Source organism: Sorghum bicolor, chromosome 4, assembly GCF_000003195.3.
Source record: "Sorghum bicolor cultivar BTx623 chromosome 4, Sorghum_bicolor_NCBIv3, whole genome shotgun sequence".
NCBI lineage: Eukaryota > Viridiplantae > Streptophyta > Magnoliopsida > Poales > Poaceae > Sorghum > Sorghum bicolor.
The window spans coordinates 14,105,340-14,176,771 of record NC_012873.2 but is presented as its reverse complement, the minus strand read 5'-3'; the positions used below and the strand labels follow the sequence as shown (position 1 = coordinate 14,176,771).

Below are 71,432 nucleotides of genomic sequence, written 5' to 3'. Positions count from 1 at the left end.
CAGAAATTTGTTGCCGTCCGATCCGATCCTATGGTCTGTCTTCTTCTCCGGACGAACAAAAACAGCGTTGTGAGTATCCCCAAACCCTAGCCTCATTCTCACCCGACGCACACACAACAAGCAGCCGCCGCTCTTCATGGCCCCAACGCCGGTGCTGTAGCATGCGCCACGGAGAAGGCGAGGGTGCTGCTGCTGCACCCTCGCCGGTGTTCACACGCAGCCAGCACCCTGGGCAGTGTGCGCGCACAGCCAATACTGCACTTGACCGCATCGAGTGGAAACACGGCGGGGGCAGATAACACACGCACGCGAGGAGGAGATCCACGGCGGTGGGGCTCGTTGCTTCTTCGGCGGCGAGGTCGCACAAGGCACGAGAACCGATAGCTCGTCACCAGCTTCCTGTGCCGATTCGTCGTCACCAGCGGTTGATAGGTGCGTCCGGCAACCGGCAAGACGCAGGCGCTTCCGGCAACCCTCAGCAGCTTCTGAGATCGGCGGGATGCGGACCAGGAGGCGACAGCGGTGGCTTTCGCGGGCTGGGCGCGCAGGGCGGCGATCCCAGCAAGCCTGCCGGGGCTCCGAGCAGGATACGGGAGCGGCCGAGGAGGATCTGCGAGGGGGGGCTCTGCTCGCCGGCGCAGCACGGCGATCCCAGGGCGGAAAACCCAGCAAGTCTGCCGGGGCTCCGAGCAGGAAACGGGAGCGGCCGAGGAGGGAGGAGGATCTGGGAGGGCCGGAGGGGTCGGCGAGGAGGATTTGGGAGCGGTGCTCCGAGCAGGATACCGGATGCGATTTTGTTTTCTTTTTTTTTTGGACGGAAGAGAGAGCCGGGTGGGATGCGCGTCGCAGGAGGCAGGACGAAACCGCGACGGAAGATTGTCGCACGAAAAGGTTGTCTCTCTTTTAGTCTTTTTAGTTGTAGTAGGAGACTAAACAAGACCTTAGCATCGACGACCTAAGAGTAAGAGTGGTGCTCGGGAGTCACCGAGCGAAAGCATTTTCAGATTTGGGTCTGGCCCATTCCCATTCCCATTCCCCTCGTCAAAGGGAGGGTCCGAAGTGGGCGCGGATCACTGACGTGCAGAACGGATGGAGCTGGGACGCTGAGGGTTTTTTTTTTTTTTTTGAAGCAAGGGGAGGCTACACCCAGAGATAGAAAAACCCTCCATGAAGAACTAAATAATTATTTAAATTATTTTCTCATAGATTTTTCACCCTAAAAAAAATCAGGGATCTCAAGGGGATTTGAGTTTCCAATTAGCCCTAAGGGGCAGCCAAAGCCTATGGGGGTAGAACCGAGGTATGGAGGATTTTAGGGCCTCGCCGGCCAAGGGGAAGACGATGGACGATGTACGAACGTTGATTTGCGATGACCAATTTAAGACATCCAGATGTCTGGGAACTGAATCAAATGCCAATACTATTTCAGCAAAATGTCACTGGATTTGGAACCAGCATCCAAACCGACCCTCAATTCCGTCAACTCAATTCACTGGATTTGGAAAGTTCCTCGCACAAGCTTTGATTCATCACAGTTGCAGTTCCAGAAGAAAAAGTTGCATGACATTAGTTTCTATTATCCCTACTGAAGATACAACAAGTATAGACGCTATATATATACACGACCTTCTACTTGAAGGGAAGCGCAAGCTACACATCAGGACGGAATATTTGTCCAAGGATCCGAGCCATAGAAGACATGGAAAGTCATGTCATTGCCACGAGGGAAGAAGCAAGGTGGCACTATTTAGGGCCACTCGTCTTCGAGGGTCCAGCACGCTCCACCATTACATCATATAATTGTCGACCATTCTGTGTCATAGCATTAGTTTGAATACCGTGGTATCCAGAAACGAACTTGTTTGGCTGGGTAAATCGATAAACTTACGAATATCACAGGAAAGAAGTGGATTTGTCCTTCGGGCTTTGTCTGGGTCTCCTTGAAGTAAACCAAGATAGGAAACTGTGGCCACCATAGCTCCCAATTTACAAACGTTGAGTACCTATGCATGTCTTGGATTATTAGATTGTGAACCTCTTATCATGATAAAGAAAACTGACAGGATTTAAAAGGGTTAACAGGTCTGCGTACTTCCAACGGTTCTTGCCGCCGACAAACACATTTTCACCTGACTCCTGCAGCTGGTCTCCAACTTTCACCTCCTATATGACACAAGCTTATGAATTACCATTATGAAAAAAAGACAGGTATTTACAGCATTTCATATGCAAAGAGCCAAATATTGAGTTCAGATAATGGACTCCACGTCATCTTTAATTTTCTTTTCTTTTTTAAGGAGAAGGCAGGAGCTAGCTCTGCTACTCAATGTAGAGTGAAGCTGTGAAGTACAAACGGTTGGGAAGAAGCCACGATGCACTGCACCATCCTGTGAAGGGCAGAACTAAGCAGCCCCTTTAACACAACAGAGGCAGTAGTGCCAGGGTGCAAGGAACAACCACATGGTACACAAATTGGTTCATCTACCCCCAAAAAACATTCTGTGCGTGTACTCTCATCATGCAATCCAGCAAACAGTTCTAGAAAGCATTTTCATGAGTTGACTGGCATGCTCTCTGATGTTAAGTTTACTCTCAAGAAAAGTAAAGGGTACGAACCAGGGCCTCATTATCAAAGACGAACCTCACTCTTGTAGTCTGCAGAGAAAGAATGCAGCAAGGCAGACATTAGAAAAGGACTGAATCCTAGTTAGAAACAGACACAGACTTATGATACATCAATTTCCTTTTATTGATCTTTAAGAGTGATACAATCAGGGTTGCTAAGTTGAATAAATATGTTGCTTAGCAGGAATGAGAAACACCTAAACATCTGCGCAAATAATAGAAAAAAAAAGATCTCCAGTACAGAATTTGGTTTGAATTGGAATGCTGTAATATATGCCCTCGAAAGAAAACAGAATATTTGTATGCTCCATTAATTGACTTGTAGATGCTCTTCTAGAAAAGAGTAGAATTCTCTGATAATATATCAAAGAGTTGGCCTACAGAGCATTGCACCACAGAATGGGGACGAATGCCTTGTGGACTACTCCTTCTGTCCATAAATAAATGCATGTCACGCTTTTCGAGGAGTCAAACTTTTTTAAGTTTGACCAGAAATATATCAAATAATTTCAATATTTGTATTTGCAGATAAATATATTATGAAAGTATATTTCATGCCCAGTCTAATGATACATATTACATATGAAAAATATTAGTATATTTTTGTATATATTTGGTCAAACTTAAAAAAGTTTGACTCTTCGGGAAACAAGATGTTATATTTATTTGTGGATGGAGGGAGTAGTGGGATAAAATCATTGATGGAGTGAGAGAACAACTTAAGAAAATTCTTTGAGTGTTTGTCACCTAATCTAGCTAGAGTGCTTATGCTCGCCAGTGAGGATCTCCATCTTTGGAATTTTGCCGGGGCTAGAGGCATTTCATACCTCATTGCCCCCATGCCTTTGTTGAACTAGTTTTTTAAGTCGAGGTTGGTTTTACTTTGGGTAAAGGCGCTATTGTTGCATGTAGCTCTCTCGAGAGTGAGTGTGTGAGTTGGTTTGTGCGGGTTCTCACCCCTTTTTTCTCTTCTTTTAATACAATGATATGCAGGTCTCTTCGATGTTTGAGCAAAAAAAGATAATATGTCATCCAATATATTTATATGCTCCATGAGCTAACTTGCAGATGCTATTGCATAAAAGAATAGAATCCTCTGATGATATGTAATAACCATCAAGTTAAACAGATGTTTTGAACTCCAAAAGCAGCCTGGTTAGGGTATGCTGACCTGGAACAAAAGAAGAAGCCCCAGCAGTCCTACAGGTGCAGCAGCTAGAAGATTGTCTGCATATGCAAAAGCACTAGCAATCCCTGCATTTGGACAATAGCTGTTATTAAATACCTTAATAACCATGCTAAACCCATGCCATCTTCTTCTATTGATGTAAAATTACATGTTAAGAGATGTTCTACTTACTAACTTTAGAGCTCACCAAGTATAGCAATTGGTAACCTATAGTCAGGGTCCGGGACAACTGTTTCTTTGGCCGTTGACTTCTTCCTTCCAAGCTAGAAAGAAGGATACCCGATCAAACAAGTTGCAAACTAAATTGACTTGTAAAGAACGATCTTGTAACATAATTTCTATGTAGCAAACTTGCAATGAAGTCATGGTGAAATTTTACTTTTCCAGAACCCTTCTATGAAACAGGGAATATGCAAAGTTAAGATAAGATTAAAATTTCCATTTTCTCCTTTGAATTTTTAATGCACAGATCATCACTCAGTTCCTTTTGCTTTTATGATATACTGCTAATAACAAGAAATTAACCACTAAGTGAACATGCCTAACACTTTTGTGTCACTGAACAACCTACATCATGCAAATGACATTTTATAAATTAAAGCAAATCACACTAGAAGAGGAGGTACTGAGAAATGGAGGCTGCACTAAGAATTTTGCTGACCAACCACAGATACTATCGCCATTCGTCGCTGTTGCTCCCGAACAGGAACCCTGCTCGTGTAGCCCTTGCCTAGAACATTTACAGTGGTTGGTGATATACTAGCCGAAGCCACTCCATACGAAATTGCATCTCTAGCTGCATGATTCAAAACAAACCAAATCATAAGCTGGAAATGTACCCCAATCGAAAATTTTCTTTCTCTGCGTGCTAACCAAATACAGTTTCCTCACAGCACTAGTCCTCCAGATACGGTGAACACAGCTAGCAGATGCATAAGATATGCAGGCTTTTGCCAAGAATGATGGGTAATACTATGCACTATGCATCTACGACGCTGAACAAATTTCACGAACTTAGCACATATTCATCAGTACGAAAAGGGAGCATGCCATTTGTTGCGTAGCTAGCTAAATCAGCCGGAGGGTCCGGGGACTCTGAAGCTGAAATCCCGTCTACGCTGGAAACAGTACCAGGACGGGGAGGCGAGGGGCGGTTCGGGTGAGAATCAGAGAGGAGATGGTGGAGGGAAGAAGGAGCAGTTTACCTCTGGCCGGAGCTCCGAGGAAGAGGGGAGAGGATAACGAAAGAGTGGTCGCCATGGCTCCGCCGGCTTCTGCTCTCCACCCTCTCTACAGGGTACAGGCTATGGCTCCTCGATATCTGCACGGCGGCACCAAGCGGCAAGCGCTGTCCTCCGTGCCGCCCCTGGTTTGCCACGTGCACCGCCCCGGGCCAGCCTGTGTTTGTGGGCCGGATCACATCTTCCTGGTTTCGGAGGCCAGGATACTTGCAAGCCCATATTTTCCCTTACAATCATGCCTTGCAACCGAATTCATTATCACAAGAATTTTTGTATGAAAAAAGTCTACATAATCCCTAGACTATTTAGGATGGAATATTTCATCCCCCAAACTATAAAATTGGATATTCTATCATCTGAACTTTCAAAACCGGTCAAATAACCTCCTAGAGTGGTTTTAGAGGGTGGTTTTGTTTTTTTTCTTTTTTATTTATTTTTGCTGAATTTTTGAAAAATCATAATAAACCACATAAAAATTATAAAATAAAAAATTAAATTTTGTTGGACTCCTGATGAGTATATATACACAGTGAATATATAGTATGGTATACTTTAGTATAAAGTTTTTGCTGTAACTTTAAATCTATATTTTTCTGTAATTAATTCATATATGTAGTTTCTATGGTCCAATTATGGTAAAAATTTTATGGTGGGCTCATTATTGTATGCTTGAACTACGGTAAAAATTTCATACTCATTGAATCACGTATAACTTAGTTATAGATAAAGCATAGATTTAACAAGAATAAAGCTAAATAAATCTATAACTAAGTTATATGGGTACGAAACTTTTACCATAGTTCAAACATATAATAATGAGCCCAACATAAAAATTTTACCACAATTGAACCATAGGAACTACACATATGAATTATTCTTATTAATTATAGAAAAACATAAATTTAAAGCTACAACAAAAACTTTATACTAAAGTATACCATATTATATATTCATTGTGTATATCTACTCATCAATAGTCCAACAAAATTGAACTTTTCATTTTTATGATTTATTTTGATTTTTCAAAGATTCATTGGAAATAAATAAATAAATAAGAAAAACACAAAACCACCCTCTAAAACCACTCTAGGAGGTTATTTGACCGGGTTTGAAAATTCAGGGGGTGGAATATCCAGTTTTACTAGGACCATACCCATGCGTTGCTACGTGTATTAAAATTCAAATCATCCTTCATACTCTTTTCATCCAAAATTATAAGACGTTTCACTTTTTTGATCTTTGACCACTCTTATTCAAAAAATATATGTAAACATAGTCAACTTTAAGTCATATTTTGCACAAAGTTTTAAATAAGATAAGTGACTAAACTTAATGTCAAAAAAGTCAAACATCTTATAATTTGGGATGGATTGAAAAAAAAATGCCATGTTTGTATTATGGTATCCATTCGAGTTTGCATAGGCAACTGAAAGAAAATGGTCAAACATCTTATAAGCCTAACTTGCAGTTCATTTTAGCTAAGCGCCAAAAATTTACAGGGAGCCTTGAGGTGGTCGGCTTCATCATGCTAGTGGTAGACGGGTCCTAATACCCTAAATAGTTTGGAGGGTTATATAGACTTTTTCTATTTTTGTATTATCACTAGATATGTATTGTTCTAACTTGTATCAACGTAAGTCATGAGTGTATTAAAATTAGATTTCGTGTTTATCATCCCTAGATGCAAGTCCTAACTCGTATGAGTGGTGTTTAAACCTGTTCGATTAGACTTTGGAAAACAATTGTGCAAAAAAAAAACCCTTGAAATTTGTATTGTTTTTAAATGGGAACGATAATAAATGTGTCATTGCCAGATAAAACAAAAAACATACATCATTAAGATTCTCTTAAATACCTAAAAAAATCATTTGGATTTAAAAAACACTTTGAACTTTGATTATCAATGTCTAAAACACCATATAAGTCTTAAAAACATATGATTAAGGCTAGCAGATTCATAGTGAAGCATACTTTTATTATATGTAACGGTTCTTATTTGATATTATTTTCGAAAACATGCATGTTGTAGAAAGTATAATTAATGAGCCTAATCATTGTACCGTTAGCAGCAAACATCCATGTGTTTAGCGGACTTATTTCGCAATGTCGTGAACTTCTATTATATCATACTTCTCCAAATTAGATATCTGATGCATGCCTTTCAAAGGGTAAATGTAACTTCTATCCCCCATAAATCATCATAAGAATCATTAAGTATCAACCAATAAATGTCATAAATTTTGAGTTATGAAAGGCAAATGCACTATTAAGTGACGTGGTTGACTGGTTGGTCACCGAGTAGTAGGTAGACGAGATTCAAGTTTTTTAATTATGCCTAATAAAACTAAAAAGTATAAAGTTAAATGAATGAGGAAGAAAAAAAGATGCAATTTTTTACCAAAAAATAAAAAACAAGAAAGAGGCAGTAAAAAATGAAACAAAAAAGTAATGCAGTAGAAGAATACTGGGAAGAATGTGGCTGGCAGCAGTACTCGTTGAGCACCATTATTACAACAGAAAGCCTGCCTATTCAAAATCAGTCCAATTTCTATTTCTATGTCCTTGTTATCGCTTTCATCAAACTTCAAATTTTAATGGGACCACAATCAAAGAAAGCCTAGCCACTGCATGAGTTTGGAGAGTACAGCCTTTCAAAATTCAAATCAATTCAAATCCATCCGCCCAATTCAAATCATCCTCTCCCCTGTAGTACAGAGTTTGGAGAGGAAGCAAAGAGAGTAAATAAATAAAATAAATGCTTAAAATACTTCAGATTCAAAAAAACTGCGAAGAGAGAGAGAGAGAGAGACCAAACCTCCCTTCCATTGCCCCGTCGTAGCTGCTTCTCCCCCAGGCCAGCCCCAGCACCACCCAGGCCCTCCTCGATCCCAAACTCCAGAAAGATTTTGCCTTTCCTCTCATCTTCTCCCCAAATCTAATTCCTCGCAATCTCCCTTGTCGGGGTCGATTCCTTCGATCTGCTCCGTTATTGCCCTCCGGCTTCCCGCTGCTTCTTGAGTTTTGGACACTGCATGAGTCTATGAACTCGCCCTTGTTAAAGGATTCATCCAATTCAGATAGCTCGCGCGGCAAGATTCGGCCTTTGAGCCGGTGCGCGACGGTATTGGTCCAGCTGAACCCGCCTCGGCGTTCTGGCCTGTGACCTAATTCGGTGGCATTCTGGTGGGGGTGATGGAGCAGGGGCGGAATCAGCAGCAGCTGTCGAGTCCGCCGCCTGTTTTGGCCGCCGCGAGCGAGACGAAGGCCCCTGCGGTGTCTTCGCAGCAGCCCAAGCCGGCGGCCCCCGTGATGCCGGTGCCTAGACAGTGGCCGATGGCCTTCAACCCCCTGTGAGGAAGCTCCTCAGCTTGGGATTCTATTTCCCTTTTGTTTGTGTGTTTGCATATGCATATGGTTCTGTTCTTGCTTCGTGTGGCCTGTTGGGTTTAGCTCAGGTGTTCTAATTTTACCTTTTGGTGCTTCTTGTTGTTGGTACTACCATTCTGTTTTAATGAGTTGGAGATTTTTGAATATTTCTAAGAATTATGAGGATCTTAGAGTTAGAAGAATCCATTCCCTCGTCTCACCTATAGTAGCAATTCTGATTTCTGTAAGAATGTTTGAGGCATAGTGGAGCTTAGAGTGATTTTTAGTACTGTAGCCTGTGGGTGAACATATTGTGCTAATCAAAACAGATGGCCCTGCACAGTCATGTGAAAGGAAAATGTGACTGATATGTTTTTGCATATCATGGTTTGCAATTGATTAGCATTGATGCTTAAACATTTCTTGCTTATGGAAAGGCAAGTGTGACATGACTGAAATTGCTATTGCCTATCATGGTTTGCACTAATATTGGCGCTTCAACATTTCAATATTGTTGTTTTGGACACCTGGTTTGAAATGTTGACGTCTTTGAGGTCAAACATTACATACGTTTCAAGGTCAAGTGTTGCAACTTTTACGGGCAGACAAGTGTTGTCAACATAAATGATCAGGATTTGTCTTGCATGTCTTCCTACAGAAATTTGTGTTTCTACTTTCTTGTGATATGATTCATTTACATTTAGAAAAACAAAAAAAGGGCATACTGCTGGAAACATATTCCTTGCATTGAACTTTGCACCCTATTTTTTTTTTTTGCAGGAAGCCTTCCACTGAAGTGAAAAGTGTTACTCCAAAGAAAAAGAAGCATTGTAATTGTAGAAACTCAAAATGTTTGAAGATGTGAGTGTTATTTTTTGTTTCACATACATTTTGATGTACAGAGCAAAGCAAATATAAATTCGTGAAAATAGATATCTTTTACATGTTATGTGCAAAATGGTAGGATCTCCATCAAACATTAACGATATCCATTCTTAGCTACAATTTGTTATCATCTTAAGAGTATTGAAAGGAACTCAACAAGGACGATATAACTGGTACTATGGTAGCATTGACCATTGAGAGCACTCTGCTCTCTTTACTAATGAGATATAAATAGATATATATGGTTTTGTTTAGTTGCCTTTTGTCTTATTGTAGTTTTTTCTTTTGCATTTTCTATTCTCATCCACTTGTCCGTTATTCCTATTATTCCCACCTTAATATTTTGGTTTGGTGATCTCAAGTATTTTTCTTAATATATGTAATATTAGTTTGCACTTTTCTGTAATTATTTGAATATTTTCTTTATATAGCATGTTATGCTATGTACTAAAGGTTAAGCTCGCTGGCTTGCTGTTTGTTTGTTAGGTACTGTGAATGCTTTCAAGAACTTCAATACTGTGATGGCTGCAACTGTTCAAATTGTGGAAACATTGTTGGGAATGAGAATGCCAGAAACGAAGCAATTGAGGCAATTCGTCAACGTAATCCGTCTGCTTTTCAGCCTAAAATTGAAAATGGCCCAAATACACTCAATGTTCGAAAGGTAGTACTATCCTTCAATAGTTCTCTTTAGTTACATGTTGGTAGAATCATATTATGCTATCTGAACCCAACAGCAGTTCTATGTGTCTTCGCTATCTGTTCCAGAGGCTTATTTTAGTTTTTTTACTGGCATAGATTGTTTTTCTGCTAGTTATCAATGAAATAGGCAAATCAAGGTAATGCAGATATTTATATAGCATATTTATTAGTAACTGTGTTTCTTTAGCACATTGTGCTTACTTACTACTGTACTTGGAACTAAGGGCATGCCATCCTCTGAGCTAACATTTTGGCTGGCTGATCTTTCCTGGATGCTGGCTGTTAGCTAGCATTTCTAGCAGTTGAATAATCAACAGGTAGCATCTGGTCAAAGTCCAAGTTAATTTCATTTTCTTCTCCTCAATGTAATATATTCTTACTGAGTTAACAGTACTATCCAAATTAGCCTGAAAAGCGGGTAGCCTTGCCTATTTTTCTAACCGTCTAGCATCGGTAAAGCTTTATTTTGACCAATAAATCTCTTTTGTATGGCCTGGTGCAAGCGGTAGAGTCTTACCGCCTGTGACTGGAAGGTCCCGGGTTCGAGTTGCGGTCTCCTCGCATTGCACAGGCGAGGGTAAGGCTTGCCACTGACACCCTTCCCCAGACCCTGCACAGAGCGGGAGCTCTCTGCACTGGGTACGCCCTTTATGTTTGCTAAATTGTAATGTGTTATAAATTATAACTAAAGCTTAGGTCTCAATCTTGACTTGTTTCACACAATGTATCACTGATACTTTTAGTAACACAGCCATACCTGTATCAGTTACTTTGATACTTCTTCTCTATATTACCATAATCCTGTATTTTTAATATGTGCACTGCCCTATGAGTGACACATAATTGCTTCAGTCAGTATGTAGGTTTCGTACTATATTTACTTTGTTAACCGTTTATAATTAGTCTGAATTGAGACATTTTTGTTCTGTACCATTCAAACTGAGACAATTTGTTTGTCTAATTCATTGCCTCCTCTACTACTTTATAGACTCTTTAATTTATATGAAAGCTAGTGATGTTGCGTAACTTGGTTCTGTTGCATTTTAATCTTCAAGATTTTGTGCTTACTTTTTTTTTTTCATTTTATTCTTCATTTTTCCTAGGTCTTTTTTTCTCTATTATTTAGCAGGATATTTATCTGTTTTCGGAAATTAATTCTGAAATGAGCCTAATCTGTATTTATTTGTGCTATTTCCCAACCAATACACTCTAGTTTCTTTGCTTGAGCTGCATGTGACCACTGTACTACTTGACTATTGTCTATTAGGATAATTCTGGAGCAGTGCCTGTTGTAGCAAAGCACCATAAAGGTTGTCATTGCAAGAAGTCAGGATGCCTAAAGAAGTATTGTGAATGCTACCAAGCAAATGTTTTTTGCTCCAAAAATTGTAGATGCATGCACTGTAAGAACTCTGAAGGAAATGAAGACACAGAAACTTCAAGTCAAAGGGACCATGCATCTGACAGAAGTCACATTCAACAAGCAGCTAATGTAGCATTCAATGGTACTGTTGGATCATCAGGATATATCTGTTCTCTGAGTAGAAAAAGATCTCATGAAGATGCCCTAGGTGTTAGGATAAAGTCTGAAGGAAGCATGCCAGAGACACAGACACAATATCAACAGGTATGTTCTCTTACTTCCAAACTATTTGATCAGCACTAAATACACTGCATGCATGATGCATGAATTCTGAGATGCAAAAGGAATTTAACCAAATACTGAGTTAACAAGATAATTTGTTCTTGTTATTGGCATCACTATTCCTTGGATGCTTCTGCTGAAGGATACTAGCAGTTTCATTCTTTTCATTATCTTTGTTTCTACGATATATTTTTTGACAAATGCTTATGTACTCATCTAACTGTTATTTTTTTATTGTTCTTGTGTGCTAGGGTAACCATGCAGATGTTTCACCGCTTGCACCCTGTTCCACAGGATTTGATAGGCACAATGCTGCCAATTCTAAATCAAATAACCCAATCTACAGGTAGGTTGAAAGGCATTCAGCCTTTTCTTAAATAACTCAAGAGTTGATCAAAATGTCCTGTTAAGGACATGGAATTACTTAAGTGCCCAGCCAACGAACACAATAGGTGCTCTAGGTCCTTTGGTCTACTTCATAAAGGGAGAAAAAACACGTCTGATCTGGTGCCATCCTGGAGGGCACCACCCCTCAGAGTTAATTAAAGAGCTTCTTTATATCCTTCCTTATTGATAGGAATAGAGATTTTGGTGAAAAAAAATGCCCTCCAACAGCTTCTTTAATTAGATCTCCAAATGATGTCATTCTCTATTTCGGATTTCTCGCTAGCCAAAGATGAAGAGCGGGGTTGGCTCTCTAGACTGCGCACAAGATATAGAGATATAAAAAAGCTGGTGGAGGATGTAAAGGTTTACAATCTATAACATAATGTATATCTAGATATGTAGCAAAAACTATGTTTCTAGAAAAGCCAGAACGACTTACAATTTGGAATGGAGGGAGTAACAAACAATTTTGTTCTCCTCTCTGTTTACTCTATATACCTTTTGATGAGATATAATGTTTTATCAGGTCTCCACTAGCAAACACCATCCACCTCAGGGAGGTTAATGATTTAGTCAAGCATTTGGTGATGGTTTGCAGAATGGCTGAAGCAAAAATAGCTGGTATAGAGTCTTTCGTCCATTATTCCTTCTTTTTTTTATGAATATTTAAGGAACCCAAGATTTGCATAAGCATCAGTGAGGTGAAGTACTACAGATCAATGAAAGAGTTCTGTGCATTGGCAATAAGAAGGCATGAAACATAGAAGGCACTAGTTGTACACACCTGCCTTTTTTCAAATCCAAGTTATTCAAATTTCTTTACTAGCAGCATTTTCAGATTGTTTGTTAGTTCCTTACCTTTCCCACCATATTTATTTCCAGCCTTGAGACTTCACGTAAGTTAACTAGAAGTTCAGAGCCAGTCGGACCAAAGCTTTGAGCGTTATATGCTCCGCAAAAGAGAGAATAAAGTAATAATATTGGTAAATATCAAAGTGTCATAATTTAAGGGGACATATCTGGTGGAAATCACAACCTTCGTGAAAACCCGTGCAAACCATGGCAAATAAGTTGTCATAATTTCAAGCCAGGAAGTTGTCCACAGGATTTGTTAGAAATTTGTTATTTTTATATCTCACAAACGAAATCGAGTTTAGACAAGATATTTTACAAGGTTGTGTATCATCATATCATCTACATGTATGATTTTTTTGGTGAATTTAGACAACTTTTCTGTTGTGGTTTGCACGAGTTTTCACGAAGGTTGTGGTTTTCACCCGATACGTTCCCTACTTTAAGATCAACATGAGAACATATGGCATATCTTATGCTATTCTTTGACCTCACAATTATGTGTGCAAGATGTATATTGTATACAAGTGACATCGATTAACTGTCATAACCCTAGATATGTTTTTAACTTTTTCTTTCTGTTGCTTGTATTTACCGATAATTAAATGGATTGATTGCAGAAGAGAAGGGATTCCAGTCAAATAATGGGTTAAGCAATGGTAACTGCAAACAGCAGGACTTCAAAGAAACCTCCTCGATAGACATCCTTAGCAAAGGATGTAGTCATCAACCAAACATCAATGAAATGGGCTTCCATTGGTCTGAAACTTCGAATGTTTCTAGGCCTGCATCTCCAACAACACAATCACTAATGTGTGATGAACAAAATACCACATTTGGAAATGAGCCTGCATCTCCAACAACACAAGCACTAATGTGTGAAGAACAGAATACCACATTTGGAAATGAGCCTGCATCTCCAACAACACAAGCACTAATGTGTGAAGAACAGAATACTACATTTGGAAATGATTATAAAAGTTCATTTCCTTTGGTTTCGCGTGGTCAAGATATTTCTGAGATAAATGCTGTGCAAGAAAACCTAGTATTGACTGGGCTGCGACAGTATCTCTGTACAATTATCAGACGTGGAAGAACAAATGGTGAGTCTCTTATTGTTGTGGCCTTCATAAAACGTGTCATTTAGTTTTTTACATGTGGATGCAATGCTACGTGGGACATTTAAACAAGCAAAATCTGACCATTTAAGGTTCATCAAATCTGAAAGAATATCTCATCTGGAAACAGGAGCTAGACTACTTCCCTGTGTATGGAAATCGACTCTAATTTAGCACTCATTAATTGCAGCATTTGTTGTTGAAATTTGGACATATTTATGCAAAAAGTTGTTACTTTACCTGGTAACATCAACCGAAGCTATGAGTCTTATGCTGTTCCATATATCCATCTATTATTTCCATTCTAATAATCAAGATCCTAGAAACTGGACTTCACGCTCAACCATAGACCACCGGTTATTGGATCTAGTCCTCCAGAAAAAAAAAGAAATTCTGAATATTGGACCCATGCAACTATTATATGCTTATCGTCATTATAGAAAATTGAGTAGGTGCAGCTTCTCATACCCTCAAATGCAAGTCCTTTTAATGATTACATTCAAATGAGCTTTCCATTTTTGACATTGGTGCTTATGTCGCAGAACAAAATTCCTCATTAGAGGCAACAATGGAATTGGATGCCGGACAGCATCATGGAGCACCACCTGCTTTTTCTGCAATAGAAACTGAAGAAAATTTTCCTTCTTCAAGCACTATTGAAACCCCAAGAACTAATCAACAACCTACACCAAATGGTGGATCGAAAGATAGTATTGCAAGCTAAATAAAACTAGGTACAGAACTCGGCCTCTTCATTTCAAGACGCCTGCACTGCAAATGATTTCTGTACATAGATGGGCATTGGGCAAGATAGATAGTATAGTCCTTGTTGCCATATCTGGCAACCGGCCTTGTAGGAACACGACAACCATTCATGAGACATAATTCAATAAATTATAATTCATTGTTTGATGCTCGAGTTGACTGACTCTGGTTTTCTGTAAAGCTGACACTTCCTGATTTGATTACTGAAAATAATTTTCAGTTTCCAGGCTGTGAGTATGTGAATACGTTGCCATGTTATGTGAAGTTGTATTCTGAAACAGAGAAGCCGTTCCATGCACATAATTTTAATTCTCCGCGGCAAACAGGTAGCAGCAGCTGTATTGTATCCTTTGGTTTTGGCGTACATAGTTGTCCTCCGAAGCTGAAATATTGAAACATTGTAGTTTAACTGCAAAATAAGAGAAAAAAAATCATTCACCGACCGGTTGAGGAACTGTTTCTGTAATTCAAAAGGATAGTTAAATCATGACAGATCGCTTGTGACATGCTGCATTGTTTTCCGTCTTCTCAGAAGTTTGTTTGAATCTTGTGGTGGAAATTTATATTGTTAAAGATTATCGTGGAAACTATACAGAATCCAAAATGTTATTGGAATTGGGCCTGTCTCCTTGTCAAGTGCTTGTTTCAGCCGTTAGATCTTCATCCAACAGCTGTGGGCCACCAATTCAAAATAGCAGGAGACTCTGAATGTTATTTGTTATGATTGAAGTAATACCAATAGATAGACAGCTTTATTTTAGATTCTTTGATGAATGATGTAACTATCTTTTGCCGAATTCCTTCAAAGAAATAAGTGAAAGGGGTGAATGAATAAAGTTTTGCCGAATTCCTTCAAAGAAATAAGTGAAAGGGGTGGTCATATCCCCACAAGCAGAAATGACCTACTCCTTTCTTCCCACAAAAAAAAACATTCTCAAAAGTCTCAAACATTTTTAACTTTAACGAAATACAGATAAGACAATATTAATATTTATGGTACATAATTAATATTATTTATAATTAGTATTATTAGATAGATCATTGAATTTATTTTTATAACTTATCTAAACATATTAATGTTTTCTATAAACATAGTCAAATCTAAAAAAATCTGACCAAGTTCTATATCGACTCTTTTTATGGGATGGAGGGAGTAAGGCGAAAGCATAAGATCGAATTGATGTCCACCTCATCAATCAGTCAACTTGATTGGGCCGATACGGTACACTTGTGTTTGGATCTAGAGACTAATTGTCACATTGGGTGTTCGTATAGTAATACCAAAACTAACTATAGAAACCGTGACTAATTCACAAGACGAATCTATTAATCATAATTAATCTATCATTAGCACATGTTTACTGTAGCATCATATTATCAAATCATATACTAATTAGGCTTAATAGATTTTTGTCACAAATTAGTTTCAATCTAGACAGTTTGTTTTATAATTAATCTATGTTTAATACTCTAAATAGTGTCCAAACATGTTTACGATAGTCGATGTGAGATAGGGACTAAATTTGTAGAGTTGGGAACCAAACACCCCTAACGACAACAGATGCAGCACAACAACACTTCAATCCACGTTCTAACTCATCCGCAGTCAATTCACACGAGCATTTGGCATTTGTTATTAGGGGTGTTTGGTTAGAGGTGTTAAAATCATATATTGTAATATTTTTGTTTTATTTGATAATTAATGTTCAATTATGGACTAATTAGACTCAAAAGATTTGTCTTGTAAATTATTTTCTAGTTGTGTTTTTAGTTTTATAAATAGTTTATATTTAATACTCCATGCATGAATCTAAATATATGATATGACAGAAGTTAATTTTTAACAACCGGCCTTACTTATAGGTGGGCCTGATCCTCGTCAGGTCCAAGGATTCCAGCCGTTCAGAACAGAGTTGTCTGCAACAACGCCACTGGTGCGTCATGGGGCTCCAGCTCTACAATATGCTCGCTGACGGCAGGAGCCTCAGCCTTAGCGAACCACGCTACCTCCTTCGCCTACCTTCCATGGCTAGCGCAAAGTTTCCACCGTCGGTTTGTAACACGATGAAAATGACACGGTACAAAACCCTCTTCTCCCTCTTCTTCCCCCCACCCTCTATCTCTCGCCATTGATTCATTATTGTTGCGGTCATTTTTTTCACCAATTTGCACATCGATTTCTTGTTTAAAGATTGGTAACTAGCAATCTTTTAAATTACTAGCTTGTTTCTTTGGCTAAATATTACATCTTTGGGATGAATGTAATGGAAAGTAACATTGTTCCTTTTTAGAGAGCTTCTTGCAATTAATTTATCATGGAGGCTTCTAAATTTTGAAGGTTGCACTACACCAACTTACTCTGAGTCTGAGGTTAGTATATGTATCCTCTCATTTAATCATTACTTAATCATTAGTTTGTTTACAATATATTGAGTTCAATGTGATCGAGAGTAGGGTTCTTACCTCCTTTTTCTTTTTTAATATAATAATACATAACTCTGATGCGTGTTCGATAAAAAAATATGATCGAGAGCCTCTTTAATTTAAGTTTTTTCATTTTATACGATATTTTTTTTACTAAAGTCTTCGATAACATAAGGCAGGCTTGGTAAATCTTCTTCACCGGTGTACTTCCCCCGGTGCCAAGCGAAGATTGCATAAGTCATGGGAATCGGGTCGCGTGTTATATGGGAGTGTCACATTAACATATAGAGATGTTATATCGAGTAAGACCTTGTTTAGTTAGAGAATCTTTTGTTTTGTCACATCGAATATGTCGGCACACATTTAAAATAATAAACGCAGACTAGTCAAAAAATAAATTACATAGCTCATCTGAAAACCATAAGACGAATATATTAAGCTAATTAATTAGACTTAAAAGATTTGTCTCGTGACTTACAACCAAACTATACAATAAGTTTTTTCTTCTTATCAACATTTAATGCTCATGTGTCGAAAGATTTAATGAGGCCTTGTTTGGATGTAGTTGGATTCGCATCAATCCACATGTGTTAGGGTGGATTGGAGTGGAACTTGAACTAAATTCCACCCCAATCTGCTCCAACACATGTGGATTGACGTGAATCCGACAACATCCAAACAAGGTCTGAGATGGGTGAAAAGTTTTTGGGTGAGAAACTATACAAGACCTAATAAAATAAATTATAGAGGTCCTCAATATTCTACGAGACGAATGTATTAAGCTTAATTAATCTATCATTATGTTTAGGGTTTAGGGTTTAGGGTTTAATTAATCCATTATTATTATATGTTTACTATAGCTTTACTTTATGAAAGGTCCTTGTTTGGTTTTGGTAATTGAGTGACAACTTAGGTGGACTAATAGTGTTTATGTGAGATACTCAGGAGATTAGTCCACAAGTGAATATGTGATATTGGAGGAGCTCATTGCATATGAGACATGACATGGAGTCATGTGACCAAGGTGGAGAAGATCAAGATGAGGCTTGGCTTGATGGACTGTTTGCAAGTGTGAAGGGCAAGTCGGAGGCTTTGAAGCAAGGGACCGCGTGTGACGGTGAAGCTTAAGCAAGACTTGGCGCCGATGGACCGACGCAACGGTGAAGAGCAAGTGAGGTCAAGATCGATGAACCAATATGGTCACGTGAGGATATGAAGTGGATCATATCATTTGTGATTAATTGGTGCATGTGTTGCATCAACATCGAAGGAGATGAAATGGAATGCGCAAGGCAAAGGTATAACTTATAGGGCATTTCATTTCACCGGTCTAAGTTGAGTAGAGAAGTGCTTGACCGGATTTAGGATAGATAACCGTACTATAAAGAGGGGAAATCTTTAATCGCAATGGTTATCTAGTGCCACTAAGTGTGAGTCTCATTTGCATATACCTAGCGCTTAGTGACGTGGTGAGATGCATGAGAAAGCCGTGGAAAAATATTTGTGAAAAGCTAATTTAAATGTACAATTTATTTTGAAATATTTTGGTAAAATTAGCTACTTGAAAAGATGCTGAAAATTCACAGAAGGTGAAGTGCTGAAGAACTGCAAGCTGCTGAAACAAGCTGAAAGCTTTTGCAAGAAGCTGGAAGCAGTTGCAGCCAGTTGAAACCAGTTAAAAGCAGTGCACAGTTTTAACAACAAGCAAGTGAAGGCTTTTGCAAGAAGCTGAAAGCAGTTGCGACCAGTTGAAACCAGTTAAAATCAGTGCACAGCTCAATAGCAAGGAAGTGAAGGAAATTGCAAGAAGCTGGAAGGAGTCACAACCAGTCGCAACCAGTTAAATCCAGTGTGCAGCCCAACTACAGGCAGGTGAAAGAGAGCTGAAAGCAGTTGTAGCTAGTTGGAACCAGTTGAAAGGATTTACATCTGCTGCACGCTGTCTGTCTCGTGCGTGAGAAGGAAATGGCAGAGACCATACTTGCATGCGTTGCATGTTGTGGAGCTCTTGCCACATTAAATAAGAGAGATGATTTGCATGGCTGCATGCAAGTGTGAACACACCTTGATAAAAGGAGGCAGCCATTGACCTTTGCTCTTCATAGAGTGGTTCACTCAAGTACAAGGAAGTACTTAATTAATTTGAGGTGCTGCTCGTCCATTCAGAATGGAGATTGGCAGAAGTGCATGCGCGTGGACTGCTGGAGGTTGTAGCTCTTTGCCACTTGCTCATTTATTTGCTGGGACCCAGTGCTGAGAAAATACAGAGAGCCACTCAATGCCTGTGCTGCTGCCCGTTGTGGCAAACGACATTATTTTTGTTGCCCGTTGGAGAGCTGGCTGGCCAAGTTATTTTAGACCGAGCACTTGCTTTCCCTTCTCCAACTCTTGGGAACATAGTAGAGGGGGCTCTCCCATTATTTTTCAAACAGAGAGCAAGCAAGTCGAGAGTTCCCCCTCTCCTCTCTCTCTCATGGATTTGAGCTGAAATTTCTTAGAGAGATTTAGAACCCTTTGTGGGTGTGGATGAGAGGTTGAAGATCCACCATTTCCCTTTCCTATCCCTCTGATGCTTGGTGCTATTTCGAGTGAGGGAGGGAGAGCCTAGTGTGTGTGCATTCGGGATTTGCATTTGGTGGCACTAGAAAATCTTTGTGTTTGGGGATTTCTTGTTACTCTTGGTGATTGCCATCACCTAGACGGTTTGGTGGATTGTGACTCCGTTTGAAGCACGCGAGAAGATTGTGCGGTGCTCCGGAGGAGGATTTGTGAGGGGTACTGTGCTCACCCCGCGGGGATCGCGAAGAGCAACTCTAGTAGAGCGAGACGCGAAGGGCGACAAGTGGTCCGGTCGGGTCAAGTGCTAGAGCTTGTGATAAGCACTCCAAGTGGGAGAGTGTGACTTGTGGGTCACCACTAGCAAGAGGACCGACGGCAACCTTGGAGTCTGTCTCAACGGGGACGTAGCTTGGTGGCAACCAAGTGAACCTCGAGAGAAAATCATCGTGTCAACATTGTTCTTCCCGTTGGTTTGCAAGTCCTTAACCCAAGCTTGTATTTACTTCATATACTTGTGGTTGTGTAGTTGCTCTTGTAATTAGTTAGCTTGTGTAGCTTGCTAGTTACCTTCTTGCTTGTGTAGCTAGAAGTAGTTCCCCTTGCGTGACTAATTTGGTTTGTGTAATCTTGTTAGTCACATTGCTTAGTTTGTGTAGCTAAGTATTTTGTGCTCTTTAATTTGGCATTGGTTGCCTTGTTATTGAGCATTGCTAGTGAGCCTAGGAGCTTTGTGCTTTTGCTTACTAGTTGTGTAGGAGCTCCCCGGTTTGCAAAGTACTAGTGGCATAGGTTTGTGTGACCTTGCTTCTAGAATTGGTTAGGAGAGCTCTTGCTAAGGTAGCACATTGTTTGCTTGTTTAGGATCTTTTACAATGTGCTAAATAACTTAGATAGAGGGGTATAGTCTTGGCTAGACCGATAGTTTTAATTCCGCACTTAGTTTTAATTCCGCACTTTTTCGGTTAGCCGGCGCGTTAAGTTTTAGAAAGGACTATTCACCCCCCTCTAGTCTGCCATCTCGACCCTTCAAGTGGTATCGGAGCCAAGGTCTCTCATTTGTGGTCTTCACCGACCCGAGAGGATGGCGGCTTATGGGCTAGATGTTGAGTGTCCACACATTTTTGATGGCACACACTTTGCACGGTGGAGAAATTGGATGCAATGCAATTTTAAGTTTATTTCTCCTCAAATGTGGTGGAATGTAGATGTGGGCTTTTCTTGTGCAATTGATAAAAAGGTTGCAACTCAAGCGCAAAAGAAATGCCTACATCTCGATTGCCAAGCTACTAACTTTTTTCTATTCATCCATGAAAGATAATATATTTGGTGAGATCATGGATATGAAGTCCGCCCATGAGATTTGGAATTATCTTAATGAGAAATATGGGGTGATCTCCAAAGAAGATGATGTGCCAAAGGTGGGCGCAAATGAGGATGGTGAGCATGACCACAACATGGTGGTTGTGGAGGATTGCTCCACCTCATGGTCAAGTGATGGTGATGATGATGCTACCACAAGATCACTTGACAAGGATGATGATGATGCCACAAGTGATGCAACTGATGATGCTACCTCATGCACACTTGATGATGAAGATGATGGCTATGAGAGTGATGCTTCCACAAGCTCATCTACTACATCACCACATTGCTTCATGTCACATGGTGACACTAAGGTATCTATTGGTGATGTGATTATTGATTGTGATGGTCCAAATTTTGAGCTTGTATGCAAACTCTCAAAAGCTTTAAGAAATGAGATGGCAAAAACAAGTAAATTGAAAAATGAAAACTCATTTCTAAAGACCACATGTGAACAACAAAAGCATCTACTTTATGTTACTACATGTTCACATGAGGAGCTAAAATTGGTTCATGAGGAACTTTGTGTTACTCATGATAACTTGGTAAAAGATCATGCTCTTCTCACTAAGAAGATTTCTAATGAAGAAATTAAAACTAGTGAGAGCTCATCACTTGGATCAAATAATCAATCACATATTGTTACTAACCCTTGTGATGTAGGCAAGAAGCATGTATCCACCTCTTGTGATGACTTATTATCCATGCCATGTTCTTCACATACAAATGCTTGTTCTACTTTTTTGTCTTGTGAGACTAACATTTGAAGGAGAACAATGAGCTCAAAAGTGAAGTGAAAAATTTGAGCAACAAGTTAGAGAGGTGCTATAACTTAAAAGTCACCTTTGAGCATATATTGAAGACTCAAAGAAATTATGGTGACAAATATGGCCTTGGCTTCAAGAAGAAGATGACAAAGGGCAAAAGAAAGCAAGAAAAGAGGAAGCTTCCTCATTTCATGTGCTATCGGTGCCATGAAGTGGGACATCTTGTTAATGATTGCCCAAACAAAGAGAAGCTCAAGAAGATGAAAGAAGAAGAGAGGCTAAAGCATGTCAAGTGCTTCAAATGTCGCACTTGGGGTCATCTCACCTCAATGTGCCCAACCAAGCAATTGGTGAAGCATCAAGCAAAGCCTCAACAAAAGCCACTAGTTGAGCAAGAAAAGAAGCCCCAAGCTCAAGTCAAGATCTACCACGTAGATGGTGGTGACATGGGGACGATGAGGAAGAAGACAAGAAGGGGAGGTAGACAATCAAGATCATCAAAAGGCCTCTCCCACATCAAATGCTTTGAGTGCAAGAATGATGGACACTTTGCCTCAAAGTGTCCAACCAAGCTTGAGAAGAAGGCTCAAGCAACTCTCAAGAGGCAAGGCAATGAGAAGCAACACATGAGCAAGGAAGAAAAGGCTCAATCAAAGAGAAGTTGCTACTTATGCCGGGAAAGGGGACACATGGCTTATTCATGTCCCCTAGGTAATAATTCTAAGACTATTTCAATTGATAATGCTAATGTGCTTAGAAAGGATGATAATGGTACCTCTATGGTTGCTATTGCAAAACATTCCGCTACTCATACTAAGGCATTGCCTAAGTATGTTGCTCCTAACTTGAGAGGACCCAAATTAGTTTGGGTACCATCAAAAAGTGGATGATTGTTTGTAGGTACCATCGGCATTGGAGGCTTGATTCAATTGATCTTATATTGTTCATCATATGATTGAGTCAAGTATTGAAGCCTAGTGCACATCCAAACCCAATGCCATGACAAGATAGTGAAGTCCAAATATGCTACAACATACAAGTGTCACATTCAAGTTGTGGTGATTTATTGGATTATTTGATGGCTTGCAAATACATGAGTCAAAGCTTGCAAATTATATGATCATGAGCTAAACAAGGTATATCTTTGTTAATCACATTCATTTGGGTGGTGCATATGAGTTGATTGAATTGGATATATATGCAATGTTGCTTGCTATAAGGTGTTTGAATGGATAAATGCTTAGCAATCAAGTTTGGATTGATTTGAGTTGGATAAGTTCATGAGATGACTTTTAGTAAGTGGATTGAATTGATATATGTCTTGTGAAAGTATTCAAACAAGTCTTTGTCAAGTTTGATTCAATTTGAAGAAGTATAGCTCAAGTGCTTGAAACCTGTCCAATATTGAAAATCTGAGCTAGCTGAGATCAAGTCTGAGTTTGAGTGATCAAATCTTATTGGAATGACTTGAAATTTGGTAAACATGCTGTACAATTATCATAGAAAATGCTGTATAAATTTCATGAGAATTGGATAAGGGATACTTCGGTTTTGGAGTGGATCTTATCAGCTATAGTGCAGCAGTTTTCAGCATGTAGCAGTGGTGGAAGAATTGAAATCTGGTAGCAATCTAGAAGTCAAATGAAGCTCATATTTTTACAGCTGCTAGATGACTTAGTGAATTACATCTCCACCAAATTTCGTGGTATTTGGATCTGTACATTGTGAGGTATTGATATTTATTTAAAGGGTACAGAATCGGTCAGAAAAGTGACAAATATTGGATTGATCTAGAGTCACTTAAATTGAAAGGTCCTCAAGTTGGAAATATGATTATAAGTGTTTGAGGCACCTAAGTTTGGTTTTGAATTGATCTAGAAGCATGACAAGTAATGAGTACAAGGTCATTTGATTGTGGAATGTACTTGGTGTGCACATTTTAGTACTCAAATTGAAGATCAAGATCAAACTCAAGATGAAGATGAAGTTTAAGTTCTAGTGAATATTGGAGATTATTTAGAAAGAAAAAGAACTTAAACAAGTAGAAAGAAAAGGACTTAAAGAAGGGTTCACGGATACTCATCATATTAAGTCCATCACTTGAATCAATCAATCAAAGGCAATTCACGTGAGTATCAAGAATGGTTCTTTGGAGAGAGGTCACTTCTCCCTATGTGAGGGGCGTGCCGCCCGAGGAGTGGGTTAACCAAGTGTGGTACTTGGAAGGCTAACATGGAAGTGGTGATCTAAAGGACATTTGAGATGCTTAGTTGAAGCAATCAAAAGGATTGATCAAGAGAGCAAGCAACACCCAAAAGAGAGCTAGTCATGCTATTTCAAGTGATATTCTTAGTAGTTCTCTCATGCAAGCAATGATCAAGAAAATATGAAGCAAGCCAACCACAACAAAAGATAGTGGACTTGATTATAAGTGGTTCTCAAATTCATATGGGTGAAGATTTGATCTATCAATTGGCATTCATAATTTATCTTCACCAAGCTTAGAATTGGACTTCACATTGCTATTGGAGAAATGAATTGGAATCTACGTGACTATCCTCTTCTCCAACATAGCAAAGGTATCATTGTATTGTGCATGATCATTTCATCCGTTACTAGTATGCGGTTAGTGCATTTAGTACATGCTTAATAGGATCATGCATAACAAATGAAAAGTTTTAAATTCATAACCTACCACTATTGCTTGAATGATCAATTGATCTAGTGGTATGTATATGAGTTTGTTCATGAGCTAGTAAACCCAAGTACTTGATCTATTTTGGATTGTTAACAAGTAACAAGTACAACATTGGCAAGATAACCCTTAATATGAGGAGTGAAAAAGCTTGTCATTGGTTCAAACCGGACTTGGAAGCTTAGGCAAATCAATATAGTTCAAGTCAACAATTAGAAGCTCATGATGATTAGAGTACAAAAGCAAGACAACTATGCAAATGGATATCTAGACTCTAATATTTCTTCAAGTGATATCCTACAAATGGTACTCAAGATGATGATAGCAAATGTTCAAGATAGCAAACAAGTGGTTCCATACTAGAAGACCTTCAAGTGGTAGAAAATTTCCATATGGTATCGGACAAGATCTTTCAATGATATCACATCTGTACATGTGGTATCTATCATACATGAAGGTGGTTCCACAAGTGATCCTCAACTTTAAGTGATCATCAAGCAAAGAAAGTTCCCTCACCAACAAGATTGACAAGTGAATGACCCATGCTATGACATAGGGGGAGGCGCCCCACTAAAAGGTATCAAGGTCAAAGATCCTATGTGGTATCTCAAGAGCAATACAAATGATGTCATTCTAACACACATGGTATGTCCATCAAAAATGCAAGATTCAAGCCTCAACCATCTACCCCACGTGCAATCCTTTGTCACAATGAGTTGCACACTTTTTCAATTGGTATCAAGTGATTTTAATTGGTATCACATACCTTTTATGGAAATTGATGACAAAGGGGGAGAAATTTGTACAAAAGATATGAAATATTGGAAGTTGGTGGTTTGGACATGGACATGGACAAAGAGGGAGCAACATTAAGAAAAAGAGATGGATCAAAATTCTTCAACGTGAGAAGCACACAAGTAGGGGGAGCAAGCTCATGAACCTTGTTTGTTTGCATTTGATATGTGCATATTCATGTGCTTGCTTGCATTGCATAAGTTTTTAAATTCAATATGCATGCTTGTTTGGTGTATGCTAGTTATAGAACTTGATTGATGATATGATTACTAGCATGCATAGGTTGGTAGCTAGACTTGTGTTTTTCAAGTAAAAAAACTAGACCCTTGCTTATAATGTTAATCTCACGGGGTTTCTAGTGTTTTTATTGTCTAGCTATTCATGGTGTACAATGTCTACTTCAAATGATATAAAAAAATGGTATCGAGCTACAAAAATTTATTCTATACACCTTAGCACTTAGTCGAGTTTTATGGTGCTTATCCAAATCTTGACATTGAGCTTAAATGTTGGATAAGTAGCATAAAATCCAAAAGCAAGTTAGCAATTTACACTTGTTGTGAAGTGCTAGCTTGAAAAAGCTTTAATTTTCATATCTTTGTAGAGTTGTCATCAATTACCAAAAAGGGAGAGATTGAAAGGTCCTTGTTTGGTTTTGGTAATTGAGTGACAACTTAGGTGGACTAATAGTGTTTATGTGAGATACACAGGAGATTAGTCCACAAGTGAATATGTGATATTGGAGGAGCTCATTGCATATGAGACATGACATGGAGTCATGTGACCAAGGTGGAGAAGATCAAGATGAGGCTTGGCTCGATGGACTGTTTGCAAGTGTGAAGGGCAAGTCGGAGGCTTTGAAGCAAGGGACCGCGTGTGACGGTGAAGCTTAAGCAAGACTTGGCGCCGATGGACCGACGCAACGGTGAAGAGCAAGTGAGGTCAAGATCGATGAACCAATATGGTCACGTGAGGATATGAAGTGGCTCATATCATTTGTGAGTAATTGGTGCATGTGTTGCATCAATATCGAGGGAGATGAAATGGAATGCGCAAGGCAAAGGTATAACTTATAGGGCATTTCATTTCACCGGTCTAAGTTGAGTAGAGAAGTGCTTGACCGGATTTAGGATAGATAACCGTACTATAAAGAGGGGAAATCTTTAATCGCAATGGTTATCTAGTGCCACTAAGTGTGAGTCTCATTTGCATATACCTAGCGCTTAGTGACGTGGTGAGATGCATGAGAAAGCCGTGGAAAAATATTTGTGAAAAGCTAATTTAAATGTACAATTTATTTTGAAATATTTTGGTAAAATTAGCTACTTGAAAAGATGCTGAAAATTCACAGAAGGTGAAGTGCTGAAGAACTGCAAGCTGCTGAAACAAGCTGAAAGCTTTTGCAAGAAGCTGGAAGCAGTTGCAGCCAGTTGAAACCAGTTAAAAGCAGTGCACAGTTTTAACAACAAGCAAGTGAAGGCTTTTGCAAGAAGCTGAAAGCAGTTGCGACCAGTTGGAACCAGTTAAAATCAGTGCACAGCTCAATAGCAAGGAAGTGAAGGAAATTGCAAGAAGCTGGAAGGAGTCACAACCAGTCGCAACCAGTTAAATCCAGTGTGCAGCCCAACTACAGGCAGGTGAAAGAGAGCTGAAAGCAGTTGTAGCTAGTTGGAACCAGTTGAAAGGATTTACATCTGTTGCACGCTGTCTGTCTCGTGCGTGAGAAGGAAATGGCAGAGACCATACTTGCATGCGTTGCATGTTGTGGAGCTCTTGCCACATTAAATAAGAGAGATGATTTGCATGGCTGCATGCAAGTGTGAACACACCTTGATAAAAGGAGGCAGTCATTGACCTTTGCTCTTCATAGAGTGGTTCACTCAAGTACAAGGAGGTACTTAATTAATTTGAGGTGCTGCTCATCACATCAGAATGGAGATTGGCAGAAGTGCATGCGCGTGGACTGCTGGAGGTTGTAGCTCTTTGCCACTTGCTCATTTATTTGTTGGGACCCAGTGCTGAGAAAATACAGAGAGCCACTCAATGCCTGTGCTGCTGCCCGTTGTGGCAAACGACATTATTTTTGTTGCCCGTTGGAGAGCTGGCTGGCCAAGTTATTTTAGACCGAGCACTTGCTTTCCCTTCTCCAACTCTTGGGAACACAGTAGAGGGGGCTCTCCCATTATTTTTCAAACAGAGAGCAAGCAAGTCGAGAGTTCCCCCTCTCCTCTTTCTCTCTCATGGATTTGAGCTGAAATTTCTTAGAGAGATTGAGAACCCTTTGTGGGTGTGGATGAGAGGTTGAAGATCCACCATTTCCCTTTCCTATCCCTCTGATGCATGGTGCTATTTCGAGTGAGGGAGTGAGAGCCTAGTGTGTGCATTCGGGATTTGCATTTAGTGGCACTAGGAAATCTTTGTGTTTGGGGATTTCTTGTTACTCTTGGTGATTGCCATCACCTAGACGGTTTGGTGGATTGTGACTCCGTTTGAAGCACGCGAGAAGATTGTGCGGTGCTCCGGAGGAGGATTTGTGAGGGGTACTGTGCTCACCCCGCGGGGATCGCGAAGAGCAACTCTAGTAGAGCGAGACGCGAAGGGCGACAAGTGGTCCGGTCGGGTCAAGTGCTAGAGCTTGTGATAAGCACTCCAAGTGGGAGAGTGTGACTTGTGGGTCACCACTAGCAAGAGGACCGACGGCAACCTTGGAGCCTGTCTCAACGGGGACGTAGCTTGGTGGCAACCAAGTGAACCTCGGGAGAAAATCATCGTGTCAACATTGTTCTTCCCGTTGGTTTGCAAGTCCTAAACCCAAGCTTGTATTTACTTCATATACTTGTGGTTGTGTAGTTGCTCTTGTAATTAGTTAGTTTGTGTAGCTTGCTAGTTACCTTCTTGCTTGTGTAGCTAGAAGTAGTTCCCTTTGCGTGACTAATTTGGTTTGTGTAATCTTGTTAGTCACATTGCTTAGTTTGTGTAGCTAAGTATTTTGCGCTCTTTAATTTGGCATTGGTTGTCTTGTTATTGAGCATTGCTAGTGAGCCTAGGAGCTTTGTGCTTTTGCTTACTAGTTGTGTAGGAGCTCCCCGGTTTGCAAAGTACTAGTGGCATAGGTTTGTGTGACTTTGCTTTCTAGAATTGGTTAGGAGAGCTCTTGCTAAGGTAGCACATTGTTTGCTTGTTTAGGATCTTTTACAATGTGCTAAAGAACTTAGATAGAGAGGTATAGTCTTGGCTAGATTTAATTCCGCACTTTTTTTTTGGTTAGCCGGCGCGTTAAGTTTTAGAAAGGACTATTCACCCTCCCTCTAGTCCGCCATCTCGGCCCTTCACTTTAGCATCACATTATCAAATTATAAACTAATTAGACTTAAAAAAATCGCAATATACAATTAATTATTTTTAGTCTATATTTAATATATAGATATACTCCAATAAGATAGACAGTAAACTTTAGGGGAGAAAAAAAGCAAGGCCTTGTTCTTTTTCGCTGGATCACGGCGGCGCGCGGCCGTCCTTGTTGGTGATTGGTGCAAGGGATACTCGAGAAGACGGCGCACTGATAGCGGCATATATTTCCATTCTTTATTACGTGCGTACTATTGAACATTGTACACATGACAGCGACATACAGAGTGATCAGGTACAATTAATGCATGCGGCATGCCACTCTGTTCACAGAAACTCTGCCAAAGTTAACAGTTCAAGGCACCAAAACTGTTACAGCTATGCAAATCCAGTTATTTTTTTCATCGTTTCTGTGCCTCCTTTTGTGCTCACGGAGGTGTTTTGATCTGCGAAGCAGCCGTCGACGGCTCATCCCACCAGTATTCTGTATTCTTCTTCTGCCCAATGAAGCACCTCACATGCGTGACCTCGCTGAACCTTGCTGTGATGCTCCTTTTGCACTCTGTGGAGAACATAAAAATGGTTAGCATGACGAACAGACTGCTCCATTATGTGACCTATAGCGTCAACTATTTTCTGCAGCGACAGCACTACTCTTGACGAATCGGTAATTTTATGCTAAACGATTAGCACAAGACCAAAGATAAATTTGCATCTTTATCAAAATGGAATATCTATGTGCATCTCAACGTCCTATAAGGTACACACTCATGAGAGTGCTGAGTGACAGTGAGAGCTTACCAATGGTACACCACTTTTAGCTCGTTGTTCCAAATACGATGATGGTTTGAAGAAGGGACCATAAATTTCAGCCCACTTGCTTAGCTTCGAATGTATGTAAGGTGCTCCAACAGTGTCAGCCCAGAAGACAAGACCACCCCTGCAAACAAAATTTTTTTGTAAATTCAAACGAAATGCTCATAATAGGCACCACACCTCCTTAAATCCATAAACAATACAATGTAGAAATGCATAAATGGTAAATTGAGGACAATAATCATAATCATTGCATTACAAGAGGTTTAGCTTGTATTGACACTAAGGGCTGCTGATACTGGCATGATGTAAAGATAGAATTCGGTTCAATATTAATTACAACTCTGCAGAACAACATATAAGTCAAGTATACAGGAGTCTCAGACATTTCAAACAATGAGGAAACAGATCAATAACTAGGTAAACTATACACATGTCAGATACCATATGCCACACAATCATAGGATGATAACTTAGCCCGTGTAATTATTAGAATAGGTACATTGTTGTATTTATTTCCAGAAATTGCAAACCCCACCCATTGCGTTGTCTATATATGATCTATTATGTGTTCCTCCAGGAGTATCATCAACCTGTTGTTTTAGTGAGATTTGGGATTCATGGATTCAAATTGTAAATTCATTCAGCAAACATGAGCAAAAATGAATGTGCCACGGATGAAAAACTGCAGGTTCAATGGAAGAAAGTAATATAAATACAGTTAAAAATTCAAGCAATTCTCACCTGTATTTGGGAAAGCCCATTCCAAGAACAGAAGCAATATCAAGATCAGAAGCTCGAATTACAACATTTTCATCCATAACCCTGCATGCCTCATTCACAACTGGGAAGAAAATCATCTCCAAAATATCTTGATCCGTTAAAGTAACAGGCTGCAAAAAATATAATTTGGGTAAATAAGGACCTTACTCAACACAGGAATAGAAAGAACATTAATTTAATAAATGCACAAGCCATGTCTTTGGCAGGAGTGAGAAAACAATACCTTTCCACCAGGCATTGTGTTTGCCTGCTTTTGGTACTCCTCAAGCACATGCTTAACACTAGGGTCTGGCTTTGGCTTCCCGCCCTTCTCATAAATGTAGTAACCTTTGCCATTCACCTTTCCTGTAAAACAGTAATTTGGAATTTTTCACTTCTCAAGAAAAATATACAAAATGTGCATTCATCTAGACTGGTTTGTGCCATCATATAGAAGATCAAATTAAGAAATAAGCAAAAGTAGGTCAAGCATACCCTGTCGTCCATCCTTTACCATCAAGTCCACAAGGTTAGAGTTCAAATTTCTTTCTCCAAAGGCATCAGCGTAGATACCTTTTACTGCCAAGGCCACTCCATACCCAGCCACATCTTGGAGTCTACAGGGCAGCAAGGAGAATGTCAAATATAAGAACTCACATGAATCATGGAAGCAAAATTTAGAACAGTCAACCAGCAATAGCCATTTAAGAATCAACAGTGCCTCAGATCTGTTGTTCATTTTAACAAGCTAGCTAAGGCACAGCACAGCATTCTAAAGATGTCACATTATTCTTTATCCAGGTGATGGTTGATTCCCATCTGGAAAAAAAAGATAATTTGGACCAATAATCTAGTACTGAATACATTCACAATGGTTCAAATCCCAGAATAGCACTATCTACAATTTAATTTGACCTAGGTTGAACCTATAAGGATATTTGACCTAGGTTCAACCTATAAAGATATAATCAGAAGCCTGGCCCATGTGTTGACAAATGACAGTTTATTTTCTAACATTGCACATGTACAGTGCCATTAGTAAAAAAAATGTGGTATGACTTCACAAGTTTCATTAACCTTTTGTATGAATCGCAGTGTTTTCTGATCGTCCGATTAATCGCGATTAATCGTCCTTATCGGTCTGTAGCACTCGATTAGGGCCTCCGATTCGATTAGAGCGACCAGAAACCTGATCGTCCGATTAATCGTCGATTAATCACGATTAATCGTCCGATCAGGCCTCCTGGCCGATCAGAGTTGACTGGCAGATGGGCTGCTTTTGGCCTAGGATATATTTAATTGGGTCAGGCCCATTAGGGTTTCCCTTATAACTTCACCCCCACTCTCTTCTCAGTCCTCACTCCCACTCCAGCCGTCAGCCACTGAGCTGCTGCTCCTGCTCGTGCTGCTTGCTGCTTGCTTACTGCTTCCTCCTCCCTCTTCCCTGCTGCCTGCTGCTTCCTCCTCCCTCTTCCCTGCTGCCTGCTTCTTCCTCCCCATTCCAGCTCCAATCCAAGTAGCCCGCTGCTGCTTGCTTCCTCCTCACTCTTCCCTGCTGCCTGCTTCTTCCTCCCCCTTGACCTTGATGCTTGATGTCCATATATAAATATATGGAGTCAAATCTCACAGGTAAATAGCCAACTAACTAGAAATATAGTCTTGATGCTTGATGTGTACTATATAAATATATAGTATATGGTATATATACCATACATATATGATATATATTTATATAGTCCTGCTTTATGCTGGACGATTATATGGACGATTAGACCAATCAGGAGTCGATTAATCGTCCTGATCGTCGATTAATCGTCCTGATCATCCTAATCGGTGCCAGACCAATTAGAAACGATAAGCCGATCAGAAAACATTGATGAATTGCACTTCCTACGTAATTTTGTATAAGTAAATCCTTTTTCAAGATGAATATTCATAATGGTCATCTAATACTACATACAAATGTTAGGAAACAGAGCCAAAGCACTTACTGAAAAGGTCCCATTGGCATGCCGAAGCTACTTATTACTCGATCAATTCTGAAAACATCAATACCAAGACTAACTAGAAGATGAGAACCCTGTGTGTAAGGAAAAAATGTACGGTTGACTGCAAATCCTGTGCAGTTGCCGACCACAACTGGGACTTTCTTTATTATCTTCCCAACGGTGATGAGATCAAGGATAGCTTGTGGTGATGTCTTCTCCGTCCGGACAATTTCAAGCAAAGGCATAATATGAGCAGGGCTGAAAATAACATAGCATAACAGCATTAGCAACCTGTGGATATTAGAAATCTGTAGTGCAACTGGAAAACTGCAGTACATGTTTTTTTTAACAAATGTGTTAATCCATACTTCATAAGCATACTAGTACAGTGTACTCTATATGTTATTAGCCTTTGCACCACTAGTATTCAAGATCTTCCACAAATCCCTCACGAACCTGAAAAAGTGAGCCCCTATAATTCTATCTTGAGAATTTGTCTTCTCGCCAACAACATTCAAATCAATGGTGGATGTGTTTGTCGCAAGTATGCAATGTTTTGGACAGATTTTCTCAATGTCAGAAAATATTGATTGCTTCAAAGGAATCTTCTCGATAACAGCCTACAAGAGAGGAATGTGTCACAACAAACAAATATTCTATGAACATGTACACATGAATTATGTAAATAAATACAGTTCCCATGAGATTCATGAACACAAAATATAGTTCAATCACAAAAGATTCAAAAAAAAAATGAACACTAACCTCAATAACCATATCAACATCCTTGAAATCTGAATAATCCAAAGCACCCTTGAGAAGCGACATGGCCTTGTGCATCCTATCCTTTGTAAGCGAACCTCTTTTGACCAGGCCCTCAAGATTGCCTGTTACAAAAATTGTTAGATTTACTAATAAGATTATAAATTTAACTTTAAAGACAATCCTAAAGCTCAAGCACATGGAGAATTCAAAAAGGCATAGATACACTAAAACATTTTCTTAAGAAATGCAACAGCTGTATAAAGAGATTGACCTGCTATCATTTTCTCTCCCCTTTGCAGAAACTGAGGGTTTACTTCCTTGAGCACAACAGAAATGTTGCTAACAAGAAGTGATGTAGCAATTCCAGAGCCCATCAGACCACCACCAATAACTGCAACTTTTCTAATTGGCCTTGGTTTCAGTTGAACATCAGTTACACCTGGCACCTATACATAATCAGCAGCATAAGTCACTGCAGCAATTTAACTTCACTGAACTTGACTTCATCTACAGCTTTATTATCATTTTTTCTATTTATCATTTTTTCTATTTGAAGAAATCCAGTCATGTTACTACAATACAAATGAACAAATTCTGCATAACACCAGACCATTTCTAAATAATTAAAAAGAAAGGGTGATGCATCTAAGGTTTGAAGGTATTCAAGGGCTGGATGATGATTTGATGGTAAATCATAAAAGAAAGGTAAACTACACTGGAAGACAACCTTTGTTGTCGAACGTTGTGCAAAGAAAACATGGACAAGAGCCTTTGATGTTGGTGCTATCACCAGCTCCTTGAAAACCTTGGCTTCCTGCATTTATTGGTCTGTTAGTAAACATGTAAATAGGCTATATAGTTAAAAGCAGAAGAAACCGGAATTTATCATCCACTATTGCAAGGTGTTTACTATTTTTAGTCAAAGAGCACTGATCCCAGCACAAATGCCAAAATAAAGCTAAGATAGCCTACACTCCATTGCAGGATTATTTCATATATATATTTCAGTGTTTTACATAGCCTATGGAAATTGCAGAGAAGTAAGATGCTGAGCTAGCTGTATAACTAATAGAAGTTGAAAAGAGTAGATATTCTCGCCTCAATTCCCTATTTTAAGGAGACAGGTACAGACACATACCTTCAAAACACCAGCTTGACCTCCATATAATATGCCTTCTTCCATTACATCAAGGCAGGCCTGGTGCTGTGGCATGTTTGGTGCAATCTTCATTGCTTGCTGTCTTGCTGCATTTAATACAGCACGAGCTTCAGATAGTGATCCAAGCCTATCTGTTCTGCCAAGAGATCTCATCCAAGGTTTACGGCAATTAGCAATTTCCAGAGCCCAAAGACGTGATGTCTTTATCAATTCATCAGGAGAGCAAAGAGCATCAATCAAACCACGTTCCTTCCCTTCCTTTGCCGTAATGAACTTACTTTGCTGTAAAAGTCATACCAGATGTCCAATTCAGAAGACTGAAATCACACGCTAGATCATTACAGTATTTAACTAAAAACTTGGAACTTGTTTACAGACAGATCATTACATCCACAGTTCACAAAATAAGTAACTGGATGCCTACTGATTGGCTTCTCTTGAATTAAATGACGGCTATGATAGAAATAAATACACACATTAAAGATTTAAGCAAAGATTGATATTTATGATCTCTCCTTTTTTTCCCCAAATTTGTTCATCGCTTGATATCAGACTAAGCAGTCAAATATAAATTCAATATGACAAAATTTTCTAAAGCAATGATAATGAGACGTGGCTTCGCTATTCGGTGTCGACAATTTGACATTGCCTAGTTTCGGGTATGGAAAATCACCAACATTTGACCCAAAAGTTCACATGATTATATGATCAGAAACAAGCAAATACCACAGGGTGAGACAATTAATAGTGAAGGTGAACTATTATACATTCTTCTGGAACAAGCATATGATTATGGACAAGTACCCACTAAAATATCCCCTTCAGACATCTTCCCCTTAGGCCTACCTCCCATCCACCCAGTTCTGCCATTGGCTAAACCGTTACTGGTCGTTTCATCGCCTTCCTACCCTGGACATCATAATAATTCAAGTCCTGGACCCACTTCCCCATCCACATGGACACCATCCGTACAACTCAGTAGCTTACAATTACTTACAGCCTAAAATAAGATACTGAAATCAAGGTTGATTTCATGGGGAGAAAACTGTAGAGTTTAGTTAATGAGTTTTTACCAATTTAAAAGGAAGAATTCACTTATACAAGAAACAGATGAACTCAATTACTCACCAGCATCATTTCAATCGCTTTGGGTAGACCTACAAGCCTCGGCAGACGCTGGGTACCTAGATAATAAGTTAACACAGTTAGATCCAAAACATGATAGAATCCAATACGAAGCTGGGTAACTGTAGAATAGTTCTGTTCAGACAGAGATATATCCATACCTCCAAATCCAGGGATGATGCCAAGGGTTAGCTCTGGCAATCCAAGTTGAGCTTCAGGAGTAGATATCCGAGCATGACAACCCTGAACATGTCATTTACGGATACAATGGACTTAGACTAGGTTCAGCAGCAAGGTTAAGAATCAGCTGTGACAACATCTGGCAGAAACGGCATACCATAATCAACTCTAGGCCACCACCCAGCGCAAGACCTTGAATGGCTGCAACAGAAGGTTTTTTGCCCTCTGCAAATAAATGGGTCCAGGAATTGTGATATTGGTAGAAACAAAAGCACATGCAAAAGGGTATAACTACATACAAGTGATGGGGCAAAAAAAAATTATATACCTTCCATCATGTTTGACACAAGCTCGACGGATACGTCCGGCATAAGTGATACATCCCCTGCATGCCACCAATGTTGCACGTATAAGCAAAGGAACAGGCAAACAGCTCCCCGTAAGAAGAAAGCCTAGCATAGAGCTAACAACAGCACAAGTGAAAAACATTCCGGTTACCAGTCTGATGAACCTTTGTGAAGACGTTGATATCAAATCCTCCACAGAACTTGCCTCCAGCACCTAGGCGATTCAGAATCCAGAACAATGACAAGAATCAGAAACAAAATATCTCTTTCGCATGCCAGTCTATTCCATGGATTTGGCAGCACACCACATTAAACAAGAAAACAGAAGGATTCAAAAATGTGTGTTAATGTCGAATGACTTGAAAAGGTATCAGGATACTTTCAGTTTACTAGGAAGGTAGAGCAAATACATAAATTTCTGCCCAGTGTTGTCAGGGAGCATTTAAATGCAAAGCTCTATTATCAAGCATCAAGTAAAAAACAACGGCCCTGTTTTCTTGTTTCCACAACTTGGGTTCTATTTCTACCGACTTGAGCAAGATGATATCTCCAGAGGCTAGCACAACCGGCAAGTAAGTAAGCAGTTCAAGGTGGACTGGGGTGAGCAGAAAATAGTATAGAAAACTAGGAAAGCGACGTTTCCACGACTGTCCATATCAAAACGTGGTCCGTGGGTAGCACCAAACATTAAAATGGCTCGTACAAGTAATAATATTATTATCCCCTTTTATGGCGGCATATTTTTTTTTAAAAAAAAAAAAAACACGATCCCCACTCCGCAGTATACAGGGAGATATATTATCTAATGATGATAGAAGACCAAATTAAATAATGAAGAGGAGAGACGAGAGATCTGACCAGTGAGCACGATGGCCTTGACGTCGTCACGGCGCATGGCCTCCGCGTACTTGTCCTTGAGCCCGGCGATGACTGCAGGCGAGAGGTTGGGGAGCACAACCACGACGTGATTAGACCGACCGCAAAAACGAAACTCCGCCGAAAGCAAAAAAAAAAAAAATCACGGCGGAATTGAACGGCCGAGGAAGAAGGGAGTCGTCGGTGGGTCGCTTACTGATGGGGTGGAGCGCGTTGACGGGCGGGTTGGCGATGGTGATGAGCGCGACGCCGTCGGCGCCCACCTCCATGGTGACCCGGATCGACCCCGCCGCCATGGGCACGCACGGTCCGTGGGACGCCTCGTGCTCGGCGGCTGGATCACCGCGAGAGAGGAAGGGAACGAGGGAGAGTGGGAGGGAAGGAGAGAAGACGACGGGGGGGCTTGTTGGGAAGGGTAAACGAAAGCTTCCACGGCACAACCACTCGGATTGTGGAGTTGGCTCTCACGGGGGGTGCGCGCGCGGCCGATATATCCGTCCGCTCGGCGAGCCGGACCCGGGTGCGGTGGGTCGACTCGTGTGGGTGTGACGTGGACCCACCGGCACGGGACCCTCGCACCCAACCGCCCCAGTGAAAACGTTAAAGTCATGTTTGAAAACAGAAAACACTCTGTTTTTTTTTTCCTTTGTTCCTATACTTTCCTAAAAATAAAAAATGAAATTGAATTGATTTCTGTGGACGTTTCAAGTTGGTCCTAACGTTTTATATTAGATTTAGAGCCTGTTTAGCACAATTCACAACAGTTTATTCTAGCTCTCTCCTCCATTTATTTCTTTCATCCATGCATGCCAAACAACTTTTTCAAAACAACCCAAATTTACCTAGAAAGTTGCTCTTGAAGCTCTTTTCTAAAAAAAAATAACTTCATTAGTGAACCTGAGTTGTACCAAACATGATATATCAATAGACAAGTTTGTGTATAGTATGTTTGCTGTTTTTATGAACTATAGTAAGAAAGAGGGTACATAGATAGAGATGAGTAGATGGTAATGTATTTTGACAAATTATTAGTTGTTATAAATAGGTCGGAGTAATAACTTGTGAAATAGTTGTTAGCTAGGTCCCAAGATAATAATTACTTGGATTGTTTGAATCCACACAAACTATTTTTCAGAAGATGATAACTATTAGTTCAATGAATCGAGACACCCCTTTAGCTACTAAAATTGGTGAGTGAGAATTGAAACAAACCTGCTGCCTATAGTATCTGCCTAGAGCTGCTAACAATTACTATTGGTCCCAAAAGAATGTAATTAAGTTTGAGTTAAACTATGTTAAGTTTGACTAAGTATATGCAAAATAGTATCAATGGATATGAATCCCAACAGATATACCATAAATATATTTTTCAATCACAAATCTTCTAACAATTACTATTTTGATACTTCTTTGACAATATTATTATCATTTATAAATTTGCTTAATTTAATTAAGATGACATGACTTTGCACTATATGAGGATTGTTTTTATCAGGGAGATGGAGGGATTAGTTCATTAGTTGATGGAGAGGTGCTAGTAGGCGCTAATAGTTCATATGCACTTGAAACAACCTAAACAATATGCACTAATAATTAGCTAGCCAATAATTACTATGTATTAGCTATTAACTAGCTAACACTATCTGGTTAATACTAGCTAATAGCTGCTAACTACTAGGTATAGCTATTGTAATTTATTAGTATGGGTTGTATATGTGATTTTACCTGCTAATAGATTGCTATAGATGACTGGGAAGTTTGCTGGATCGGAGATGCAAAATCCATGATGAGTTTTACCTAGCTAGTTCCATCGTAAAAAGAGGGTCATATTAGGGTTGTTTGTCCATGCAGCAAGAATAAATAAGGCCTTGTTCAGTTTGCAAATTTTTTTGGATTTTGACACTGTAACACTTTCATTTTTATTTGACAAATATTATCCGATCATGGAGTAACTAGACTTAAAAGATTCGTCTCGCGATTTACAGATGAACTGTGCCATTAGTTTTTGTTTTCATGTATATTTAATGCACCATGCATGTGCCGCAAGGTTCGATGTGATGAGAAATCTTGAAAATTTTTAAGAACTAAACAAGGCCTAAAGCACAATGTGTTGGTCTTTAGATCCACAAAGTTTTTGGATTTTTATATTGTAGCACTTTCGTTTTTATTTGATAAACATTGTCCAATCATGGAGTAACTAGGCTTAAAAGATTCGTCTCGCGATTTACAGATAAACTGTGTAATTAGTTTTTGTTTTTATTTATATTTAATGCTCCATGCATTTACCGTAAGATTCGAGGTGACGGAGAATCTTGAGAACTTTTTAATTTTTGGATGAACTAAACAAAGCCTATGTAGATGGCAGCTCTAATACTTTGGCCATGTTTGGATACTCTAACTAAGTTAGAGGTTAAAGTTATTCTCTAACTTATGACTAGCCTTCAACTAACTCTAGCCAAAGAGATGTTTGGATGCAAGAGTTAGATTGACAATAAATATACTTTCCTAATCATTTGGCTCCTTCTCAGGCGGATTTAGTGTGTCCAGTTGTCGTGTGGTCTCCTTCTGCTCACAAATGACACAAACAAAACATCTTTACAAATCAAACATTCATCATACGATAAATTTTATTTTATCTGTACAAATGAAATGTCTCATTCAAACATACAAGTCCTGAACAAATAAAAAAACACTTAATTAAACGAAGCATCAGCTAACTGATCACGGAAGGCATTGTTGATATCTTCAACAAGAGGTTCATCCTCAGGCCATGCCGATGCAGAAGAACTGTGAAGCGATGGCGCGACTGGGAGACGTCAGTGAGGCTGGAAGGCAACGCGCGACTGGGAGACGTCAGTGAGGCTGGAAGGCAACGCGCGGGTGGGGAGACCACGGCGAGGCGGGCTAGGAGGCGGTGCGCGAGTGAGAGACGACAACGTGGCTGTGAGTGGGGATCCCGTGCGAAGGAGCTGATCCCTTTTCCTATGGGCTCCATCTTAAATAGCCCCCAATAGCTCAAATACGCACCTCTTTGGGGATAGTTTTTTAGATGAGTTAGATGCAAATAACCTTAATCTAACTCTTATGTTTGCATACTTTAGGGCTATTTGAGCTCCAAATAGCTAAATTTAACTCTAACCGAGATCCAAACGGAGCCTTTGCTTGCTTGCTCACACGACTCATGAGGACGTGCTTGTTCACGTACGTAACGGTGAAGAGTTTCCGTTACGATGGGATGGCCGCGGAAGCACGCGTAACGATGAGATGAGATATAGAAAGAACGATAAAAAAATTCGGTGTCGGAACGTGACCGTGACGCATGAGGATGCCATGAACCCATTCTTTGACGTCGATGCATGGGCTGAAAAAACAAGAGTCGTTTTAGAGCACTTATATATATATTATATATTTATTTATATAATAAGAGTAGGTAGGTAGTTTCAGTATGTGTCTTTTTTGCCTAAGCTTATCAAACCGAATCTATTAGTCATTCAATAGTTTTTTTTCTAAAAAATCAGCCATAAATTATCAGCTAAACAAACAAAACGTTTATTTTCTCTGACATAAATACTTTATGATTTTCCCTTCATCTTACAATTCTCAAGATTTTGGCTACCGCCTACCGCTACCTTTTTAATAATTTTATCACTAAAGTATTTTGAAAACATTAAAAGAGTATGGGCATATTTCAAAATTTCTATGAAACTCCCAGAAGAAGATTTGTAGAAAACATTAAAAGAGTACTTGTGTATTTTTGGAACTCCTAGTCCTAGTACAGATAAGCATAGGATCGATCGCGGGATTCTCTATCAGCACGTTTCTCACGCCCCACCAATCCCCCTAAGGCTGTCTCCAATAGCATATGCATTTGGAACCCAAACCCAAAATAGTTTTCCAACATAATACCTATAGCCTCTAACAGAGTACCCATACAGAAAACCCATTTTGGGTATCAGGGGAGGCATAACCCAAATTTGGGTATCCTCTCTCCTCGAGACCTATTTGCAGAGAGTGTTGTCTTTTAGGTCTTGTTGTTTGAGAAGACTATGGAACCTTTTACCTGTAGCGCTACCCAAAGGACAAATAGATCTTGTATTTTAGGTGACGATTGTTGGAGATAGTCTAATCAACTCTGATTATGCGTGACAGGTTGCATCGTAACCACCAATTTCAGCCCTCGCCAGACCTGCCAGCACCAAACCGACGCGGCGACATGGCCACATGGCCCTATTGGCTTCAACTTTTATAGTATGGTTTATTAGCTATTGTATGGAATTTTTTTTTCATAATAAATTAATAAATAAACTTTTAAATGTTAGCATAAGTTCAGCCACCATAATAGCTGTACATTTTTTTTGTGCTTGACTCCAGACTGTGGTCGTCTGATAATGTTGCAGACAGAAGGGCCCAGCTGCCCAGGAAAGGCAGAAAATGCAGACCGAAGACCTCGATCGTCTTCCTGGTCAAGTCCAGCGAATTCATACGGTTCGTCGTGAATCTGCATCGAAATGAACACCGAATTGCGCATGGCGGACTGACTCGTCGTGGGTCGTGGCGTGGCTTGGTGGTCTGGTCAGGTCATTGTTGGTTCAGGTCTAGCGTTCACAAAAGCATATGTAGTGACGGGACGGAAACTTTGGACTCAAACACTCACAGTTGACTTCACCCGGGAATTTCCCCGGAAACGAACCAGCACGGTGCAGCATTCGCTCTACTTGCAACCTGGATTCTGACTCCTATATATGAAGAAAAAAAATGAATTATATAGGTATACCTATGTCCACCAAATAGAGAACAAAATTGGCGTGAAAAAAAAAGTGGCCGAATTATTAGATGCTGCACCTTTAGGCCTTGTTTAGTTCCCAAAAAATTTTGTAAAATTTTTCAGATTTCCCGTCACATCGAATCTTTAGACACATGCATGAAGTATTAAATATAGATAAAATTAAAAACTAATTGCACAGTTTGGTCGAAATTGACGAAACAAATCTTTTGAGTCTAGTTAGTCTATGATTGGATAATATTTGTCAAATACAAACGAAAAAGCTACGGTGTCAATTTTGCAAAATATTTTGGAACTAAACAAGGCCTTAGCCTGTGGGCATGTTTAGATGACATTTTCTAATACTGAGTTGCCACAACTTTCAACTTTGATCAAATTTTAAGAGGGTTTGACTGAACACTCCTCTAGAATTGGAATTGCACCATTTCTGAAACGGATGAAGTTGCCAGACAAATGGGTGCCCAAAGGTGTTGCGCCGGAGCTGGCACTTCTGTTTGAGGACTGGAAGGAACTCAGGCTGGAGCTTGTGCTCGTTGAGATCACAAGTTGAGCATCTGCCCTCTCTCCAAGTTGAGCATCTATCTGCAACCTCGCCATATCGTGTACAGTGCTCACGCCGTCCAGGCCAGCTGGTCAGGGCAAGGGAATGATTGATCTATGACTAACTAGTTAATGCCCCGTACGTTGTTACGGGTTTTAAAATCCACGTCTCTATGTTTCTTCATTGTTATTTTATTATTTTGTTTTTTCTGTCTATATTCTTTATTTTTCATTTCTTTTTAGTTTTTGTTTTTCGATTTTATTTTATTTTCTGTCCTTTTCTTATTCTTTTCTTGTTTTAATTTTACCTTTTATTTTCTTTTTCTTTTGGTTTTATTTTTATTGTTCTTCTTTGTTTCTATTTGTTTTTCTTTTTTTTTCAGATTTTCTATGTTTCTTGAAATTCTTATTTTATATTTTATTTTCTTTTAATCTTATTTTTATCTTTATTTAAATTATTCATTAATTTTATTTGCTCTATGCACTTTTTATCATTTGTTAATTATATTTGCTTTATTTTTATTTTCTATATATATATGTGATATTTATGTAGTATTTAGTGTTCTATGTTGTGTTATGTCATGTTTACGTATACATGTGATGTTCTATGATGTTTCTTATGGTGTTCACTTAGTATACATGTAATATATAATAAATGTGATGTTCTATAATATATTTAATGATGTTCTATAATGTATTTAGTGATGTTAATATTCTATAAATATATTTACAATATTTGAAAAGTAACCCTTTGACATTATTTGAAAATTTTCTCCATTTTGTGTTTTTATTCTTTTTCTTATGCTTTTTACTCTAGATTTTTTTATTATTTTTATCTATGTCATGTATTTATGTATTTTTATGTATATTGTAATATCAGTTTCATAAACCTAAAACCTAAATACTATTCTTCTAAATCGATAAACATTTTTTACAAAGACTGAACATTGTCTATTGAACCTAGAATATTGTCTCTACTTAATAAAAGAAAATCTTTTATCTTTATAAGATAAATATTCATTAATAAAATTTTATCTAAATATATCCATGTATGATCTTATTTTCAAGGATAACGTGTCATCGCGTAGTAAAAAAGACTATCAAAGGGATGAGAGTTGTGGACGGATCCTTTCCATAATTTTTAGTTGTAGAGATAAATATTTATTAATAAAATTTTATTTAAATATATCCATGTGTGATCTTGTTATGAAGAATTTGTTATGAGAAATTTAATGGTGCAATCGGAATTTAATTTATATCTTCAGTTTAAAAGTTATGACTTTTTTAAATTCGCTAAAACAATTTTGCATGCATGGGTAAGTGGAGCCTGGGTTAATGGGATAACCTATCATGGCTAAAAGGGATGGGAGTTGTGGCTTCACCACATGTGTGTGGTAGATGGATCCTTTCCATAATTTTTAGTTGTAGAGATAGAGATTTCAGTGGCAGATTGTCATAGGCATTTGGATCAAACTCACCTTTCCAAACAAAACTTGTAGGAGCCAAAACAACAGCAGATAATTTTAGGCCCTGTTTGTTATAACTCAACTTCACTAGTAAATCTATTTTTTTTAGAAAAATAGCTTCACAACAACTTTGTAGGTAAAGTTAAGCTGCTTTGAAAAAATATTTGATATAATATCTTCTTCATGCATAGATAAGAGAGAAATAAAAGAGTTGCAATAAGCTAACTTTTTCAGCTTCATTTCAACTTATATAGAAGAAAAACAGCTTCACCTATAAAAAACTGTTTGAGAAATAAGTGTTTGAAAAAAGCAAGCTTTATTTCAACTCATGTCTTTTTGATAGAAAAAAAAAACAACTTCACCTATGAAGCTATTTTAGAAATAAGTATTTGACAGAGCTATGCCTAACAGGCTCTTAATATGAAGCACACAAGAGAAGAACACGGAGTGCTTACTCAAACAGATGAATTATAGTGTCCTTTTACCTTTAATAACTGATGGATTAGACATACATATGGAATGAACTTTCTAACATCCCAGGAAGGTGTTCTACTTATTGTGACCAACAACAAAAAAAAAAAAAGTTTCCAGCGAAGAGCCTGAAGTTTTGACCACTGTGTGTTCCAATGAACCTTGCTCGAGACAAGGTGTGAAAGTTCAAGGGAATGAGGCAAGCGATTTCCACAGTACTGGACACCACACGGATAAAATGGCAGAGCAAGCTGCAGTGAAAGTTCCCAGTACAATCAATTGCACTTGCATTGTATGATCGCCGCAGTTGGATTTAAGCCAGAGTCACATGAAGCACTCTTCACATCAGAAACCAGTAGCTAGTGCTAGTGAGACTGCCGAAAGGCAAATCATGCCTGCAGCAGCCCATTGCCGCCATCATCTCCAGCTCGGTGCCTCTGAGCAAGCAAGTACTTCTCGAATTCCTTCAGGTAGTCTAAGAGCAACACGCATGAGAAGAGAAGGAATCCGCCAAAGTAGTTGCTGCCACCTCCGCCGCCTCCACCCCCACCCCCACCTTTGCCGAAGCGGAATGGAGGGAACCCGCCGCTCCCGTCATCCAGTTTTGGCCCCTGGACTTTCCCTGGAATGGTTGTAAACAACACAGGTAAAATTTAGCAAATGTGGTGAGTATATGACTCCTGTCTTTGAGGAACATGAACATCAGTTACCTGCTTCAAAGACAAGAAAAAAATGAATTCAATTATATGTAGTATGAGAATTCTAAATTTTAACCTTTCTTATCACGTTGCAGAGTTGCACTTGAAGATTTCTTTTGGACGCTTTGTGTTTGAGTTTGAGTAGCGTTGCATCTCATAATCTGTAGTAAACAGTTGTCAAAGGAGATGTAGTTAAACAAAAGGAGCTCACAGTAAAGTAGATCATATACAATAAGCAAGGTAGCATTTTCACATTCAGTTTTGAATTTCACCAACTGATGGTTACCATTACAAGTAACAAGATATAGTGCAAGTCTAGATTGACTATATACCTACCAATTCACAAAGCTGATGGTTTAGTATATTATAATTCTTGGAATCTTGGTATGATGGTATCTAACAAATTATGCACATTGAAGACATGTAATTTTTCTAGAAACATCATAAATCCAGAAGTGTGCGACAATGAACTAAACCATTCTGAACATACAAAACTTTTATAATACATGCACTCCTGGCACTACTAATAGAATGAGGTCCTCATTGGCACCATTTATCTCAAGTGAGCAGTGAAGATCGATCTTGCAAAATCATCATAGCTGATGATTTTAACATAGTTTTATATTAAATATGGAGACAATGACAACACGTTTTTAAGATACACAGAAGTTCCATGATGCAAAAGTTTGTATTATGCTTAAAGATTAGAACATTTGCTTTGATATGTAGCCTGATTTTGTAAATAGTTCTCAACTCCCTAAGCTCAAATTTACATGTAGTAAGATCAAAATTGAGAACAATCCATTAAATACACTTACTCTCAATGTTGCTTTAGCAGATACTTTCTGACCAAATGAGATGTGATTAGCTTTAGGCTGCTGAAATTTCGAACCTAGCAAACAGTAAGAGATTAGGAAACATTATTCAACAATACATAGTGTAAACGTTGCTATGTAAAAAGGATCATCAAGGCCAAAACTCAGAAGGCATGTGCTGATTTGCAGACTACAGAATCCGAGATCAAATGTTTCCTACCAAAGTGTATCTTAGGTACCTAAACATGCATGGATGTGTCACCTAGGTCCCTAGACCAAGTTTATAGGAATAGGCGTGCATTTTACTGTATATGAACTCAGTGACTGTCTCACAAAAAGCAAAGGTGTGGTATCAGCCCATCATATATGATACATACCCCTCAAAATAATAAAACAAAATACTTGACAACAGCCAAATTTGTTCCATTTGTATCTAAAAAATACACATGAACTTAACGACCATCTCATAAAAAGGTAAGTATGCTATCACAGATTATCCATGACACATCTGAACAGACTCTGCATTTGATTCATCAGTTTTCGTGGCTAAGGTAGAGCAGTCGAATCTCCAGAGCAAAAGGCAAGACTTATAGGAACTAGGATAGCAATCAAATTAAAATGCTTTACTTGCACCAGTATACTACACCACATACTAACACCACACTACTTTCTTTGGGTTCCAATGCATAAGGCAGCAACTTTAAGGATAAGTTAATAAACCAATATGAAATGAAAAGCAGTACAATATTACAAAGTAGAAGATCATGAAGCTTTTTGAATGTGGACCTATACTAACAATGAGACAGGAGAGAGAACAAATGTTCAGAGCATGGGCTTAGGGTGGCAAGGCAAGCGACCTCCTTCCAGTCGTCTAGGCAAATAAGGCGCTCGCCTAGGAGATGCCATACAGGCATACACACATCTATTCCACTAAAAACTCACAAGAAAATAAGACCTTAATGTTGCAAACTCTTAGCATGAATATCATACTAGCAGCATACAAAATAGAGCAATTAGCATATAAAATCACACTATCAATGTACCACTACACTAAGCAAGTATGAAACAAAGCACAAGCACTACCATTCTCCTTTCAGGCTCATATAAGCAAACAACTAGCAGGCAAACATCATATATATTCTTTAAGAAGCAAAGCATAGGGAGAGCAAGAGGAGCAAAGGCACACATGTTCAATCTGGGCCTAGCGGGAAGGCAGGGCAAAGCTAGGAGCCAGCAAAGAGCAGGCTGGAGCTTGTGGTGAGTGGGGAGGCAGGGAGGAGCAATTGTCCACTAATCCTCGTCCTGGGTCCTGGTGGCCGACAAAGATGCACAGCCAGAATCAACGCATGGGGGCTCGCAGCCAGAACCAGAATCGTTGCACAGCAAAGCATCATGTGCGAATCCATGTGTCTCATGGAGATGCGCCGACGGGGACTTGTCATGAGCACACAGGGAAGAAGCAGAAGCCAGCAGGAATTTTGGTCTCTCCCTCTCCCTCTCTTGCTTCCCTATCCCTTTTCTCTCCCTATCCCTCTCTTCCTGTGCAGAAGGCAGGATGTACTGCATGTGAGTTATTTTCTTCCTGCATGGCGCAAGGCTGTCCCTTTTTCGCATGCACGATGCTCTTTCGCGAATAAGGTGACTGCCCACAGCCTCCTTGACAATGCCCAGACTCCTAAACAAGAAAGGCGGGCGCCTAGGACGGCAAGGAAGATACCATAGGCGTGAATAGTTAGTATGGATGCCTAGCTGCCGCCTAGGCAACACCTTTAAAACCATGGTTCAGAGACATCTAATACTTTTGACATGGCCTTGGAAAACATAAGAGCATCTCCAGGAGTTTGGTATAATTTACTTGCTAAACTAATAGATCTAGCAAGGTAATAAAAGAAATAGCAACTTTAAATTTTGTTCTTCTCCAACAGTAACCTATAATAGCTTTCTAAAATTTTAAAATTTATAGTAGGGTCCACATCTACTTGTTATTTTTTGGTTTACTAGAGCCGATCATATCTTTTACTAGAGGGATAGGGAGTTCACTCCACTTTGCAAACTTATGAGTTTAAGAGGATATTTGACAACTTTTTATTTTTAAGTACCTCTTTTACCAAACTGTTGGAGGAGACTTTTTCTCTTTTTGCTAAAAAATCAAGATAGGAAGTTGTTTTACCAAACTCCTGGAGATGCTCTAAGGTTGAGCGGCGAACTTTTGATAGAGGTTTATTGATCTTATGATCTGTTATGCTTCTAGATGTATACTGACAAATCTACTTGTTTTCACCTGCCAAAACTTTGTTTTTACGTTTCTAGTTCAGCTAATCTTTTCATTTCCAATTGTAATTCAAAATCCACTAATCCAGTAATCCACAACCTCTTGATGTATCATGACAAACAGACAAAACTCAGACTATACAACAACAACAAAGCCTATTAGTCCCAAGCAAGTTGGGGAAGGCTAGAGTTGAAACCCAATAAGAGCCCCTAGTCATGGTTCAGGTACGTCGATAGCTGCTTTCCAAGCACTCCTATCTAAACAAAGATCTCTAGGTATATCCCAACCCTTTAAATCTTTTTTTATTGCCTCTCCTCACATTGATATCTCGATTTAGGACTCCACAATGCACTGGTGCCTCAGAAAGTATCCTTTGTGCATGGCCAAACCACCTCAATCTATGTTGAACCAGCTTTTCTTCGATTGGTGCTACCCCTAGACAGTCACGTATATCATCGCTCCGAACTCGGTCCATCCTTGTGTGACCACAAATCCAACGCAACATACGCATTTCCACGACACTCAGACTATAACAATAAAAAAAATCAAAACCATAGGGAACCCTGAATCCAATAATTACCTCCAAATCTCCTAATTGAAGTGCCATAGGTTGCAGCTCCTGGCAATGAGCATGTGCCAAGTTGAGACATTGTAGATGCAAATCAATGCCTGCAAAGCCTAGTAAATCACAAAATCAGTACCCATGAAAAATGAAACGCAACACTGAATGCTTCAAAATGGAATATGCATCACTGGATCATTGCCCATTGCATAGTTCATAATACATTAAACCTTTTATTTGTATTCGCTATCTAAAGACAGGAAATGGAATGGAACAGGATGATAATATTATGAACAATATTATCATATCATTACACATAAGAAGTACTACAATATAAGCACATAATTGCTTTGTTTCACTTGTCAGCTATCCACAAACACATGTTTACCCATGTATGTTTGAAATATACCAATTGGCACCGGCGGAGCCAAGGTCCGGCCACCCTGGGCAGCTGGCCGGGCTCCCACGGGAACAGCAGCGGCGGGAGGGGAGAGGGAGGTGCGTACGCAGGGTCGTCTGCCGGTGCGCGGAGGACGCAGGAGAGGGCGCGAGGCGACTGGCGAGAGAAGGTGGGGGGAGCCGCCGACGCCGCCGCCGAGCCTGGGACTGCCCCTCCGTCGCTGGACGCCGCCGACGCGCGGAAGATCCGAACCTTGGACCGAGCCTGAGCGCGAGTGGGGGAAGGAGCAGTCTGCGCTGAGGGAGAGGTACCGAGCCTGAGCGGTGCGCTGCAAGGAGCAGTCGGTTGAGGATTTCAGTATCTAGGGTTGTTAGTTGGGCCATTAGCGGGCTGAATATTTCATGCAATAGAGATCCACGGGTGAAAATAGTCCACACCAAAACCATAACATTTCGGGTATCCAAACCCGAAAAACCATGAATAAAAATAAGGCCTTGAAACCGAAACCCGCGGGCCTAATCTGCGGATATCCACCTCAAACTCGATCTGCTGCCATCCTTAGATGAGCGTCGGCCAGCGGTGCGTGGGTTTGATGGCCACTAAATAAAAGCCCATACTATTTTTTTCTCTTTTCTTTTTTATTTTTTAAGCAACTTCTATTTTTTCTAACATCTTTTGATAAAATTAGCACCTATATAATTAATATATATTTAAAATAATATACGTTAGGGATCACTAATGTTTCCAAAGCCCAATCACATAACATTGTGACATAATGATTTCTCTAAAAATATTTTTTAAAATACAAACTCTATTAGGAGAAATTATAAAAATTTTTCCTCACACATCTCCTACTACATATACAACATACAACAACTAAAAAGACTAAAGTGTGGACAACTTTTGGTGCAATTTTTTTTTTTTCGTCCGTCTGCCTTGCCACCTGCGAACATGCCCCCGCACGCGTGATTAGGAAGGTTCATCAATCACGGCATCTCTTTCCTATGGTGCGGCATCTCTTTCCGTCCTCTTCCTCCGCATTCGCCCTCCATCCGCTGGTGCCCGCCGCCGAACCCGGCCCTCCGTCTATCACTCGCGTGTGGTGCCTTCGGTCCCCTTGCTCCACCGTGCACCCTCCCCCCCCCCCGCAGTCCTCGCCATCGGCCTTGCTCCCCCACGATTCGTACGTTGCCCAGCACTCTTGCACTTGCGATGCACTCGCTAGCCCTCGCCTTCGGCCTCGTGCCGCCGCCAGCCATCACCCTTGCCGTCGTGGTGAGGGTGGCGCACGCGTGGAGAAGCGTGAGGTCGGGTTCGAGGGATCTGACGATGACAGTGCAAGGACAAGGGCTGGCAACGCCGGCGCAAGGGTCGGGGCCTTCTACTCAGCACTTGTGCGATTGCCATACCGTACAACCTCCTCATCGATGTCCAACCTCGCCACATGTGTCGATCTCGATCTGGATCTTCGATGGTCCAACCTGAACCTCACGTTGTACTGGAATCTGGAAACGGAGGCGGCCAGTTGGTGGAGCACTTACCTTCCAAGCATATACATACAATTGACCAACACTGCACGGAAGTACACTTCATCCTACCATGGTGAGCCGTGTTGACTTCATTCTCTTCTAGCTCAGTTGCTTGTGTAATGTTGTGCCATTTCGGATGAAATCATTGTGGATGTCAAGGTGCCTACTAATTTGATTATATCCTAGCTGGCTTGCCATTTTCTCATGCTCAACACGTGTTTGTGAAAATGTCTATACAAAATGTATACTCTGGATGATCTCCAATACCTTCATTGGTTAGTATAAGGAATATGCATGCTGCACACATGACCATGGAGATTGTGCCAATTTGGATATTCGCCTTTTCATCTCTAATTTTTTAAACACAATTGATCCTTAGTGATCCAACAGTCTAAACAACATTGAAACTATTATTCTCTACAGGTGAAAACATGTAGCTTTGCCACTGCTGGCCTCTCACCATCGATATGCTTGGTCGCCGGCATGGTAGTGAGGGTGCCACTCATGGATAATATCTGTGTTTTAAGCTTGAGAATGTATCTGAAACTAATGCTACACATGGCTACTTCTCTCAGTAATCTTTATTTGACTTTGTATCATCTTTAGGCTTGTGGCACCTCTAGCGGTATTATCAGTTTGGTGTATTTTTCTCATATGAGTGCATCTTTAATTTGGGTTATCATATTGTACAAACATTTATTGCTTGATAGTAAGTGAGTATTTTTCCCTCTATCTCCATTTACACTGTCTAAACTGACGTTCAAATATAGTGCTTTAAGATCACACAAGGCCATGAGCCCAATTGAATTTAGTACCTTCTAAAGTTGAGCTTTAAGATCATAAAAACTTTTCGGCTAGAGTGTAGACTACTTGCTTTAGATGATTTTGACACACAAGGCCGTGAGCCTTTAAGTTGAATTTTAGAACCTCATCACATCCTGGGAACTATCTTCAATCTTCAGAGAATTTTGCAGAATCAACGTTTCGCTAAATGATTAGTATTCCATACTGATAATTGTTATATGGATATAGAAGTTGAATTTTAGAACCTTATCACATCCTGGGAACTATCTTCAATCTTCAGAGAATTTTGCAGAATCAACGTTTCGCTAAATGATTAGTATTCCATACTGATAATTGTTATATGGATATAGAAAAGTGTCGTTTCTCACATGGTAATCTGAATTGTCACACGCTAATCCAATAAAAAATACATTTACTTTACTATTCAATTTGGTCAAACATTAGTAGTTTGATGAACTATCACTCGCTAATCTTTGAAGCTTCAATATCCCTGGTAAACTTTCTATGATCATGAATTCATGATGGATGCATCTTGTTTCAGAATAAGTGACCATGGATCTGAAGAGAGGTGTCATGGAACCTTGTGCAAAGGGTGCCAGCATAATGTAATGTTTTTTGATCATGCATAATGTAATATGGAAAAAGTCTACATAATCCCCCAAACTATCTAGGATAGACTACTTAACCTCCTGAACTATTAAACCGGATATTCTACCCCTTGAACTTTCAAAACCAGTCAAATAACCCCCTCGAGTGGTTTTGGAGTGTGATTTTGTCTTTTTCTTTTTTATTTATTTTCACTGAATCTTTAAAAATCATAATAAATCATAAAAAAAATCATAAAATGAAAATTTTAATTTTGTTGGACTCCTGATGAGTTGTTCTACACAGTGAATATATAATATGGTATACTTTAGTACAAAGTTTTTGCTGTACCTTTAAATCTATGTTTTTCTGTAATTAATTTGAATAATTCATATATGCAGTTCCTGTGGTCCAATTATGGTAAAATTTTTATGGTGGTCTCATTATTGTATGCTTGAACTATGGTAAAAATTTCACACTCATTGGATCACGTATAACTTAGTTATAGATAAAGCATAGATTTAACTAGAATAAAACTAAATAAATGGATAACTAAGTTATACGTGATCCACTAGGTACGAAGCTTTTACCATAGTTCAAGCATACAATAATGAGCTCACCATAAAAATTTTACCACAATTGGATCACAGGAACTGCATATATCAAGATTTAATTACAGAAAAACATAGATTTAAAGCTACAACAAAAACTTTATACTAAAGTATACCATATTATATATTCACTGTGTAGATCTACTTATCAGAAGTCCAACAAAATTGAAATTTTCATTTTATAATTTTTTTATAATTTATTATGATTTTTCAAAGATTTAGCATAAATAAATAAAAAAGAAAAAGACAAAACCACCATCCAAAACCACTCTAGTGGGTTATTTGACCGGTTTTGAAAGTTTAGAGGGTAGAATATCCGGTTTTATAGTTCGGGGGATGAAGTAGTCCACCCTTAATAGTTTGGGAGGTTATGTAGACTTTTTCCAATGCAATATTGATTTAGCCTTGAAGAAATAAACAATGGCCAAATTTGAAGTTTGCAAGCTGTTGCCACCATGGATGGAGCGGGTGGCAAATTTCCAACTCAAGCACCAGACCATCGAGACACCAGTTGCGGTGCCCTCTTGCGGTGCCCTCTGACACATCAGTGTGCACCGAGCATGTGCATGCACTGTCTCTGGAGGCTGGCAAACACCAAGGATCTATAGGTTCAGTGGGCGCAATCATGTTGCAGGCAGTGGCGACTACTGGTGTGCGCCATTGTCGGAGGCCTCATTCATGCTCTGTGCGATCTAAGTCGAGGAGGTGCGGGCCAGCCGGCCAGGCCACGTTGGCGAAGGTGTGGCAATTACAGTGTCATGCTCCCATTCATGTGTACCACCCTGGATGCGTTCTCAATCTCATACGGCTTGCCGTGCATCGCGCTTGCTTCTGTTGCAGGGTGCATCATCTCGTCACATGAGAATTGACCTGAGCTCTAAAGAGTACTTTAACATGGATAACAATACAACACATGTTTATATACAGGGGCGGGCCTAGGACTAGGGCCACTAGAGCCATGGCCCTAGTTCTGGCTAAAAAATTTTGAGAGCAACTCTTTAGGCTTAGTTTAGTTTTTAAAATTATTAAAGATTTCTCGTCACATCGAATCTTTGAACACATACATAAAGTATTAAATATAGACAAAAACAAAAACTAATTGCACAGATTACCTATAATTTGCGAGACGAATCTTTTGAGCCTAGTTAGTTCGTGTTTGGACAATAATTGTCAAATACAAACGAAAATGCTATAGTAGCAAAAATAAAAAAATTACGCGAACTATTAATATGTGATATAGCGTGTAGTTACTTCTATGTCTATATCTGTATATTTATGGTGCATATGACCGGACGAAATATATGTAGACGAAGTATGTGATTATAGTAGACCATTTAGGATGATATGTATATTAAGCATGCATATATACATAGAGTATGTGGTTATACTTATTATATATACTATAGTAGTGTCATTTTAGTAATATTTTTAAAAATATGGATTTCTTTGAAATTTTTTTGCGTAGTAAGATTTAGAATATGAGTATATAAATATATTCAAATCGATCAACAAGTATGAACACATACGCAGTGTTGTTCAATAGACTATACTTTAGGCTATAACTTTTGGATTTTGACCGCTATAATTTGGCCCTAGTCTTCACTAAATCCTGGGTCCGCCACTGTTTATATATTATATTGTTGTGACACTATATATTTGGGTTACAGTCACTTGTGGATAGCTACTTGCTACTGATTCCATACCCTCTATCGATGAACACTAATTCTTATGTTTGCAGCTTGCATGTTATGTTAATTCAGTAGAGACCTAAGATCTTGCATCCTGGTTATGATCATTAGATAGATTTTTGTGCAAAAATGTTGACTGCATCTTAGATAAATCGACCCATGTTGATTCACATTTGCAATACCCTTTAGGCTTTTCTCAATTCACAATATGCTTCTGAATGTGCATTTTGTATTGTACTGCCATTTAATTTAATTTAATTTAATTTTTCAATAGCTGTTTAAGACATAGGATATTAGGATGCTCATCTTCAAACTAACTTGAGATGGACATATAAAAGCCTTCCGTTGGATTATCTTTTGTTTTTTTTGTGCATGGACTGATTTCACGGACTTTGTTTTTTGATTAAATATCACTTTAGCGTTATTATTTAATTTTATAATATTATTATTTTATTGTGTGATCCATGTGTTATTAGTATATAAAAGTTTAGTTGTCCCGTAGCAACGTACGGGCACGCTACCTAGTTTCTTATAAAAAGGAAAGAGGGGAGATAGACAAAAACTTGTGTATTCATTTGCTCTTTCTCAATTACTCTCCACTCTCTTCTTTATTTATTCAATTTAAGATTAAAATTGTAATGTCTACTGAACTATTAAGGGATTAGGAACGCTTGAGGATGCTTAAACTTAGTCAGCGAGTCACTATTCTCTTAGCACTTAACCTCTCTTATAATCTTTCATTATGTTTTTCTTGTTAGTATTACTATGACACTTCATAAAACTTTTGGCTCCGTCACTACCAATTGGCGGGCATCATGACAAAACATAGCATAACCTATCATATAGTATTATGAACTTATACAAACACTAAAGTGATTTGAAATTAAAAAAAACATATGTATTAATCATTTGGAAAGGGCAACAGGGACTGAAATTTCAACGAGACGATAATACTAAGTATCATTTATTGGACGGACCTGATGCCCGATAATTTTTGCAAAAAGAAAAGAAAAATCTAAGTTACTAGGCATAATACATGTATACACTTGTAAGTTGTAATTACTCCCTCCATCTAAAAAAATATAGATATTCCCTTATGTTGACGCCGTTTTTGGGCACGTGTTCATGTTTGGTAAAGTATAGGCCGGCAATATAAGACGGCGACGTTTAATCTACAGGATGAGTTGCCGATGAGGATGGTTGCCGATGGAGGAGGGGTTGAACATGACTAAGTCCATAGGTGGTGATATGTCTGTGCCGATAGCTACGACAAGGAAGTCTGCCGATGACTATGACAAGGGAGTCTGCCGATGATATGGAGGGAGAGTCTGGAAGCTGCCGATCGGCTTGTGGAGGTGTTCCAGTTTGTCACGGGGGGATAGTTTTATGTTTTTCTTAGTTATTTAAATCATTTTGTATACGGATTCTGTGTAATTTGGAATTCGAGTTCTAGTCGTGTCAGGTTGTAGCTCTTTGAGCAGGGTATAAATATAAACCCTAGGGCCTTGTAATGAGACATCTATCAATCAATCAAATACACATTTTTACTCATATTCCAAGCATCTACTTTTTCGACGACTTCGTCATACTTTTTTTCTTTTCACTACGAGTTCTTAGGAATTCGTCGACTTAAGCTCGGCGTATTCTCAAGTTCCGCGTGAATACCTCTTGGCCGTGACATCCGGGCGCATCGCTGTTGTCGGGACCAAAGTATTCGAGTTACCACCTTTGCCGATAGCAAGGTCAAATCGGCTGGCACGCCTTAACGTTTAAATCGGGTATAGGGTTTAGGGTTTAAACCGTGCTTTGATCAACCAAGCTGGTGTACTGTCCAATACGGTTTTCAATGCCGTGGCAAGAACTTTCAAGGAAGGACAATTGCCACCAGATTATGTGGGCCCTTCTTATCACCAGCCGGGGTCACCAGTGGTCACAGCTCCATCGGCTGCTACAGCCGCTGTGAGTGCACAAACTACCGTTCCTCCAAGTACGTTGGGAGTTACTAATACGCAATCTACGCCGATGACGACTAATCCACAGACTTCAGATGGGCAGATTAAACTCGCTACAGACCTGATGGCATCGGCAATGTCAGGATTGACTCCTCCTCTTAACTGGTGGGGTTATGGTATGCCTCCAAAGTTAACGCCGGGTACGTCGCAGACAACTGACATGAGAGGCAAGACTCCTATGGCATCGGCACCTCCCAACATGCCGATGAATCAAAGTCCCCGGTATACTACAACTACTACCGCAAGACCTTACACTGGGAACTCTCAAGCTCCAACGTTCCATATGCCTAACGCATCGGCAGATTCAATGCTGATGCAACAGAGGTTTATGACTCAGCCAGGGTATGTCAGTTCAATGATCATGCCCAATTACCAGTCATCGGTAGGGCCTATGCCGATGAACGCTAATAATGGATGGCTTGGGCAGCAAGTCTTTCCACAAACACCCCAACAGAATCATCAGGCTACAGGGTTCCAACAAGGCCAGATCTATCTTGGATTCCAGAATCAGGGGATTCCCAACCAGCCAATGAATCTTGGGCAGCAGGTCGGCGGACAACAGATTGGCGCGCAACAGCTTGGTGGTCCACAGATTGGGGGTCAGATGATTAACCCGATGTTTCATGCAGATCGTGCGCCACACCGACACGCGGAAGCTTACCAGCAGGTGCCTGATCCGCAATCGCCCCATCGGCAAGATGCCGATGCTTATTGGGCCGATAAGATTGCTGAAGTGATGAGAGACCAATTCGAGATAGAACCCAAAGTCAATACTTACTCTTATCGGACACCGTATCCTCCCGCATATGATTTGATCCCGCTTCCACATCGGTACAAGGTACCGGATTTTACTAAGTTTTCTGGGCAGGATGACACGTCGACCATGGAACACGTCAACAGGTTCATCATCCAATGCGGAGAAGCTGGTAACAGGGACGAGTTGAGGGTTCGCTTATTCTCGTCATCATTGTCTGGATCGGCTTTCACCTGGTTTATATCATTGCCTCCCAACTCAGTGATTACTTGGGCCGATCTAGAGAAACAATTCCACAAATACTTCTTTTCTGGGGTCCATGAGAAGAAGATCACCGATTTGGTTAAATTAAGGCAACGCAATGACGAATCGGTTGAGAGTTTTGTGCAGAGGATACGGGAAGTCAAGAACAAATGCTATAGCCTGGTTCTGGATGATCAGCAGCTAGCCGATTTTGCTTTCCAGGGTTTGTTGCCACACATCAGGGACAAGTATGTATCTCAGGAGTTTGAAAGCTTAAGTCATTTGGTGCAGAGAATTTCTGATCAAGATATCAAGCCTTTCGAGCCCAAGAGAGCATGGAACAAGAAGGTATCGTTCGTTGATGAAGCAGCAAGCTCAGATTCTGATGAAGAACCAGTCATCGGCTTGGCAGAATGGGTGAAAAATAAGAAGCCGATGTCTTGTCCTTTTGGACATAAAGAACCAGAGAAGTTCGCGTTTGATACTGCTAAGGCCGATAGGATATTCGACTTTCTACTTCAGGAAGGTCAGATCAAGTGGTCACCTAATCACGTGATCCCATCGGCTGAAGAATTAAAAAGGATGAAATATTGCAAGTGGCACAATGCAACTTCTCACGACACTAATGAATGCAAGGTTTTCAAACAACAGCTGCAATCGTCTATAGAGTCTGGAAGAATCAAATTTGACAGTTCCAAGACCCAGAAGCCGATGAAGATTGATCAACATCCTTTCCCAACGAACATGTTGGATGCTAGGGGAAAGGCCAAGGTCTTAACATCAAAAGCAGCCGAAAGAAGTACATCAGTGGATCCTTAGCATCAAGTCACTACTGCCGATGCGAGAGGAAGGGGCTTGGTCCAGGAAGAAACCAGCTCAGGAAGGCCTCCCCGATCTGGTATCGTTATAACTCACAGAAGACCTCGGGAAACTTGGCAGCAACGTGAGGACCGATATCGGCGCCAGCAGGAAGATTATCGTCGGGAAGAAGAAAGACGCCGATAGGAGTGGAATCGGCATAGGGATCACTGGAATTGTCCGTTCTTCATCCATTGCTGGGAGGAGAATATCAAGCTTCCAACTATCAGAGATTGTCCTGAGTGTAACGGTTATGACCTGTACGACAGGTCCGATCGGCACTATCGTGATAATGATCGGCGTTTCAATGGGTCGATTAGAGGGAGAGCATCTGTCCATGATCGGCTGGGGGGCAGGCTCAGTGTGCACGACAGGCTTGGCGATCGTGTTGGATATTTTCCCAGGAACCAGGAAGAGCTGGAAGAGATGGAGTCAAGGGAAAATCGTCGCCCAGCGGCAAGGCAGCAGCAACTTCCTCTATGGTGTCCAGAGGGGTTGACCAGGACGCAGAAACGAAGGCTGCAGCGCGAAAGGCGAGAAGAGTTAAGCAAGGGGGAGAACTCTAGACAGTCTGGGGATCAGCAACAACCAGATCCTAAGAAAGAAGGCCCATCGGCAGGTGTCAACATGGTCTTTATGTTGCCGATGGAGTTCCTTGCGCCATCCAGTGATGATGAGGTGGAGTTTTCCGACCAAATAGCTCAGTTGGCTCTGGATCCGATGACAGCTATCTTCGAGAAGCCTGCTGATAATGAAAGACAGCATCTCAAGGCACTGTTTGTCAAAGGAAGGGTTGACGGGCAGCCGATGACTAAGATCCTAATTGATGGAGGAGCTGCTATCAACATCATGCCATATGCAGTGTATCGGAAGCTTGGAAAAGGGGATCAGGATTTAACCAAGACCGATATGATGCTTAAAGACTTTGAAGGGAATGTGTCTCCGGTCAAGGGGGCAATATGTGTATAGTTGACCATTGGCAGCAAAACCTTGCCGACAACCTTCTTCGTGATCAGTGGAAAGGGTGCTTACAATTTACTGTTGGGAAGAGATTGGATTCATGCTAATTGTTGCATTCCGTCCACAATGCACCAATGCTTGGTCCAGTGGATAGGTGACAAGATTGAAATTGTCCTAGGAGATTCTTCTTATGTCATTGCATCGGCAGAGGCAGACACCTATGAAAGGACTAGGTGCATTTCAGGAGAAATATGGGAAAAGGATTTTCTCAAGGTTGCCGATTACGAGATTCCACCGATCCAAGCAGTCGGTTCTGACGAAGGTTTTTAATGGATAGGTTCGCCGATGATGGAAAATTAGGCTAGGGATTCACATCGGCCGATGATTTAGTAGAAGTAGATATAGGTAGTGGTGATAAACCTAGACCTACTTTTATTAGCGCTAAGTTAAGTCCTGAGTGTAAGCAGCAGTTAATTGATTTGTTAAAGGAATATAAAGATTGCTTTGCTTGGGATTATACTGAGATGCCTGGTTTGGACCGATCAATTGTTGAACATCGGTTACTATCAAGTCTGGATTTCGGCCACATCAGCAGCCAGCTCGCCGGTGTAATCCTAATATCCTCCCTGATATTAAGGCCAAAATCACCAAACTTATTGAAGCTAAGTTTATTCGGCAGTGTCGATATGCCGAATGGATTTCCAATGTTGTTCCGGTCTACAAGAAGAATGGGAAGCTTCGGGTCTGCATTGATTTCAGGAATCTCAACAAGGCTACGCCGATGGATGGATATCCGATGCCAGTTGCCGATCTGTTGGTTGACGCTGCGGCAGGACATTGGATAATCAGCTTTATGGATGGCAATGCAGGATACAACCAAATATTCATGACTGAAGAAGATATTCCAAAGACCGCGTTCAGGTGCCCTGGGCATGTTGGATTGTTTGAATGGATAGTCATGACCTTTGGCTTAAAGAATGCTGGTGCTACTTATCAAAGGGCCATGAATTTTATATTTCATGAGTTCATCGGTAAGTTGGTGGAGATTTATATTGATGATGTGGTGGTTAAGTCTGGAGACTTCACAAAGCATCTTGCCGATTTACGAAAGGTGTTGGAGTGCACAAGGAAGCATGGTTTGAAGATGAATCCCAATAAGTGTGCATTTGGTGTATCGGCAGGACAATTTCTTGGTTTCATGGTGCACCAGAGGGGGATTGAAATCAGTCGAAGATCTATTGATGCCATCAATAGGATAGTGGCCCCTACCAACAAGACTGAACTCCAGTCCTTGATCGGCAAGGTAAATTTTATCAAAAGATTTGTATCTAATTTGTCTGGTAAAATTCGTGCTTTCAGTCCTCTTCTTAAGTTAAAAGCCGATCAAGAATTTATTTGGGGGAAGGAACAGCAGTTGGCTCTGGATGAAATCAAGAAGTATTTAGTGAATCCTCCAGTTCTAATTCCACCTCAGCAAGGAAAGCCCTTCAGATTGTATTTGTCTACCGATGAGACGGTCATCGGTTTGGCTTTAATTCAAGAATTTGAAGGGAAGGAACGTGTAATTTATTACTTAAGCAGGAGGTTAATTGATGCTGAGACCAGGTATTCGGCTATTGAGAAACTATGCCTATGCATATATTTCTCTTGTATCAAGTTAAGGCATTACTTGTTATCGGCCGAATGCACTGTTATTTGCAAAGATGATGTGGTCCGTTACATGCTGTCCATGGCGATTATGAGCGGCAGGATAGGTAAATGGATTTTGGCGCTGTCGGAGTTCGATCTGCGTTATGAATCGGCTAAGGCAGTTAAGGGACAAATTATGGCCGATTTTGTGACTCAGCATTGCGGTACAGTGGAGGCTTTGGAAATTGTGCCTTGGACGCTTTTCTTTGATGGATCCACATGCGATCGGGGGGCAGGAATCGACATAATACTAGTTTCCCCTCGGGGAAGGAAATATGAGTTTTCCTTGTCGATTGTTGCCACGTTGTTGACGGTCCTTAATGCTCACATTTAACCATCAACTAATCATGGAAAAGGATCCAAATACAACCAACACCTAGACTTAGGGTTTTATCTAACAGAATTCCACGAGTTTTGGTGTTTGTCTGTTTCTGCAGGGGGTTATCAGGAAATACGGAAGAAAGGCCCACACGTCGGGTTTACATAGAGATATTAACGTGCTGCACAATTATCTACCATCTAGAAGAGTCCAGAAGCCACGGGAGCGAACGGGAGACGTAACGGAGCCGGGCACTGGGCGCCCGCCCTCCCTTACTGGGCGCCCGCCCTTCCCCCTGGACCAATCAGGGTGAAGCTCGGGGATCATGCTCCACCGACCTAATACTTCAAGGAAAACCACACGATCAATGTCGGTTTGATCCGACGGCCCAGATTCACTTGAAGGGACTATAAAACCAGACCCCCCTGGCCCCTGGAGATCATACCTCTTCTACAGAATCAAAGTTAGGGTTTCAATTCTTCATCCAAGTAGAGAGGATCCCTCTAGTTCTTCTAGTTCTACCTCTAGTTCATCTAGATCTAGTTCTAGTTCATCTAGTTCTAGTTCTAGTTCTTCTAGTTCTAGTTCTAGTTAGTTCTAGTTGTAATCTAGAAAATAGGGAGAGAGAAGAGGAGAGCGGAGGAGGAGCCGGATCTGTCGGATCTTCCTCAACATTGTACTTTTGCAGCAACTGGTTCGTTCTTCATCGTTCTCCAGGTTCTTCAATTCATAATCCTGAGTTCTTTAATTACTTTTATTTACATTCAAGTTATTTATTGGATTCCCGCTTGCATCAAGTGCTCTAATCTTTGCAACATTAGAGTAGTAATTAATAGATTAGACGTGGTGTTTAGTCTTGCAATTACCTGGAATTGCACCCAATCCTACGGATTGTTGTGGTAGCCTTAGGGTAGTGACAGCCCTAACGGTCGACGTATTCCACCTCGTTCGGATCGGTGTTTGTAGGACCGTAGTCAGACCTTCCTAGCCCCCTTCTCATCTCTTTCTGTGGTTAGTGTTCTGATGTCCCGAAATAGATAATCTTGAAGTAATTCTTGATTCTTAGATCAACTAGAGAACTCTTAGGAAACTTCTCTCTTCCCACCAAAAATAATTATATAGTTATCCTTAGGCGATCTTGGATCTTAGTTAGTACACTCACGTTCTCTGTGGAAAATCGATACTCTGGAATACTCCCGGGTGAAGGCTACATCGGTATCCGTGCGCTTGCGGATTTTTCTGTTTGCGTTTAAAATACCCAACAAGCTTTCTGGCGCCGTTGCCGGGGAACGGTAGCTGTGCTAGTTTCGAACCAAGTCGTCCGTGTATCCTTTTTCTTTTCCCTTTTACCACACTCACCTTACCATTTTCACCATACCATATGGATTTCACTCCTATCTATAAATTGTTTGCTCCAAAGGGCGAGTTATTAGAGCCACCACCATCATCACATCCAATTCTTACAGATGGCTACGACCTCGGCCCTGATCTAATAGCCATGATTCAGGAGCAACCCTTCTCTGGGGAAGTAGATGAAGATCCATACACTCACCTTAGAGAATTCGAGCAGTTGTGTTCTTGCCGATCTATTTCCGGCATGACACAAGAAACCCTTAAATGGAAATTATTTCCGTTCTCCCTTTTGGGAAGAGCAAAAAAGTGGTATGCTCATTCTGTAGGAGGCGTTAATGGAAGTTGGGATGAACTTCGAGACAACTTTTGTCTCGCTTTCTTCCCACTTTTTCGAATCGCTGACCTTAGAATCGAAATTCTTACATTCAAACAAAGAGAGAAGGAAACTTTAGGAGCAGCTTGGGCTAGGTTCACAAGCCTTACCAATTCTGGTCCAAACCTTTCCCTGCCTGACCATGTACTGTACTACCACTTTTATCGTGGTCTAAGCAAGGAGGCTGCTCTTCACCTCGACATTGCTTCAGGAGGCTCATTCACACACAAACTCACAGATGAGGGGAGAGCCATCCTAGAAAGAATCCTTGAAAATACCCGTTACACAGGCATTTATGATGAGTTTCCTGAAGAAGAAAAAGAAGTCGAGCCTAATCCTAAACCAAAAGATGAGGAACTTGCAACCGAGTTAGAAATTCCACCTGACCCATCTATTAATTTGGTTGTAGAGAAACCTCCTGATAAGGGAATGCAAAACCAACTAAGGGATGATGAACCACCACCTTTAGAGCATCCCTTTGAATTCGAGGAAGATCTTTTTGAAGATTATGGAAACACCTCGAATTTTCTTATCCAAACACGACCTCTAGCAAGGACCACTCAATCCATTCTAAGAGTAGAATCTGTTGACATAGAACACATCAAAAGCCTTTCGGCTATTCTGAGTTATGAATGGCTAACAGAAGCTGAGCTGTCTCCTGAGGTAGCTCGAATCATCACTCCTTCAATCATTCTTCTGTGCCAAATTAGAAGGTCCCCTAGAAAGGTCCACTACAATCCATATGTTGGGATAAATATTATTTCTAAGGAGTTAGCTGACACTCTTTATCCCAACGAGTCCATAACCCCATCTCAAAAACTTTTACAGAGTCCATCTAGATTAATTCTAGAAAGCCATGGGGTATTAAGGACAGTTCCTGTTAGAATCAAGGACTCTGGAATATGCCTAGACTTTCACATTTTTGACATACCGGAGATTCCTCTCTTGATTGGTAGACCAATCATGAAACTTCTACAAGAACAACCACAACGAGGTCATTTAGACTTCAAGGTTGGGAATTCTACTATTATTGTTCCTCTTGCTAGATCAATTAACACGATAGTGGAACCCAAACTTGTACCAGATCCTATTGAGGAGATCTTAATGTTGACTCAAGAGGAGATGGCCCAACCATTCTTTAATCATGAACACTTTGTTCAAGAAGAAGAAGAGTTGGTAGAACCCGTTGGGCTAGACAAAAATGAACAACCTTCACCTCCTTCGATAGAGTTAAAACCTCTTGCTTCTGGCCTTAGATATGTCTTTTTGCACAACAACTCAAAAACTCCAGTAATTATCAGTGACAAGCTTTCCGATTATGAAACACAACAACTTGTCACTGTTCTTGAAAGACATAGATCAGCATTTGGCTACTCTCTCGAAGACCTCACGGGCATTAGTCCCATTCTCTGCACTCAACGTATCCCTATTGATCCCAATTTTACACCTTCAAGGGAACCACAACGGAGACTTAACAATGCTATGCGAGAGGTTGTTAAGAAAGAGGTCCTCAAACTCTATCGTGCTGGGATTATCTATCCTGTGCCACATAGTGAGTGGGTTAGCCCTGTCCAAGTAGTGCCAAAGAAAGGAGGAATGACGGTCGTTAGGAATGAGAAGAATGAACTCATCCCTCAACGAATTGTCACTGGGTGGCGTATGTGTATTGACTATCGAAAACTCAACAAGGCTACAAAGAAAGATCACTTTCCGTTACCCTTCATTGATGAAATGTTGGAACGGCTTGCAAACCACTCTTTCTTTTGTTTCCTTGATGGTTATTCTGGATATCACCAAATCCCAATCCATCCAGATGACCAAGAAAAGACTACCTTTACATGCCCGTATGGAACTTATGCATACCGACGAATGTCGTTCGGATTGTGCAATGCTCTAGCTTCTTTCCAACGGTGCATGATGTCTATTTTCTCGGACATGATTGAGAAGATCATGGAGGTTTTCATGGATGATTTTACCGTCTATGGCAAAACCTTTGATCATTGTTTGGAGAATTTAGATAGAGTCTTGCAGCGATGTGAAGAAAAGCACTTAATCCTGAACTGGGAGAAATGCCATTTTATGGTTCAGGAAGGAATAGTGCTAGGACATAAAGTGTCCGAACGTGGTATAGAGGTGGACAAAGCAAAGATTGAAGTTATTGAAAAACTTCCACCTCCCACGAATGTGAAAGGAATCCGTAGCTTTTTGGGACATGCAGGGTTCTATAGACGCTTTATCAAGAATTTTTCTCAAATTGCTAGACCCCTAACTAATCTCCTAGCTAAGGACGCACCTTTCATCTTTAGTGATGAGTGTCATGAATCTTTTCAAACTCTTAAGAAAGCACTCATCTCAGCCCCGATTATCCAACCACCTGATTGGAATCTTCCTTTTGAGATCATGTGTGATGCTAGCGATTTTGCGGTTGGTGCCGTTTTAGGACAAACCAAGGATAGAAAGCATTATGCCATATCCTACGCTAGCAAAACCTTGTCTGGACCACAGCTCAATTACACTACAACTGAAAAAGAGCTTTTAGCTGTTGTCTTTGCTATAGACAAGTTTAGATCTTACTTAGTGGGGGCAAAGATAATCATCTATTCAGACCATGCTGCTCTCAAGTACCTCCTCACTAAGAAAGATGCTAAGCCTCGTCTAATTCGATGGATTCTTCTACTCCAAGACTTTGACATAGAAATCCGAGATAGGAAGGGAGTAGAGAATTCCGTAGCTGAACACTTATCTAGGCTTCAATATAAGGAAACACATGATGAGCTTCCCATAAATTACCTAAGGGATGACACCCTGCTTAAGATCACATGCAGATCCATGGTACGCAGACATCGTAAACTTTATAGTAAAAGGCTATGTCCCACCTGGTGCAAACAAAAGGAAGTTGCTTCACGATAGTCGTTTCCACCTTTGGGATGAGCCATATCTTTTCTGAGTCTGCGCTGATGGACTCTTGAGAAGGTGTGTTCCTATGGCTGAGGCTACTCAAATTATGGAAAGATGCCATGCCTCGCCATATGGAGGACACTATGGAGCATTCCGGACACATGCTAAAATTTGGCAAAGTGGCTTTTTCTGGCCAACGATGTATGAAGATACAAAGGACTTTGTCAGGAGATGCCACCGATGTCAAAAACATGGAAATATCAACTCACGAAATGAAATGCCTCTCACAAACAATCTTCAAGTAGAACTTTTCGATGTATGGGGCATTGATTTCATGGGGCCATTCCCTATGTCCGGGAATTGCGAGTATATCTTAGTAGCTGTGGACTACGTGTCCAAATGGGTAGAAGCTCTACCTTGTCGATCAGCTGATTCAAAACATGCCAAGAGAATGTTCCATGAAGTAATCTTTCCTCGCTTTGGTATACCCCGGATAGTTATAAGCGATGGAGGTTCCCACTTCATCGACAAAATCTTTCGGAAGTACCTAGCCGATCATGGAGTTCGACACAACGTCGCAACACCATACCATCCTCAGACTAGCGGTCAAGCTGAAACATCTAACAAACAAATCAAAAATATTTTACAAAAGACCGTAGATGAGATGGGTAAGGGGTGGAAGGACAGACTTCCTGATGCACTTTGGGCATATAGAACTGCATTCAAAACACCCATAGGCATGTCACCTTATCAACTTGTATATGGAAAAACTTGTCATTTGCCTGTGGAAGTAGAGTTTAAGGCTCATTGGGCACTCAAGAAATGGAACGTGGATCACCACCTTGCTAGCGAGAATCGTCTGATGCAACTATCTGAGCTAGAAGAATGGAGAGAGAAAGCCTACCACAATTCAAGGATCTATAAAGAGAGAACAAAACGATGGCATGATAAGAGAATCAAGCATAAGGAGTTTAAGCCTGGAGATAAGGTTCTACTATTCAATTCAAGAGTTAAGCTCTTTGGGCATGGTAAGCTACGAAGTAAGTGGGATGGACCATACAAGGTTATTGACACTTCAACTCATGGAGCCATTACGATCCAAGATGACATAGGTAACACTTTTAAGGTAAATGGTCAACGCTTGAAAATCTATCTTGAGCCACAAAACAACCTGGTAGAGGAACTTGATGTGATTGAGTTCATAGAATTCTCACATTAAGCTCTCATAAGCTCTAGACAGTTACCTAACCCTTAACATGTTTCACAAGTTTTGTTGTCTATTTGGGTTGTGCAGGATTTTGAGGCTTAAGAAGAGTGAGACCGAACATGCAGGCCACAAGAGTGAACGACTATGTCAACATCCAGCTTGGGGGAGGCACCCCGACGTGTATCTTGATAAGTATTACTTTTCTTTCTTGGTTTTATTTACTAGTATTCAGAAATAATAATAATAATAATAATAATAATAATAATAATAATAATAATAATAATAATAATAATAATAATAATAATAATAATAATAATAATAATAATAATAATAAAAATAAATAATAATAAAATAAAATAATAATGCATAATCATGAAACTAAATAAAGTTCTTCTTTTGAGTAATATACGATAGTTTTCTGTAAAGTAAAAAGAAAGTTTGATCCAAGTCTAGGTAATTGACAAACATGATATGAGAAGGTCTGAGCTACTATTTAACTTGTTCCAAGTTTTGCTAGAGTTCTGGAGATTTTATCTTTTGAAAATCTAAAAATTCATAAAAAATAAATAAATATATGAGATCATAATACCTAGAGTCTTATAAGAAATAAATATTAAAACTGTGGGTACTTTCTTTGTTCAAGCCATTGTTAATTCTTGTAGTTTTGGTTGAGAGAATTATCATGCTCCCAAGATCAAGATCTTTTTGTTTTAAAAATATAAAAGATTCACTCTTCCGAAGTATTATTGCGTTAGAGGCATGGGACTATGCAAAAATTTGTTTCGAAAAAAAAGAGAAAGAGTGAGACGAGAGGTAAAAATGGACAAGTGTCCGAAGTAGAATTATTAGGGGTACAAAGATACCCACTTGAGTGAAAAAAAAATGGACATGTGTCCGACAATAGAATTAGGGGTACTTGCTGTCCACTTAAAAAAAGAGAAAAAAAAAGAAGAGAAAAAAAATGATAGCCCATGGTCCCTCTAATAAGCAATATGCCAGTAAGAGATGACAAACTTCTCAAAAAGGTCAAAGGTCTTGATCTAGGAGTATGACATTCCTCTCCCTTACTCCGAGCGTTGACATAGCAAAATGCAAAGTAAGTATGCTAAAACTTTTAAAGCTCTACTTATATATCTTTCGAGAAGAAGGTAAATGCCTCAGTTTTATTTTGCAAACTCATAAAAAAAACTCCAGAACAAAGGTAAGACAGAAGAACTTGAGACATAGTGTTTGACTTGATCGTTCTGTTTTTCAATCACTTAAGACCTTAGTGATAACTTAAAAACCCTGTAGTAAGAGGCATAAAAGTAACCCCTGTTTTCTTGTTGATTTTAGCTTTGCTCAGGGTTGAGCAAAGGTTAAGCTTGGGGGAGCTTGTTGACGGTCCTTAATGCTCACATTTAACCATCAACTAATCATGGAAAAGGATCCAAATACAACCAACACCTAGACTTAGGGTTTTATCTAACAGAATTCCACGAGTTTTGGTGTTTGTCTGTTTCTGCAGGGGGTTATCAGGAAATACGGAAGAAAGGCCCACACGTCGGGTTTACATAGAGATATTAACGTGCTGCACAATTATCTACCATCTAGAAGAGTCCAGAAGCCACGGGAGCGAACGGGAGACGTAACGGAGCCGGGCACTGGGCGCCCGCCCTTCCCCCTGGACCAATCAGGGTGAAGCTCGGGGATCATGTTCCACCGACCTAATACTTCAAGGAAAACCACACGATCAATGTCGGTTTGATCCGACGGCCCAGATTCACTTGAAGGGACTATAAAACCAGACCCCCCTCGCCCCTGGAGATCATACCTCTTCTACAGAATCAAAGTTAGGGTTTCAATTCTTCATCCAAGTAGAGAGGATCCCTCTAGTTCTTCTAGTTCTACCTCTAGTTCATCTAGATCTAGTTCTAGTTCATCTAGTTCTAGTTCTAGTTCTTCTAGTTCTAGTTCTAGTTAGTTCTAGTTGTAATCTAGAAAATAGGGAGAGAGAAGAGGAGAGCGGAGGAGGAGCCGGATCTGTCGGATCTTCCTCAACATTGTACTTTTGCAGCAACTGGTTCGTTCTTCATCGTTCTCCAGGTTCTTCAATTCATAATCCTGAGTTCTTTAATTACTTTTATTTACATTCAAGTTATTTATTGGATTCCCGCTTGCATCAAGTGCTCTAATCTTTGCAACATTAGAGTAGTAATTAATAGATTAGACGTGGTGTTTAGTCTTGCAATTACCTGGAATTGCACCCAATCCTACGGATTGTTGTGGTAGCCTTAGGGTAGTGACAGCCCTAACGGTCGACGTATTCCACCTCGTTCGGATCGGTGTTTGTAGGACCGTAGTCAGACCTTCCTAGCCCCCTTCTCATCTCTTTCTGTGGTTAGTGTTCTGATGTCCCGAAATAGATAATCTTGAAGTAATTCTTGATTCTTAGATCAACTAGAGAACTCTTAGGAAACTTCTCTCTTCCCACCAAAAATAATTATATAGTTATCCTTAGGCGATCTTGGATCTTAGTTAGTACACTCACGTTCTCTGTGGAAAATCGATACTCTGGAATACTCCCGGGTGAAGGCTACATCGGTATCCGTGCGCTTGCGGATTTTTCTGTTTGCGTTTAAAATACCCAACACACGTCAACGAATAATCAGGCTGAGTATCAAGCTTTAATAAAGGGATTAGAGTTGTTGAGAGAAGTTCATGCTGATGCTGTTGAGGTCTTCGGAGATTCTATGCTAGTTATAAATCAATTGGCTAGGAGCTATGAATGCCGAAGTGAAGTTCTCATAACTTATTACGAGAGGAGTATGCGACTGTTAAAGGAATTCAAAGACTTCCGATTAGAGTATGTTCCTCGATTGCATAATGAAGAAGCAAATCGGTTGGCTCAGCATGCTTCGGGATATCAGCCTATGATCAATACGATGTCGGCAATTGGTGCCGATGATTGGAGAAAAGAAATCGTTGATTATTTGAAAGATCCATCTAAGAAAGTTGAAAGACGAGTTCGGTTTCAAGCAACCAAGTATGTGCTCCTCGAAGATGAATTGTATTATCGAACTATTGATGGAATTCTTCTCCGATGCTTAGGTGATGATGAAGCTAAGAGTTTGATGGGAGAAATCTATGAAGGGGTATGTGGAGCGCATCAGTCGGCTTTCAAGATGAAGTGGATGATTAGGAGGAATGGATATTATTGGCCGACTATACTTGAATATTGCTTTAAATATTTCAAAGGGTGTCAAGGATGTCAAAAGTTTGGTAATATTCAAAGGGCACCTGCATCGGCTATGAATCCTATTATAAAGCCATGGCCGTTCCGAGGATGGGCTATTGATTTGATCGGCCAGATTTATCCACCATCTAGCAAAGGGCATATGTTTATTCTAGTTGACACCGATTATTTCACTAAATGGGTTGAAGCTATTCCTTTGAAGAAAGTCACATCGGCCAATATGATTGATTTTGTGAAGGAGCATATCATTTACTGATTTGGAATTCCTCAAATAATTACTACCGATCAGGGTACTATGTTTACATCAGGGGAGTTCGATGAATTCGCAATCGGTATGGGGATTAAAGTATTGAATTCTTCTCCTTACTATGCTCAAGCCAATGGGCAGGCCGAGGCGTCTAACAAAGGAATTATTAAGCTTATTAAACGGAAGATTGAAGAAAATCCTAGAAGGTGGCATACATTGTTAAATGAGGCTTTATGGTCATACCGGATGGCTTGTCATGGATCGACCAAGGTCTCACCCTATCAGTTGGTGTATGGGCATGATGCAGTATTACCTTGGGAGATTAAGGCTGGGTCTAGGCGATTATCTTTTCAAGACCAGTTGGCTACCGATGATTATGCTACTTTGATGACAGACGAGTTGGATGATCTAGCAGGGCATCGGTTGAGAGCCTTGATGAGTATAGAAGAGAATAAGAAAAGAGTTGCTAGATGGTATGATAAGAAAGTGAAGGCTAAGGAGTTTGCCGATGGAGACTTGGTATGGAAATTAATTTTACCGATCAGGACTAAAAGTTCGAAGTTTGGAAAATGGTCTCCAAATTGGGAGGGTCCCTATCGGATAAGACGATCGTCTCCTGGTAACGCATACATTTTAGAAACTCTCAAAGGAGTTGAATTTCCCAGAGCGTTAAATGGCAAATATTTAAAAAAGTACTACCCCAGCATATGGGTCGATGCATAAAAGTTTAAATGCCGATAACACTCCTATCGGCTGGATTAAAATATGTCTGGGGCCGGACTTAATGTTTCAAAAGGATGCCGATAACAGTCATATCGGCTAGACTAAACATCACGAAAGCTGAAGAGCAGGAAGAGGCAAGTGTGTTGCCGATGAAGAACTCACATGCTTAGCAGCGCTTGGATGGTTGATATAGCGCGTAGGCGGATCTGGTCGGCTGCTTCTATTTTTTTGATGTCTTCATCGGTAGAGCCTTCTATCGGCTTCAATTTCTTCTTCAACTGCAGTGCTTTGTGACCATGGGCATTTCGCTCTTGCTCGAGGAGTTTGATGGTCTCTGGCAGTTGGTTTTCTTCCTGTTGGGCTTGGGATAGAGCGTCCTCCACTTGTTTGAGTTCTGCCAACAGGGCTTCTCGTTTTGCCGATAGGTCGGAGATCTTCTGCTTCAGTACGTTTCCTGAAGACTTCAAGCCTGGAAGAGAATTTCTTCGGCATCGGCAGGAATCTGGCCTCTAAGGCCCTTGAACAGAACCTTGGTCGGGTCAGAGTCGTCGACCAGTTGAGCCGTGTCTTGATGGAGGAGAGCTGACAGTTCTT

The 71,432-nt window shown here is 40.1% G+C and overlaps 4 protein-coding genes and 1 long non-coding RNA gene across 8 annotated transcripts; 2 read left to right on the top strand and 3 right to left on the bottom strand.

Annotated features, from left to right (window-relative positions):
* LOC8059104 lies at positions 1,404-5,175 on the bottom strand. The gene is made up of 8 exons (XM_002451899.2): positions 5,020-5,175; positions 4,480-4,610; positions 4,002-4,077; positions 3,797-3,879; positions 2,617-2,655; positions 2,093-2,163; positions 1,889-2,003; positions 1,404-1,812 (listed from the first exon to the last, which is right to left on the bottom strand). The coding sequence occupies exons 1-8, from the start codon at positions 5,072-5,074 to the stop codon at positions 1,744-1,746; spliced, it is 639 nt and encodes a 212-aa protein (XP_002451944.1). The 5' UTR covers positions 5,075-5,175; the 3' UTR covers positions 1,404-1,743.
* LOC8080395 (protein tesmin/TSO1-like CXC 7) lies at positions 7,827-15,206 on the top strand. 2 transcript variants are annotated; one of them, XM_021460570.1, is made up of 8 exons: positions 7,827-8,405; positions 9,202-9,282; positions 9,793-9,970; positions 11,276-11,635; positions 11,905-11,999; positions 12,567-12,661; positions 13,516-13,995; positions 14,553-15,206. In XM_021460570.1, the coding sequence occupies exons 1-8, from the start codon at positions 8,248-8,250 to the stop codon at positions 14,732-14,734; spliced, it is 1,629 nt and encodes a 542-aa protein (XP_021316245.1). In that variant the 5' UTR covers positions 7,827-8,247; the 3' UTR covers positions 14,735-15,206. The 2 variants fall into 2 exon arrangements, with proteins under 2 accessions (XP_021316245.1, XP_002453686.2); XM_002453641.2 differs by having other exon boundaries at positions 13,513-13,995.
* On the bottom strand, positions 28,938-37,211 carry LOC8059103 (peroxisomal fatty acid beta-oxidation multifunctional protein). The gene is made up of 18 exons (XM_002451898.2): positions 36,940-37,211; positions 36,726-36,797; positions 36,019-36,081; positions 35,849-35,905; positions 35,678-35,745; positions 35,502-35,583; positions 35,344-35,399; positions 34,195-34,497; positions 33,784-33,870; positions 33,328-33,502; positions 33,057-33,178; positions 32,748-32,911; positions 32,295-32,549; positions 30,799-30,920; positions 30,548-30,669; positions 30,286-30,434; positions 29,527-29,665; positions 28,938-29,287 (listed from the first exon to the last, which is right to left on the bottom strand). Exons 1-18 carry the CDS (start codon positions 37,037-37,039, stop codon positions 29,240-29,242), a joined length of 2,184 nt encoding a protein of 727 aa, XP_002451943.1. The 5' UTR covers positions 37,040-37,211; the 3' UTR covers positions 28,938-29,239.
* LOC110435142 lies at positions 43,984-49,090 on the bottom strand. Of its 3 annotated transcripts, none has more exons than XM_021460553.1 (5): positions 48,760-49,090; positions 48,369-48,466; positions 45,520-45,593; positions 44,778-44,862; positions 43,984-44,625 (listed from the first exon to the last, which is right to left on the bottom strand). In XM_021460553.1, the coding sequence occupies exons 2-5, from the start codon at positions 48,436-48,438 to the stop codon at positions 44,393-44,395; spliced, it is 462 nt and encodes a 153-aa protein (XP_021316228.1). In that variant the 5' UTR covers positions 48,439-48,466; positions 48,760-49,090; the 3' UTR covers positions 43,984-44,392. The 3 variants fall into 3 exon arrangements, with proteins under 3 accessions (XP_021316228.1, XP_021316229.1, XP_021316227.1); XM_021460554.1 differs by having other exon boundaries at positions 48,857-49,090; XM_021460552.1 differs by having other exon boundaries at positions 48,369-48,457; positions 48,857-49,089.
* LOC110434316 lies at positions 49,675-51,017 on the top strand. The gene is made up of 2 exons (XR_002451736.1): positions 49,675-50,352; positions 50,703-51,017. It is a non-coding gene; the product is annotated as an uncharacterized LOC110434316 (long non-coding RNA).

Excerpts from the sequence above, each read along its gene's own strand:
- LOC8059104 (XM_002451899.2), bottom strand. The coding sequence starts at position 5,074 with ATGGCGACCACTCTTTCGTTATCCTCTCCCCTCTTCCTCGGAGCTCCG. Across the intron at positions 4,611-5,019 it reads CCTCGGAGCTCCGGCCAGAG|CTAGAGATGCAATTTCGTAT; the intron begins GTAAACTGCTCC and ends TGAATCATGCAG. Across the intron at positions 4,078-4,479 it reads GAATGGCGATAGTATCTGTG|CTTGGAAGGAAGAAGTCAAC; the intron begins GTTGGTCAGCAA and ends CCTTCTTTCTAG.
- LOC8080395 (XM_002453641.2), top strand. The coding sequence starts at position 8,248 with ATGGAGCAGGGGCGGAATCAGCAGCAGCTGTCGAGTCCGCCGCCTGTT. Across the intron at positions 8,406-9,201 it reads CCGATGGCCTTCAACCCCCT|GAAGCCTTCCACTGAAGTGA; the intron begins GTGAGGAAGCTC and ends TTTTTTTTGCAG. Across the intron at positions 12,662-13,512 it reads GGCTGAAGCAAAAATAGCTG|AAGAGAAGGGATTCCAGTCA; the intron begins GTATAGAGTCTT and ends GATTGATTGCAG.
- LOC8059103 (XM_002451898.2), bottom strand. The coding sequence starts at position 37,039 with ATGGCGGCGGGGTCGATCCGGGTCACCATGGAGGTGGGCGCCGACGGC. Across the intron at positions 32,550-32,747 it reads ATAGGGGCTCACTTTTTCAG|CCCTGCTCATATTATGCCTT; the intron begins GTTCGTGAGGGA and ends TGTTATTTTCAG. Across the intron at positions 30,435-30,547 it reads ACACAATGCCTGGTGGAAAG|CCTGTTACTTTAACGGATCA; the intron begins GTATTGTTTTCT and ends TATTTTTTGCAG.
- LOC110435142 (XM_021460553.1), bottom strand. The coding sequence starts at position 48,438 with ATGTCTCAACTTGGCACATGCTCATTGCCAGGAGCTGCAACCTATGGC. Across the intron at positions 44,863-45,519 it reads CTGCTAAAGCAACATTGAGA|ATTATGAGATGCAACGCTAC; the intron begins GTAAGTGTATTT and ends TGTTTACTACAG. Across the intron at positions 44,626-44,777 it reads TCTGCAACGTGATAAGAAAG|GGAAAGTCCAGGGGCCAAAA; the intron begins GTTAAAATTTAG and ends CAACCATTCCAG.